Below are 72,089 nucleotides of genomic sequence, written 5' to 3' on the forward strand. Positions count from 1 at the left end.
TCTAGCAACTTGAATTGAATCAGCTACAAAATTCTATTGGCATTCTCTGCAAAATACTTTTGGCTCATCTCTTCTATTTTGGTTTCCACTTTCTAAATCCAGGCCTTAGCACTCTGGCCTTACATGATGATCACAGTAATTTTAATAATTGGTCTCTTTGCTTCCAATTTTTTATACCTCCAATCTTTCCTACACATTCCTTTCTGAATAGCTCTCTTGAGATCATTTCTTTACCCCTTTCTCATCCTTGTTCAAAAATTTTGTCTCTTCACCAATTGGCACTTACAGTGTTCCTCCGTTTGTTACCACTTGTCCCTACAGCTTTATATCTCAGGTCCCACACAGACAACTCTAATCAGATTGTTCTCTTTACCATTCTCTGAAAAGTTCTTGAATATTCCGAACTCTATGGATTTGTTTAATTTTGTAGTAATACCTAGAATGCTTTATTTTTCCCGTTCTGACCTTTCAAACCTTTCTAGAGTTAAGATTTAATTTAAAATCCTATAATCCATGGGAAAATTCCCCTACCTCCTCCTCCCATACCTTTGTCTCTTCCATTTACAACAACCTTCTTTCTGCATTACAGTATGTTTTTATTCCTCTTATATGAAAGTTGTTTCAACATGCAGCTCCTCCCCTACACTGGGAAGTCCTGAGGAAGAGTGATCATGCCTTAATTATCCCCACAGATTTCACAGCAAAATGATTGTAGAGAAAAAAGATTAAGGAATGAAAAAATTTATGCTTACCATAAATCAGTCTATATTTATCCTTAAACTGATAGTTTTAGCATTAGTAGAACTAATGCTAGTAAAAAATGGGTTATTAAGAGGAAGGTAGAATGTAAGATGACTCAAGGTTTTTCCCTTAACATTCATGTTTATCTTGTTAACTCTAAATGTTTTCAAATGTGTTTGAAGAATGTGATATTGTAAATTTTTAATTAGACGGTTTTAAAGTCCACCTATCCATTTCCCATAATCAACGATAGTAGAGTATTTCATTCTATTATATGATGTTTTATATATAATACTAGGCTACATTCATGTATATTTATTTTATTGAGTTCACTATCAGTTTGTATAGCCATTATGGACCATTTGACTCAATTATTCAGCAAATATTTACAGGGCAACTACTACATGGCAAAATCACTATGTACTATTATCTGAAACACATGAAAAGGCATATTTGGTGTTGGTGGAAAAATAAGATTGGTTTAGCTAAATATCCAAGTAAGATGATATTTAGATGCTGAAAAACCAAAAGTCACAGTACTTTAACAAGTTATTTATTTCTTTTTATGTGAATGAAGTCCAGAAGTAGTTGGTTCAAGGCTGGCACGACACTCCATGCTTTAAGGTTACCTTGTTGCTGTACCTTCTTTAGCATTTATATGTCATACTAAGTCCAATCTAGAGAGAGAAACCACACAGGAATCAAATCAGGGAAAGCTGCATATAGTAAATTATTAATTATTACAGGAGTGGAATTAAAACATGTGAGCTAGTTAGAAATCAAGTAAAAGGGAATAAAGGGGAAAGGAGAGAAAATGAGTGAAAGTATCAGTGAGGGTGACAAAACATGAGAGACACCTAACTCTGGGAAATGAACAAGGAGTAGTGGAAAGGGAGGTGGATGGGGGGTTGGGGTGACTGGGTGGCGGGCACTGAGGGGGGCACTTGGCGGAATGAGCACTGGGTGTTATGCTATATGTTGGCAAATTGAACTCCAATAAAAAAATAAAATAAAAATAAGATGGCTATAAATAATATTGAATAACAGATGTTAAATATGTTTAAAATAGTAGCAGATGTAATATGATATGTAATCTGGTATGGTATATTATAGCTACTGCTCTAGAACTGAGATAAGGCATTCAAAGAATTCCTCTCATTTTGCCGCCCTCATTGAGGGGTGTGATCCAGATCTTGTTGGAGAGAGTGAGAACATAGCTCAGAATGCAAAGGAAGCTGCTGTGAAGCAACACTGGAAGAACATGCTGGAAATATGTTTTCTGTAACTTGCCAGAAATATGCACTGTGGGATGCTATTAAAAGTTATTCATGAGGAGGTGTCTCATCAAAGGCTCTCAGCTACAAAACTATCTGAAGGAGGTTGCTAGGGAACTGTACGGCCATTTGGTGGTGCAAGAGACTGTGTACTATATGTGGAGAAGCTGCAAACACTGCAAGGAGCCTGAGATGAGTCATTGCTCATATTGCAGGAGCTCAGTGCTAAGCAAAGCTTGTTCTGCAGGAAGCTGCATAGGAGACTTCAAAAGGATTCTGGAACAAGATCAAATCCTTTATTTCTGCAGTACTAACGTTCTTTCTCCAGCCATCGTACTTCCTAAGCTTAAAAAAAAAAAAAAGAAAAAATATTTAAAAGGAACTGATCCATTTTTATGGAGCAGACAAAAAGGGTGAATTTGATACCTCCAGGCATTAACCTGGAAACCAGAGCACCCTGTGATTCAAAGTTGGAACTCAAGGAGGTATCATAGTTACAGATTTTAAGATATACTACAAATCTGTAGTAATAAAAACAATATGGTACTGGCACGAAAAGAGACACATAGATCAATAGAATGAGACAAAGACCTAGGAAATCAAGCAAAGCTTAGGTGGTCAACTAATCTATGACAAAGGAGGCAAGAATATACAATGAGGAAAAGGCAGTCTCCTCAATAAGTGATATTAAGAAAACTGGGTAATACATGCAAAATATTTAAATTGGACCGTTTTCTAACACCACTTTCAAAAATAAACTCAAATGGATTAAAGACCTAAATGTGAGACCTAAAACCACAAAAACAAACAAAACAAAACAAAACAAACAAACAAAAAAGAAACTAGAAGAGAACACATGCTGTAATTTCTCTGACAGTAGCCGTAGCAACGTTTTTCTGGATATGCCTTTTGAGGCAAGGAAAACAAAAGCAAAACTAAAAATTGGCACTGCATCAAAATATAAAGCTTTTGCACAGTGAAAGAAATATCAACAAAATGAAAAGGCAGTTTACTGAATAGGATAAGATATTTGCAAATGATATATCTGAAAAGGGATTAATATGCAAAATATGTAACTAATATGTACAGCTCAACACCAAATAAACAATCTGATTAAAAATAGTGCAGAGGATCTGAATAGACATTTTCCAAAAAGACATACAGATGATAAACAGACACACGAAAAGATGTTCAACGTCATTCATTAATCATTACAGAAATGCAAGTCAAAACCATACCAAGATATTACCTTACACTTGTCAGAATGGCTAAAATCAAAAAGACAAGAAATAAGTGCTGGCAGGGATGTGGAGTAAAGGAACCCATGTGTACTGTTGGGAGGAATGTAAACTGGCTCATCCAACATGGAAAACAAAACAGAGGCTCCTCAAAAAATTAAGAATGGAAATACCATATGATGTAGTAATTCCATTACTGGGTATTTGCCTAAGGAAAATGAAAATACTAATTAAAAAAATATATATGCATCTCTATGTTTATTGCAACATTATTTACAATGGCCAAGATATGGAAAAAAACCAACTGTACATTGATAAACAAATAGATAAGGAAGACGTGGTATATATACACAATGGGATATAATGCAGCCATAAAAAAAGGATGAGATCATGCCATTCGTGACAATATGGATAGACCTAGAAGGTATTATGTTACGTTGCTAAGTGAAACAAATCAGACTGAGAAAAACAAATACCATACAGCTTTACCCATAGGGTTATCCAAAAAATAATATAACCAAATGGATAAAGACACAGAAGAATTAGACCTATAAATACAGAGAACAAACTGATGGCTGCCAGAGTTGGAGGAATAAGGTGATGGCCAAAATGAGTGAAGGAGAGTGGGAGATAGGGGCTTGCAGTTACTGAAGAATAACAAAAATAAAAGGCACAGCATAAGGAATATAGTCAACAATATTTAATAGCATTGTATAGTAGCAGATGGCAGCTATACTTGCGGTGAGTGTAGCATAATATAGAAAACTGTTGAATCACTATGTTGTGCACTTGAAACTAACATAACACGGTGTGTCAACTCTATTCAAATAAGCTATGAAGCAGGGGATCCCTGGGTGGACTCAGCAGTTCAGCACCTGCCCTCCGCCCAGGGCGTGATCCTGGAGACCCGCGATCGAATCCCACTTCAGGATCCCTGCATGGAGCCTGCTTCTCCCTCTGCCTCTCTCTCTCTCTCTCTTTGTCTGTCATGAATAGATAAATGAAATCTCTTTAAAAAATAAGTTATGAAGAAAAATAAAAATGCACTTAAAGTTAGAAAGCCCAATGGGGAAGGGTTTTCTATTTATGTAAGGAGATAAATATGGGATATATGTGCATATATACAGGAAAGGTATGAGTACGCCATTCTTCCAAAAGCATAGAAGAATATTTGCAAATGCTGTGAGGTGGGGCCACCTTTCTGTATTCCAGTATCAGTAAGGAAACCAGTGTTGGTAGAGAAATTAGTAGCAACATGGTAAAAGATGGTGTTTGGGAGACAGCTGAGAGACCAGATAATAAAACTTTATCAGTCACAGGAAGAAGGAATCTTTCTGATACACACAAAAAACATACAGTAACATAAATGATTCTTATTTTTCCAGATCTTTGCTCATTATTTAAAAACCATCCTCTTTTAAAAATTGATCCTAAAATGTCATGAACTCATAAATATTTCAGATAATAGGACTAAATTTACAAGGGGAGGTGGGTTGGCTACCAAATAGGTAAAGAACTAAATGCTGCATCTCCAAGCTTCTGTCTGAAAGTATCTGACCCAATAAGTGGCACTGTTAGATAATATTTGACTGGTAAGCTATACTAAATTTGGATATTTAGGCAAAAGGATGATATTTCACTTATGCCTTTTAAACTGAAGACACCATTAAACATAGTGTCCATCTCCCTACGGGCCTTGAATAAGGTGTTTTTATATATCTTTAAAGTTTTGAAATATACATTTTGTTACATTTTAATCCAATAAAGTTAAAGGAAATTAATGGGGAAAAGTTAAGAGAGGAAGACAAACCATGAGAGACTTCTAACTCTTGGAAACTAAAGGTTGCAGAAGGGAGGTGGGTGGGGGAATGGAGTAAAACTGGGTGACGGGCATTAAGGAGGGCACTGGGTGTTGTACTATATTCTGGCAAATTCAATTTAAATAAAAAAAGATAGTGAATGGCATATATTTAGTCTTACATATAGTTTATGAAATACAGAAATTTGATCAAGAGCCGCAAGGATAGATCATCTATGAGATTGCATCATACCTAGGAAGTAACAACCCATAATGAATGGAGATGCTGTAATTCATCCTTTCTAAACCCTGTGCAGTTGTGCCTCCAATAAGAAAGAATTAAGCCAAATAGAAAGAAGCTCATACTTTTTCTATTTCATTTTCTGTTATTGTAATTTTTCTACATACACCTAAAAGATATATTTTACCTGAAATAATACTATTTTTCTTTCTGGTAGAATCAAATTAAAGTGTTGGTTTCTAATTCTCAGAATGCCATATTATCAAAATTCGGGAGTCTGAAAACCTACAGGAGTAAATTTATGAGCCTAAAAATATACAGAAGGAAAAACTAAGCCTCAGGAAAAAAAAAATCAGCGCTCAACCTATTTCTATTATCCCCACAACTGTATTTGAAAAGAAATAACTTCTCACAAACCACTAAAATGTGGGACTAGAACGCACTGCTTTGAATTATACTTTATGATGATCATGCCTTGTGGTCTTGTTTATTATTGTGTTTAGAGGGCTCCATAGTATAAACTTTTTTTTTTTTTAGTGGTTTTATGCTTTACCTGGCAGCTCTGAGCCACTTTTAGAGATACTACTAGAGGGGATAATCAACGTAACTTTTGATACTTCAATTCTCTCCTTCAGGGGCATTTTTTTTTTTCCATTTTAGACTACCAACCATCACTTTCTAGCACTGAAGCATGTTTATGTGGTAAAAATATTTTACAGTTTTGATCTTTTCCTAGACACCAGACCTATCTCCTTATTTGGTGGCTGAGTCCTTTGGGAATCCTCAAAAAAAAATATTACAAAGTCTAGGCAAATGACAAGGAATCTGTTTTCCTCATGTATCTGATCCAGTTCTCCATAATTTCTTTATACCTAAGATATATTTAAGATATCTCTTCACCTCTGTCTCTCATTGTTAAAAGTGTTCCTGATACATAGAGATGGTTCAGGAATATATTTTAGTTGCATCATGTTGTCATTACATTGCATTCCAATGAGAGAGTTTTTTTTTTTATTATTCTCAGGTAGTTGAGAAACATAAAGAATGGCATCCTTCTCCCTAACACAACATAATGATTTTCTTGCAATCTCAATAACTTCTCAGAAACACTGACCAAGGGAAAGGAAATGGGTCAAGGGGATAGTGAAGAGAATATTATTTGTAGAGGTATAAAGAATCACCTGAAACTTTGATCCTGTTGATGGGGAAAAAAAGAAAAGATCTGTGTCAATTGATGCTGTTCAGCATTTGGCTACAGGTGTTAAGAAAATCAGGCCTCACCAAATACACAGTTGGCTGCATCTTCCAAGTAACACTTTTCTCTATTGGCTACCACCATCACAATGTGTGTCTGCATTCTTAAAGATTCCAGTTTTGGTTTTGTATGTGCATGGCTCCTCCTTTCCTATCTATCTCATAATATTTAATTTCTCAAAGATATTTATCCAAAGTTATTTCTTCTCCCCTCTCACTCTTCCTTTGTGTCATATATGTTATCACTCTATTTGAGGATCGCTTTTAAACCTCTATGAGTAATTTTCTTCTATTCTTTGGGTTCATTTTTCCAACAGCTTCTAACTATTTATAAATGGATGTTATAGAGATTTTAGGGACAATGTTGTAAAAATCAACTTATCTTCTCTATAATATTATCTCATGACTCCAGAATGGTAAGGTATTCTATAGCAGGGAGTGCAATGAATTGAAAGGGGTGTCTTTCTGATTAGAACAAAGATACTCTCTCCAGCTCTGGTTTCTTTCACTGTACTATTCCTCCACCCTAACCATACTGTCAGAGTCCCCTAGTGCTTGAAATATCATCTAACATTATAAAGTATTGCTTGTTGAATCTTGCGTTGCGTATCTATGGAGCAGACATAAAATCGCTAAGTGCAGAAGGATTTCTATATTCTGCACTAGAGTTTCTATCCTCCTACCACACATACTCACCTCACCCCCCACCCCCCCAAAAAAAAAAACAAGAAAACAAAAAAACAGGTTAAAATGAACAGAAAATTAGGCACATTTTATTTTTTAAATGGAGTTTTACCTGAAGATCATGAGTAATTAAAGACATCATTTAAAATTTTTTTTAATTTTTATTTATTTATGATAGTCACAGAGAGAGAGAGAGAGAGGCAGAGACACAGGCAGAGGGAGAAGCAGGCTCCATGCACCGGGAGCCTGATGTGGGATTCGATCCCGGGTCTCCAGGATCGCGCCCTGGGCCAAAGGCAGGCGCCAAACCGCTGCGCCACCCAGGGATCGCCAAAGACATCATTTAAATTAAAATTTTTTTGGCACTGACCAGTACTTAATATTTAAAAGACTGATTTAACTAATCAATCAATACTATTAAATTTACACTAAAAAATTCCTCATTCTATTAAATGTCTCTGTTTAAGAGTTAACTGTGAACACATTTTGATCTGATATCAGTATCTGAAACAATTCTTAAGTGATCAAAAATTGATCATTGAAGGCCAACCCATTGCTTATTAGTTATTCGGTAGTTTCCTTTACTAATGGCTCAGTAATCTCCAGGAATTGAAGAAAATGCCAGGCTACTTAGCATTAAATGTTCTGAAATACTATCAATTTTTTCCACTGAAAATAAATGGTAAGCATCAAACGTATTTATGTAATAATCACTCTGTATGTATAAGTAAACTATTTTAGTATACTATTAGAAACATTTATATAATTAAAAAAATATAGAAGGAAAGTTGTATGAGAGAAATTGGATAGATGTGTCATCCATTGCAATCTAGATTAACTTTGGTACCTGTTTATCCCAAGACACTTTTATTAACCAGTAGCAACAATTCAAAATCCAGTAGTATTGAGACGCCTAGCTGGCCCAGGGGTTAAGGGTTTGCCTTCGGCTCAGGGCGTGATCCTGGATCCCAGGATCAAGTCCCATCTTGGGCTCCCTATATGGAGCCTGCTTCTCCCTCTATCTATGCCTCTGTGTGTGTGTCTTTCATGAATAAATAAAATCTTTTTTAAAAATCCAGTAATATTGTCTATAGAAATTTCCTATGAATCAGAGCATAATTAGATTACTAGAATCTTGTTTATCAGGGTGTCGAGCAGTCAAAGCTGTGGTTTTCATGGAAGTGAGGTTGAGAAGCTTTTCCCAAACATGTATTTAAATGAGTTGTACACTTAGGAACTTGGATCTTCTTGGCTTACAAAATGATGCAGTCAACGTTGTATGCGCCCTTTGCTTAGTTTCTGTGTTATGTTATTTTATTGTAATATCAGTCATCTCGGGAGCATTACCCTGCAATACTGGGGCCATTTTGCCTACATAATTAGAAGTTCCTTGGAATTTACATCAACTGGAGGTAGCTCTTAGCCAATGACTGACTCCTGCATAAGTATGAAAACCCTCATCCCTTGTTTTTAACCAGAACAAACAGTGAGGCACAATTTACACCCTGGAGCTCCCCTGTAGTATCAGCTTTAAATCCCATCTTTGCTTGGTTTCCTCCCCTTTCTTCTCTTAGCTCTCTCACACTCTTAGAATTTTCTGTTTGAAATGCTGATTAATAAATCCATTGCATACAAATCTTCATCTCAGGACTTGCTTCTGATATGTATCCATATATGTATTTGTTTTAGGACAGAGAAAACCAGGGATGCAGGAAAAGGGAGAGGAGCACAGTATGGCATGACAACTCTCCCTCTTTACTCTTGGTCTGATTTGGAACACCAAAAAACTTCTACTTCTGGAAGAAAGTGCTATTTTATGAACTACTTTTTGAGATTCTGAACAGTGTCCATGACAATTTAAGATCAAGATGATAAATTGTGGAAGCAATGTTAGGGAGAAGGACATTTTCCAAATTCTCTAGTAATGTTTGGATACCTCAAGAATTGTTGGCTTTAAAGCAAAAGGAGAGAAAATTTCATTAGCATTTACAATGGAGGATTTTAGCAGTAAAGGCAATGGTGAGGTACCATGAAAAGCAGTTCACAAACAGTATCTTCAGACTTAGAACTGAACAGATGAGACACCATCTATGAAAGCTTCCCTAAAGAATAGTCAGAGCTTATGGAGAACCACAGAGAAAAAAACTATTATACATCGTGAAGGCATCCTTTTGCATTCTACTAAGAGTTTGGTCAATGTACTATAATGTCTTAGAAGGATCTCATTAAGTATAACCCTACTTATTAAATAAGGATATCTTCTAAGAAACTTCTATTATATAATGTTAATTCTCATTAAGAAAAAAAATAAAAAGATGCTAATTCATTGCAGAATAAAAGGATTTTCCTATCACCCTAATTATAGAACTATGGGAAACTAAATTGTTTTCTAAATTCTTCCAGTAAATCTGGTAGGAATATTAAGCTTAAATTAGCCTTTCCATTGTAACTCTCTTAGGACCTTTTTGGAGCAAAAAAGAATGAGGAATTTCAACTCTCAGATGACAGCCATGTACAAAAGGGCTCTGGCTTTAGATCTAAGAATAGGAAGAAGTCATAAGGTCTCAAGGAACTTGCCTGAAGGTTAATTAATCAGTATTAGCATTCATTTTCACAACTATATTTTTACTTGCTACGAATTGGCTGAGCAGATGGTAAAGGCTAGAAATCTGGCACATCTTAAAAAATAATCAGATCTCATCAAGTCAATTAGTTTTGGAAACTACATTAGAAATTCTTTGCTGACTTAAGGAGAAACAGTTTCTTAATAATGTTTGTTCTGGGAACAAGATGTGTGCTGAAAACAATTCTTCTCTACTTAATCACCTCTCCTCCTTCCCTTCCCCCTACTCCACACACACACACACAAACAAGCACACAAACCTACACACACACACACACACACACACACTTGTTAGTGGAAACAAAAGGAAGCTCTCCCTCTCTAAAGAGAAAAACAAAACAAAACATTTTTAACAAGCCAGACTAATCTTTGGCTAGGAGAAGGCACCAGAAGCTTATTCCTTCCACTTTGGCCTGTGCCAATGGCCTAACACAATTTCTTCTCCTTTTAAAGGAGCATATACACATACACAATAAAGAGGAGGGAGAAAGAAAGAAATCCCAAAGCAGTAGCGAAGAGTAAGACAGAAACATAAGGCATATTCTCTAAAGGAGCCAAATAGTCAGTCTTCTGCCAGCAAACCTGAGATGATTAATTGCCAACTCCACAGAAGGTGGAAAATTTTAAAACAAGAGGAAAGAAAAAATGACCTGAGGAAACATTTAAAACATTAAGCAATTTAGCTTTCTCCAAAATTATTTGATATCCAATTAAGAAAAGAAGAGTGTGACTGAGTTGAATTCGATAATGCTCCTTTGGTAGCTGGTCACAGATAGTGATTATTAGAATCATCTCTTAAAGATGCCTATGAACTGATTGATGTACAGGTGTAAAAGGTGTAAAAATATCAAAAACATTAAGATAATACCGAAAATGTATTTAAAATATATACTATTTAATAATCATTATATATTATATTGCATATAATATTATATATTATGCATAATATATTATAAAACTAAATATTAAATATATTATTTAATATATATTATATATATCTCCCATATATATGGAGACCTATGATGTATCTTGGCCTCAAGTCAAATAGCTTTTATTGTTGTTTGTTTGTTTTAGAGAGTAGTCATTTATACATTCACATATACACATATACAAACATACACACAATATGTTAGGCAGTATTCTTGGAGCTGTGGGGGAAAAAAACACATAGTGAACAAAACCAGACTAAAATCTCAACTTCTATAGAATTTACTAGATATCAGATGTTAAACACTAAATTAATCATATAGTATATTACAAGGTGATGACTGCCTTGGAGAAAAATAAAGCAGTAATGTGAATAAGGAGTATGTTTGGAAGGGGAGTAGTGACTGTATATAGAGTAGTCAAAGGAGTCCTTATAGAAGAGTTGACCTTTGGAGCAAGACCCAAAAGACATATGGGTGAGAACTATCTGGAGAAGGGGGAAGAGTAGTTGGGAGAACTAAGGCAGCTTTTGTTTGCCATAGCTTGAGTTATAACAGAGAGATGCTGCTATCATGTGAGCAAGGGGAGACTCGGAGGAGATGAGAGGAAAGAGATAAAGGAAGCCAAATAATGCGATATTATGTAGGTAATAGTAAGTGAAATGGGAGGACCTTGGAGAACTTTAAGCAAAGAAATGACATGCTGTGAGTTATATTTTATGAGTGTTTCAGACGTCTTCCTATAAGAATAGATTGATGGGGCAAAAGCTAAAGCATGAATGAAGGCTGTTGGAAAAGTCTAGGATCTCTATATAAATTGTGACATCATATGAAACATGTACATTGATAATACCTGACAATATGTGATTATTAATTAAGTCATCATGAGCTACGAGACACACATTCTGATAACTCTTAGAATCTTAAAAATAAGGGGCAGCCCCAATGGCTCAGTGGTTTAGTGCTGCCTTCAGCCTGGGGTGTGATCCTGGAGACCTGGGATCGAGTCCCATGTCAGGCTCCCTGCATGGAGCCTGCTTCTCCCTCTGCCTGTGCCCCTGCCTCTCTCTTTCTCTCTGTGTCTGTCATGAATAAATACATTTTAAAATCTTAAAACAAAGAATCTTAAAAATAAGTGACAGTCTCTAAGTCTCTTGGAAGTATGGAGAATATGAGTCTGTTGCATGAATTGCAATTATATATTTTTTGTTATGTTTAAAACAAAAACTTGAAAATGTCCAATAAGTAGTCCCATTTTAGGCATAACCATCACCTGGGACCTTGTTAAGGAATATAGATTCTGGCACACTGTTCAAGACCTACTGGTTTGTATGCATATTAAAGTCTGGGCAGCATTGCTCTATTTTATACAATTAAATTTATAGATAAAAAAATAAAGACTATAGATGACAGAAGAACACAGACTCTCTGGAATCTACATTCATTTGTGCCTTTGGTTGTTTCAAAGATGTTTTCTTCTTTCCTCCTTAGCCACATAATAATCACTCTGAGGCAAAGTTTCTCATTATTGTAAAATCAATAGAGATAGGGATTTTTGCTGTGCTTATCACTGTGTTCACAGCAGGTAGAATGGTGCCTCAACTTGAGTAGGTGCTTAGAAAATTTGAATGAATTCATTATGCACTGATTGTTATGCATAATCCTCAAGCTTACTGAAAACTCAAACCAACCACACACAAGAATGGACAGAAAAATATAAGACATAAAAGTAATTAATTGACACAGATATTAGCAAACAATATCTCTCTGGCTTACTCCAAAATAGGCACACACTTTTTTAAGTCTTTTATATATGATATCTGCTAGCAATTGGCCAAAGCAATTTAGATAGCCAAACTAAAAAATAAGGTACAAGAACACAGATTTCATCTCCTGACTGCAGTAGCTGAAATGTAACTAAGTAAGTAATGTAGATAGAATATGAAATAAGAATTTTAAGTTATTAGTCCAATTTGATATATGGCTGTTATGTGTTAGACTTGTATTTGCCTCGTACAAAGCTGATTCACACCTATCTCAACCTGTAAAGTTTCTCCAAAGCATTCCAGGCTCTGCTCAATAGCCTCTTCATGTAAACTTTACTGATCTCTCCAGCAACAATTAATTTTTCTCTATCCTGCATGTCTACGTGTTACTTTCTCCAAATCTGTAATTTAGCACTCCTTCTTATACATTATCATGTTGAATTTGGGCTGCTTCTTTTTGCCTATCATTCCAACCAACAAACACTGAAAAAAGAAAACAGATAAGTTGCTGAAATAGAAGAACATTTTAACTCAAAGAGCTTCTAGGAAAGGGTATTCTCTAAATTGTTAAAGGAAAGGTGAGGGAAATGCTTATAGTTTCTATCCTTCCTCTTCAATTTTAGAAGTCCTTGTGGAAATTCCGCAAATTTACTTTGGAAGCAGCCTCTTGAATCAGGGGTTATTACAAACCCATGCATGATATTCATACAGAGTCTGTACACTTTCTAATTTTGTCTCACCTGATTTCCCAGGATGCTACTGCTTAACAGAGTTTGCATTTATCTCCTCCTCTATCAGATTCCTGGTTTCCCAAGCATACTTAGCATTGGGACAAACTGAGTCATTTTGTTATAATTAAATACATTTGAAATAAAGTTTACCAAGCATAAAAATTCCCCTAATCTTCTGTCAACAAAGCCCAACAATGAAATCTCTAAGAAGTTCTTAAATTTAAGCTTCAGAGGTCAAGTGACTGGGCTTTAAAATTAATTTTAAAATCACTAAAGTGAGAGGGAAATTTTACCTACTATCAAGACAGTAATATTATTTGTGAAAGTGAAATTTTATAAAATTTCTGACTGAAGGAAACAAGTCATCATTAATGGTAATAGTCAAGCATTGAGCACTTATCTCAATGATTGGTGCTGAGATATAGAATAAAAACTGAATATGAGCACTCATTCATTTAGCCCTTTATGCTCTATTTAGTGATGAGGAGTGGAAACAAGCTTTCTGTTATCACAAAGTTGACTGTAAACATTTATTTGTGTATCTATAACTTATCCCTCTACTTGTAAAAGTCACTTAAGCCTCTTCTATGGCTAGGTATCTTTCTTCTTCGCTGAGGAGAAGCCAAAAGGGATTGACAACATTCTCACTTCATAAAGTTGTTCTTTCTTGAATGATTGATATTATTAAGGGTATTTATGAATTAGACCCAACAGAGACAGACTGTTGAATTATACCAATTGGATAGAAATAAAAACAAGTTAATCTGTTCCTGAAGTCAATCCTTGCTATTGGTGTGTATTCTGAGATTTAGTTTAGGGTTTGAAATTTTCTTTTATAGATATTTTATTTATTCATTCATGAGAGACACAGAGAGAGAGAGCCAGAGACATAGGCAGAGACATAAGCAGACTCCCTGTAGGGAGCCTGATGCAGGACTCGATCCCATGATCCCAGGATCACAACCTGAGCCAAAGGCAGATGCTCAACCACTGAGCCACCCAAGTTCCCTTTTTTTCTTTTTTAACTAAAGAGGTTACTATTGTTTTTCTTTTCTTTTCTTTTTTAAGATTGACCGATTTATGTATTTTAGAGAGACAACACAGGCACACAAGGAGGAAGGGACAGGAGACTACAGAGAGGGAAAGAAGCAGACTCCCTGCTGAGCACAGAGCCCTCACTAGGGGCTCCTCTGGACTTAACAGACCCCCCACCCCCTGTAGATCATGACCTGAGGTGAAATGAAGGGTCACTGCTCAACTGACTGAGAATTGTTTTTCAAAGAGCCACTTCTTATGTTGATACTCACAAGAACAAATAGAGGTAGTTTAGATGGATACAGGGTAGTGGGTAATCCTTAAATTAAATATGAGTAGAGGGACAAGGGTTTATGTGATTTGCCTATGATCATACTAGCAGACCCGGGAAGAAAGCTCAGCTTTTCAGACTTTATGTTCAGTGTGCTTTCCATTAAAAACAACTCTAGTTACTTTTGTCAGTGCACAGTAGTTGAAAACCTAATTATGCATTAAAGGCCTCAGGTATATGGGTAAGTGTTTGTTCTCATATATTGAAATTATCTCTCTGAATTTATGGCAAAACATAAGTATGAAACGCTGGTAATGCATGTATAATGCATGTATTTTATTTGCTTTGTGGTTAATTTTGTCCCAATAGCCCCAGTGAAGATTTGTTTCCACTACTTAGGCATTTTCACAAATAAATTATTTGACTCATGGACTAGAAGAAAATAATTTGATGTCGAATAACCAAAACTTATATCAAACCAAAAAAGGAACAGAATACTTATTGTTTAATTATGATGATAAGTTTTAAGATAATGATTTTCTAATATTAAGGGCAAGGGATCTGGAAATTGTTCAACCTAGGGCTGCTTCTTATTAGCTGTATATCTTGGCTAAGTTATTAAACCTACTTTATATATTAGCGTGTTGCTCTACAAAATGAGGACAAAAATAATATGTACCTCATAAGCTTGTAGTGAATTGAATGTGCTAATCTATGTAAAGTACTTAGAACCATGTCACGTACATAAATATGTACTCAATAACAAATATTTTTATTCTGGTCTCAGTTAAAAAGCTTAGGGGAATTAAATATAGCTATTTTATTTAACTGAGCCTGAACTATTCTTTTCCCATATACTTTTGCTAGTTGTCATAAACCTTTCCATCAGTATTTTTTTTTACTCTTGGAATTTATTAAAACAAAAAAATGCCTGCAGAAATTATATAGTCTTTTATTTTTATGAAATTTTGCTGTGAGCAAAAATTTTCTAGACAGATAACTACCACTTAATACTAAGTGTAAATGCTTTGAGAGTATAATAAATCCCAAACTAGAGAGAATGGGATGAGTTGTGATATTATTGTTATCAAATGCGGGACCAAATGTGTTTAAAGATAAAGAGCAGTTGCAGAGCTGTAGAAGTGTTTGATGGATTAATTAGATGTTTATGATAAGAAGTATTAATACATTGTGACCCATAGCTCAAGGAAATAGAGGGTAATTAACATACATATTTACTAATGGTTCATAATACCCAACCTTTGATTTATCTTCCTTAGTCCTTTCCTCTCATTTCTTTACTTTTCCTTTATATGTAGCCGTATCAGCCTCCCTTCCTATGAGACTTTCTTCCACTTTTATTCCCCATTTTGCATTCTTTTATACTTTTAGCTCCTTTTATATTCATTTTTTATCCATTATAGACTGAAAATAACAAAAAGTAGACATCATTATTTTTAACCAAGTTTGTTTCTTTTTTTTTTTAATTTTTTTTTTTTTTATTTATGATAGTCATACAGAGAGAAAGAGAGAGAGACAGAGACACAGGCAGAGGGAGAAGCAGGCTCCATGCACCGGGAGCCGGATGTGGGATTCGATCCCGGGTCTCCAGGATCGCGCCCTGGGCCAAAGGCAGGCGCTAAACCGCTGCACCACCCAGGGATCCCCCAAGTTTGTTTCTTGTTCATAATTTTGTAATTTGGATACTATTGTGTATATGTCCCATTACAAATGACTCCCTATATTTCTATATGACTTTTCATCATTTCATAAGGGCCTATAAGCCTATGACATATATAACTTCCCAAAAAAGGTAAAGCCTAAATTCCCATTTAAGATAAAGGTAATCTTGATTTTACCAGTTTTCTCAGCTTTCCTAATTACTATTCTTACACTCACTTCTAGATTAAAGAACTGCTGTGATGTTCATTTGGCATTTGTTCTTCCCTGGGGAGCTTAGGAGGTTCATTTACTTATAAAGTAAATGATAATTTCCTGTATTTCTACTGTTTTTTGATCCTATTCCTTGGGGGTCAATAAAACACATGGTTAAATTGATTTTCTGAGGCCCCTAAACCTAAAGTCTTTGTTTTTCAAAGAATTCTTTGATGCTATTGTGGTTTAAGAATGCTAAATGGCATTCTTGATCTATACCAGTATTCATGCCTGGTCAGATTGTCATTAACGTTCACCTTTACTTCAAACTTTCATAGAAAGCTACATGGAGGTGATACATCAATTTGAAAACAGTTAATTAGCGGTCTGTTTCTCTTTGCAGTTCTCTCCAACAAGGTCATACACATCAACAGATATAATCCCATTGAACTAAGTCCCCATAAAATTTAGTATGACAATTGTATTTCAGTTTGGGCATTGGCCTTTCCCTTAATGTGTTCAAAATGAACTGTGTGAGGCATCAAATATTCAGCACATTAAGTGAGTAGTAAGGGACGTTATTTAGATATGGTGGGGGATATACTAAGAAACACTTTTACTCTTCTTGCAACTAAAGGAAAAATATGGAGAAATATTAATATTCCTATAAAATAGTAAAACATTATATGTAATGTATATAAACACATATGTAATATGCTTCCAAAACTATGTATGTCATGCTATTAAACCTATAAGTTATGGTATTTTAAACATAAATATGTGTACTCGGCCAGGATAGTGATTTATTTCATAGAGAAATCATGGAAAACTCTCTTATGCATTTAACATATAAGAGGGTATGAAATCCTCATAATTCACATAGATAATAACCAGTAATGTTATATGTCACCACATATACAACTCTTATTAAAAATGATGACAAAATTGATGGTGATGCATATAATCTCAAGTGTCTAATGAATCCATTGCTTTGTTACATAGGAGATATTTTACTCTGATGCCCTTTAATTAGTTGAAAACACCTTACAAGCTTCTCGGATTTTGGTTAGTCTTTTATTTTGGGCTTTTGTGTTTTTTTGTTTGTTCGGCATAAGAAGAGGAGCATGAAATGAATTCATGAATACATCTGTAGAGGAAATTACAAGAAGATGACCATGTGTGATGGGAAAAAAATCTGATGGGCACAAATAGCAATAATATTGGCATTATTGCTAAATTCATTCTTTGTGCTCAGACTTTATAATTTTAACAATCAGTTGCTGGTGCCTGTTAGAGTGGGTTGGATACAGAAGGAAAATTGAAAACTTGTCCTTATCTTCAATAATCTCAGCATTTTGTTCAAGTAAAAATATACAAGTGATATTATTTTGTGTTCAAAAACTTCTAAATTATAATTATTAGAGGCAAAATTGGATTGTAAAGAAGTAGAGGTTTGGATTGGCCCAGGTGGATGGAAATATTACTATGATTGGTGAAACTCTCTAAACAATCATAAAGTACAGATGTTTGTTTTCAGTGGAGAAGTGGAATGATTTTATGAGGGAATAAAAATTATAGGAACAATGAGGAACTGAGAATAAATGCAGTATGTCATGGATGTATTATAAGAAGTTCCAGTTTCATCCAAGAGAAGCTTTGCTATAAAGAGGAAAAAGCATGGAATTTAGAATAAAACGCCGTTTGAAATTTTTGTTCTGTTACTTACCAGCTATGTAAGATGGAAAAGTTACATCTTTTCCAAAAGTTAGTTGACATCTTTTGGTCTTAAGTTTCTCACTGGAAAATTAGAGGAAGTAATAAACACTTAAAAGTATTTTTTGAAGAATGCATGAGGGAACGAATGAAAAAGGCTAACACAATATAATACAAATTGTGTGAACATTTCCTAAAGATCCCTAAAGTAGTGAACAAAAAAGGTAAAAAAAGGAGGTCATATTCTGTTAATAGATTGGAAAAATGTAATAAAAAAGTCAATTGTCCTCAAATGAATATTCAAGTTTAATGTAATTTCCATCAAATCCCTGTGAATTTTTTTGTAGATACAGTTTATTCTAAAATGTATATGGAAAGGCAAAGGCAAAGAACTAGCACAACCAATATATTCTAAAATGTATATGGAGGGGTACCTGGGTATGATCAATGGGGTAAGCATCCAACTCTTGATTTTGGCTCTGGTTATGATCTCAGCATTCTAAGATCGAGCCCAGTGTGAAGCTCTGGACTAAGCATGAAACCTACTTAAGATTCTCTCTCTCTTTCCTCTCCTTCTGTCCTTCCCTAATTCCACACACATACTCTTCTCTCTAAAAATAAATAAGTAAACAATAAAAATAAAACAAATATGGAAAGGCAAAGAAATAGCTCAAAAGAGTAGCTCAGCAAATTTGAAAAAGAAGAATGAAGTCAGAGGACCCAGTCTAATCCATTGCCAGACTTACTGTAGTAGTCAAGATTATGGTATTGATGAAAGGATAAACACAGAAATCAATGGAATAGTATAGGGATTATGGAAATTGACTGACAAAAATATGCCCAACAAATTTCTGATTTTGACAAAGATGGAAAAGTGAGTCAATAGGAGAAAGAGCATTTTTAATAAATGGTGCTGGAGTAATTGGCCTTTCGTCGACAAAGAGTGAATCTTAAGTATTATACCTTATATAAAAGTGAACTCGAGTGGATAAATGTAAAATGTAAAACTATGAAAATTTTAGAAAAAATGGCTGAAAATTTTCAGGATTATACCAGGAAAAAAGTTGAACTTTATACTCAAAGCATAATTTACATAAGGAAACATTCATAAATTAGACTTTATTAAAATTTTAAACTTTTGCTCTCCAAAAATCCTGTAAAGAGGATTAAAAAATATGTGTCATGAAGATAAAAAGACATGCTAGAGGCTGGGACAATGTAGTTGCAAACCACATGTCCAGCAAAGGACTTTATCTAGAATACAAAAAGAATTCTCAAACTCAACAATAAAAAAAATAATAAGCAAAAGATGTGCACAGATATTTCACAAAAAATAGACATACAGTTAAACATAGGGCAAATAATACGTGAAAAGATATTAAACGTCATTAGCCACTAAGAAAATTTAAGCTAAAATCACAAGGAGATTACTGCACACATATCAGAAAGAATTAAACAAAAAACAATAGTGACAACATCACTTCTGACAAAGATGTAAGGAAATTGGATAACTCATAAATTGCTGATAGGAATATAAAATAGTATAACAATTCTTAAAAACAGTTTTTCAGTTTCTTAGGAAACTGAACATGGAACTAACATACAACTGAAGAATTGCGCTACTAGATATTTATCTCAAAGAAATAAAAAGCTGCACTCACACAAAAGTATATACATGGATGTTCAAAGAAGTTTAACTCATAATATGCAGAAACAAACAAAAAACGTATTTTCCGAATGTGCTATTATTCAATAGTCCATATTCTTTTTAAATATTCATAGCAGAGGAGAATCTTCAAATTGGAGCAGAATAAGGAAAATGATGAAAATATATGCTAGCAATGGATGGATAAGCTCATAGTTTGACAGTAAAAAATAAATAAGTGAATGAAAGAGAAATACCAAAAGTTTAAAAAATAAAGTTTGTATTTATAATATTGGGTAATTTGGGAAATAATTTATTGAGTTTTATTCTAACAGCCAACAGATAACATATTGTTATGTATTTACTTACCAGAAAAAGCTTTTCAGTCATCAACGAGGAATATAAATTGGACAACAGGTGAAATCAGTCTCTTACACAGATAACTAAAACACTGAAGTCAAACATCACATAAAAATGAAATTGGCAGAACATATGAAATCCTTTCCCTTTCTATCAAAGGTACTGCTGACTATATTAGATAAAAATGCTAAAGGAAGTAGAAACAGGCAACTATTACAGGCATAAGGGTACAAGAAAATAAATGCTAGAAACAATATTACAGCTCAGGTTTCTTTTTTTCTGTTTTTGATAGAATGTAAGTGGAAAATTATTACCAGGTTATTCTTCAATAAAATGTAACAGAATCAAATGTATGTAAGGCTTTTCAATCGGTCCTGGAATAAATGTCATTTTAAAGGTTGAGACATTTAATTTCTTAAGAAAAGAGATAAGTTTTTAAAAAAAATTTTACTGAATGGAACAGTTTTAAAAATGGATAAGAGCGAGTAAATAAAAATGTTTTTGCTTTCTGCATGCAGCTACTATGCAGTATTCAAAAGAGTCTAAAATATTTGAGGCATAATGAAAAATATTCTTTGAGCATATGAAAAAATATATGTACACACAGATACACCCACTACAAATGCACAAATAAGATGTTTTGTAATGTATTTATATGACAAAATATTTTCAATAGCTGAAGAGAAATAGATGTGTAAGGCCTTTCATTAGTTTAGAGTGTGGACTAAGTTATTGGTATGATCATCATAAAAGTGAGAGAAACAAGTATTATTGTATTGAATAAGTAACTTCATTAAAGTGAGTAATACAAGTATAGACACAATGAAATTATTTGTTTAAATAGGCAAAATATAGTACATTTAAGTAGAAAAGCCTACTAATAAAATAGTTTATAGAATCTCATTTCTTAAAAAGAATTTCAGATAATTTTATTAAATTATATTAATAATATATTAATATTATTTTAATCAGAGAAAAATATTTTAGAAAAACAATTTACAAACCCAAAGAGATCAAAGATTGATATAGTGCAATACTCCTTCAAATGTGTTATAGTTGTGAAAACTAATTATAGATTACAATTTAGCTTTAGAATTCACACAAATCCAGGATATGTTAACTAAAGATGATAGAATATTATATACCTAGTCTTGAATCCTTTACTATAATTTTTTTTGGAAAAATAATAAAGGAAAAAAGATGAATTGATCAAAAGCAAATGAGAATTCACATTTATGAAGGGCTTTCAAAGGGCAATAAATCCATATTTATGATGTTATGATAACTATAGTGTTAATATTTTATAAATTACCATATTCCAAAATAAATCTTAATAGAAATGTTAAACAGGAAGAGTTTTGCATAGCTTTGGAGAAATTCTATTCAACACTAAATATGTTGGGTATCTGCCAGAGTCAGCTTTCATGTTTCTTCTTAAATCATATCGTGGAAAATAAGACCAGATGTATGAAATAAATTGTTCTGTTTTTTGTTCATTCCTCATTTTTATGTGAAAAATTAGCAAATACTTGCTGAGCAAGCATGCACAGCTTTGCACTAAATGCTACAAATTAAAAATGACTGAAATTTATTTTCAGCCCTCAATTACTTTATGTATATTAAAAGGCATGAAGATAACACAAATGAAATAAACATTACAAGAAAAAGCAACCATCTTTCTGATGAAGTCAGAGGCCACAACTTTTTAATCCTTGTTTTTTCTGACACATGATATGAGTTACTTATACAATATTTGATTGTTGAATAAACTAATAAAAGATGCCATCAAGAAATAGACCCTTGATTTCTCAATTATAAGAAGTAGCTATGTGCAGTATTTGGAATTTTCCTATAAAGAAATGTTACTTCTCTTCAGTTGATGATTCATTTGTTTATATAATTATGAACTTGTGTGTATTTATTTAATGCATTGAGTTATAATTAACTGATATATTATTTATTTTGTTGTTCAGATCTTTGAAATTTAACCAGTGGGAATTCTTCCAGTTTGATTTTTGTGTTCCTGTAACATAGTCCATTTTTCACTATTTAAAGCACTCCTTTCTTTGCATCAGGCTCATCTTGCATTTTCCTTTTCCAAACCATGGACTAGGTCATTTCTTCAAACAGCCCTTGATTCCTTTAAAAACTCAATACTAAGACCATTTCCCTGCCAAAACAAAACAAAAACAAAAACAAAAACAAACCAACAAAAAATCAACAACAACAACAAAAAAACACGTAGGCAAAATTTTGATCAAAATACTGCTTTAAAAATATTCACTAGTTATTAGACAAATGCAAATTGAAACCACAATTTAATACCACTGCATACATATAAGAATAGCTAACATGGGATGGCTGAGTGGCTCAGTGGTTGAGCATCTGCCTTCAGCCCAGGGTGTGATCCTGGAGTCCCAGGATCAAGTCCCACATCAGGCTCCCTGCGTGGAGCCTGCTTCTCTCTCTGCCTATGTCTCTGCCTCTCTCTCTGTGTCTTTGACGAATAAATGAATAAAATATTTTTTAAAAAAGAATAGCTAACATATAAAAAAGATGTCTACATAAAAACATTTTTTCTCCAGCTTGAGATATAAAAGACATAAAATGCTATCTAAATTTAAGGCACAAAATATGATTGGATACATTTTCTATTGGGAAGTGATTATCATCATGACATTAACTAGCACCTCCCTCTCGTCACATAAGGACCTGCATATATACATATATTTTTCTTGTTTCCCATTCAAAGTAACCAACTAACATAGGGCATGGCCATAGTAGGTACTCAATAGAGATCTGTTCAATAGAAAGCTTTAATTAAGTTAAAAAAGTATATGTGTTCCTACACAATCATATTATATTATATATATAAATACAATTTATGCTATATATACAAATTATAAAAATAAAATACATAAAAGTAAAAAAATATATTTTATATATATACATATAATACATAGTAACCATTAAGAGTATTAGAAACATTTTTTCTAAATATAATAGCAGTTATGGAAATTATTATATGAATTTATTTTTCTAAAAGAAAATGTAATTTTCTTCTCTAACTTTATGGACTTGATGCCCGATTTTTGTATTGTATTGGAAGGATTCATGCAAAATCTCCAATATTCTGTGTGAATGCAAGTGAAGAAAATATAAGTAAGAAGGAAGGAAGAATGGTAAGAAGGAGGAAAGAAAGAAAAGGAGGAAAAAATGAAGAAAGAAAGCAGAAGGAATGACATAAAGGATGCTAGTTAATTACAATGTGTCAAAAAGTGAATATTCTTAAAATTAGAAAAATAAAAACTGATCATCTTAGACACAAGTTCTCTGGTATTAAGTGAATTTTTTAAATATTTTCCCAAAATAACCAAAGAAAACTTGAAAGTAATACAAAATGTTGAAATGAATAATTCTATTTTAGGAAAGGGCAAAGAGAAAGAACTGCTAATGTTGCCATAGTGTTGAGATTCCTTGGCAATGTACCAATTTTTTTTTTCTTTTAGAAGACATGACAGGAAAAGTTACTCATATGCATATAATTCTCCAAAATTCATATGAAATGCCTAAAAATAGCACCTACCTTAGAAAAATACACTTCTTTCCAGGCCAATGGGTATGTGATTAAAGCCACTATTATACAAGCTGTAATCACATTCCCTTTGCAGCTGATATGAATTATCCTTAAAGGTTGTTGGCAACACATTCATTTGGAATAGGAATATATTCCAATTTTGAAATGTACATTTTCTCTTGGGCATTCAAGTTAGTTCTCCATCATTTGTCTTTCATTCTTTCTTGTATATAGATCAGAAGGAACTCCCAAATCTTAATTTTTGCACATATATAAATACATGTATAAATATATGTATACATATATACAAATATACATATATATACATATACATATATATATATATTTGTATAAATCCTTGTCTGAAAGTACCTGGAGACTATCCAGAAATAATTTATTTTTAGAATGGCATTTGGTTGCCTTAGAAATAAAAAAAAAAATTGACATTTTTTTCCAGATAATTTTTTTTCAGATAATAATTAGGATACAGTTTTATAGATCTCTTTGCAAATATTAGCAAGAATACATTTTATAAAAGATTATTCATCTTCTTAGATTTACTGGGGTATAAAATTAGTACTGTGCTGAAGCACTATTACATTTTCCTCACTAATAATTTGAGAATTCATTGAAAATTCTGTTAAATAGTAGCAACCAGTGTTCACTTGATAATACTTCATTTTTTTAGTATTACCAAAGAATATTGGATTCCACTGAGGTTAATTTTTCAAGCAATTCAGCTTTAGCTTTATAAGTACCAAAATGTGATTGGGAATAAACATCTTTCTTATATGCAGGTCAACTGTAATTTGTTTTATTTATTTTGTAATATTCTTAAATACTGAATTATATCTAATGTATTGGAAATGTGTTTCTATTCCAGTATCCCAACTAGGTTTATTCAGTCATTTTTTTTCATTCATGTAATAATAGAGATTTAAAGAAGTCAAAACTATTCTCATGTTTATATAAGTATACTTTATAGACTGCTAGTATTACAGATAGCTGATATATCATTAAAAATGTTGGGCAGCCCGGGTGACTCAGCAGTTTAGCACTGTCTTCAGCCCAGGGCGTGATCCTGGAGTCCCAGGATCCAGTCCCACATCGGGCTCCCTGCATGGAGCCTGCTTCAACCTCTGCCTGTGTCTCTGCCTCTCTCTGTCTCTCAAGAATAAATAAATAAATCTTTAAAAAAGAATGTTGATAGTTCTGCCTCTCATAGATTTTTATTCAGTAGTCTGGGTTATGTCCTAAGAATTTATATAATTAACAACTCAACATAAGTTTTATGCATTAAAATTAGAGAATCACCTAACTATATTTTGTAAGAGGTAATTTACCAATGGAAATTAATGAAGAATGCACTCTCACCATCTCAGAGAACAAGTTTGATATGCAATTTTATGTTGCAAATGGGTAAATAAAAGGTGTTCTAATTTTCTTGAGAAAATTTCCTTTAGAAATTATAGCACACAAGTCATTTAAATAAAAATGGGCGCTGTTAATTCCAAATGGGTCTTATCTGGTCATCAAAGCTGTTTTGGCCTAATCTCTACATATAAAATGCTTGATAGAAATTAATTGAACTGAGTGCCTAAGGGATATAAAATGGTACTTATTTACAATTTATAATTTATTACAAGACTCAAATTCTTCAAATAAAGAAGTAAATTCTAGTTAGTGAGGTGGTAAAATTTGAGATAACTCGCTCCTCTGTATTTTTGCTTTATCTAGCGATTCCAAGGGAACAAATTTTGCATGCAATATATAAATTTATATCATATAAATTTTCACATGTCTTATGTACTTTAATTATGCTTTCCCAGCATATATCTAAAATGCCTTATACTTTTTCTATAATAGAAACTCAATTTAAAAAGAAATTATATTTAATATATAGAAATAAGTTATTCCTGTGGTATTACTAAAAGTAACTGAAAAGGCAAACAGCAGTTATTTCTAAATAATTGTTATATATTTTTTTTCTGACTGGTTTCCCATAAACAGAAAAAAATGGGGAGGAGAAACCTCAAAAACCTCAAAATTAGAGTGGATGTATAACAAAGTATTTGGTTTAACTATTTTTAAAGTTCTGTATAATTTTTTGTTGCATTCACACACAAAATACTCATCACCTGATGAAATACTGAATTTCTCTAGGAATATTTTAAAAAGTCAGCAGGAAAAGAATGATAAAATAAATTCTTGGGTACATTCAAAAACTTGTGAATTTCTTCTGATCATATGTTTGTTTCTATACATTTGTGGTAGATTCAGTCGAAGTTCAGAAAGGGAAATAGAAAATTCATTAGGCTTTTCAACAAAAGAAATTTAAAATAAGGAACCTATTATATTTCATTGTGAAATGTGGCTTGGATTTCTACAGAAATCTATTTCTATGGGGCTTTATACATAGCAGCTGTATGGCTGCTGCTGGTACCTAGGTGGTGGTCCTGGGTGTAGTCCAAGGACTATTGAAGAGATTTGTTAGAGAAATTCTAAAAATGGCAGGAGTCTACAGTCATGTGCCACTGCCGAGTGAAGTATAGCTTCTGTTAGTGGGGCTAATTCCTCTTGCTGGCACCATGCTAACAAGAAAGTGCAGATTCTTCTTCCTTCATGCCTTTGAGTCCTTTTTAAAAATTCCCTGTTGGCAAAGCTAATAGGAAGTTAGATGTCAGAGGTATCTGGGAAATGTAGTTTGCAGAGTTCTAATCACAGCTTCATAGCTCACAGAAAATAACGAATTTGATGGTACAAGACAAGGTACAAGGACACATACTGTCCTTACAAAGGTTCAAAAGGATTAGACATATATTTATGAAAAGAAAAGCTATTTGTGATAGTTTCAGATGCCTGAGGGGCATTAGAGGATTGTATATTTACTTAAAAAGCTAAGAATATATCATTACTATACTGCTTGTTACATTTTTCTTAGCTGGTTACTTGACCGGTTCCCCATTAAAACTTGATATTTCTGTGGGATCTTAATATTTGTGGTGCATAGCATTTTGAGATATGGCAAGTGCTCAGGAAAAGGTGAATGAAATGAGGACATGAATTGAGTCAGAATGTTACCTGAGATTTGGAGATAATAACATCATATCATTTCATAATGCTAAGGAAATGGAACTTTTTTTCTGTGTCTTCACAACTTCTGTGTTTGATTGAAATGAGAAGTCTCTCCTAATTAAATATTAAGAGAATTCAAAGCAATATTTAATCAAAATGAGAAGACTAGGGATAAAAGAATGTACGTTTTTTTTCCCCCCTGCACAGTATTCTTGATTATACAACATTGAAAACCAAATGAGGGATCCCTGGGTGGCGCAGCGGTTTAGCGCCTGCCTTTGGCCCAGGGCGCGATCCTGGAGACCCGGGATCGAATCCCACGTCGGGCTCCCGGTGCATGGAGCCTGCTTCTCCCTCTGCCTGTGTCTCTGCCTCTCTCTCTCTCTCACTGTGTGCCTATCATAAATAAATAAAATAAAATAAAATAAAATAAAAAAAAAAAAGAAAACCAAATGACTTATTTTAAATTTAGGAGCAGGATTCCTTTATCTGTGATGGTCCACCTATACATGAAACTTGGTATAAGTGTTTATTATGACAGAAAATTAGTGCTTAATACCTTTTCTCAAGAGTTTCATTTTTTTCCTCCTTTTATTGTCTCCTTAAATGACTTTGCAAAGGAAATTTCATGCCTACTCCCACATATTCCACATTTATGTAATCTTCACTGCCACACATTTTCCTTTATTTTTTCTTTCCTACTGGAAACTGACCCTCTAAGCGTGAAACCATCAGTCTGAGTTTGAAATCAGGTTACTTATCTTGAACGTTAGGGCCATATACTCTAGCTAGATGTCATAGAGATAATTGGCAATTCTGTCTACACCTAAAATTGGCGTGTATGGAGGAAATAATTGTGAAATAGTTTGTTTCATTCTCCCCTGTCTCTCTTGACCTGGTGCTTTGCCTTTCTGATGATGTGGTCAACCATAATCATGGTTATGTGAAGACATAGCTTTAGTGTTTGTAAATACTTTACATATGAGACCAATTCTGACGATCGTTCACATAGGACATATGAAGTAACAGAACTTTCATTTACTATGATTATAGTAAATTATAATTACTATAGATTACTATAATTACTCTAGAACTTAGTAGAGTACAATAAAGATTTATTAGGTTCATAGATCTACCTTTTAATGGAGAAGTGTCTTCGTATTCAAAGAGGACACGTAGGATGGAGTACTATTTGGTTTGGCAATCTTAAAAATACAGTTGGCCACAGGGATTAATATTTTTTTTCTGCTTAGATGAGCCAGATACTATACTAGGCCTTAAGACACGTACTATACTAAACAATTCTCTAAGGAGGTTATTAATAATAACTTTTTATACATTGGAAAAGCTATGATTTAGAGATATTAGGAAACTTTCCAATTTATTTATAGCCAGTTAGAGTAAGGAAAAGAGAAATGTGTAAAGGGAAGGAAAAGAGATAAGTAACTCTGAACAGACTGGACTAAGCCAAAAAGACATAGTAAAAGGAAATCTAAAGTGTGTAGTGTTTCAGTAATTTTAGAGAATAATATGCAATGCAAGAATGAACAGAAGGGAGCAGGAAAGGAAAGCAACATTCAGTTCATCAACAGGCACATGAGCAAATGGACTTTATTTCTAGGCTTAGAGATGGAATTAGAACATTTTGGTAGGAGTGTGATGTGTTCAGATGTGTAGTTCACACAGATTTCTATCAAATCTATGTAGATAAGAAATGTATTTAAAGAAGAAGGTAATGGAGGAGCCACTGACAAGGCAGGAGGAGCATGTAGGATCAGTGTGTGAATTTGAGGTATGTGTGTGCATGTGTGACTGTGTGTGTATCTGTAAAAAAAAATGGGAAAATAAATGATAGTTACATAAAGCATAGAGGGAACATTGATGATTCAGGAGGGGAAAAAACAATTATAGAAAACACATTCTTAGCTATTTAGTAGTAAGGAAAGTATCACCCGAGCCAGGAGACAGTGGACTCATCAGGAACGTTGAGGAACACTTAGTGTAATGTAAGTCCTTCACATTCTGTTCTAAGGGTCAGAGAGGCCAAGCTTCAGTAGGTTGAGTGAGTAGGAAATTAGAAGGGAATTTTGTGACACCTCTACATAGAATTCGGTTAAAAGCCAGTGTTTTAGCTCTTTAGGGCCCTGAAGAACATGCCCTAGAATTGTGCCTGTAAGAGGCCAGAAATCTGCTTTAGTAGTTCACCAACTCCCCTTCCTCAGTGGGTGAGCATTTTCCCAGGGGTTAATTCTCTGGGAATTTCCAATCTGCTTTATAGAGGAACATATCACACTTCAGTGGCCCAGTAGCCTTGAGGCAAAGGAGTCTCCAGGAAATTATTTTCTTTCTCTGATTTTAAAGACAGCACACATTAATAGATAAGTCAAACAATTTAAAACAGTGGTACAATTTAAGTTGTTCCTCCGGGAGTTACATCTAAAGTCAGATTTATATCCAATTTTGCAGGCAAGGATTATTTAATGGGGATGCTGCATACTTCCTATTGCGTTGTATTATGAGGCATATAATGCTTTAGAAAGGAAATGATTTGGATCTTATTTTGTCCACATATTTGTCATATTATATTTCGTATGATCTGAGAACTACTCCAACACTCTCCCTCAGAGTTTAAATAATCCCCTGTTGGGATTCTGAGTTTTACTGCTTGGAATTTATAAATAAAGTTTGAGAGAACTGGTACTTCTGTTGTGTTGAATTTTCTTGTCAAAATTCCAACAGTAGCACATGTTTTCACTAGGAAAGACCTTGAATGTAATCAAATAACATATCATTTGTTAAAATGATCCCTTTCCTTTTATTTCTCGATATATGTTCTAATAAAAGATTTCCTAAAATTGAGCCACCAAGAAAGATTATAATTTGAAAGTAAGGCATTATGATTTTGATTTTAAGAATATATTATGCTGTTATTTTAATCAAAATACACATTTAATTTATTTTTATTTCCTTATTTAGTATTTAGTCTTATAAAAATATTCAGAATCCTTTCTTTACTTGCCATAGAATACTTTCAATACTAAAGGAATTATCTGCTTATAAGCATTATACTTTATATAATTTTCTGTGAAATTTATAGGATCTGGAATTTCTTTAAAACGTAGGTTTTTGACAAACACATCACTGCTTTGTTTTCTCAAGGTTATTCTTCTACTTTTTTTCCTTTTCTTCAACCATGTGGTACACAGCATCCCTATATATCTAGAAATAATGCAACTGTCATTTACATCACATATTTAGAGAAAGGCAAGGAAAATTTTCAGAGAAAGACATGGTGGGGCTAGTGAATTTTTAAAAAAATATTTAGAAGGTTTGGGAGAAAATCAAACCAAACCTATTTTTTTTCTCTAAGTTTTAAGCAGAAATAATCAGGTAAATGAATGAATCAACATAGAAACTAAAATAACATAAAGTTCCTAACCTTTGGATTAATCCCCCTTGCTGCCCCCTGAGTCTTCTATGATATGATATTTCCTGAATATTGACCCCTGTTTTGAAATGCCAGATCTGAATTTCTTTCATATGGTCTTGGCAACATTGCATTGCTCTGCCAGGCGGAGAATTACAGATAGTTCTTTGCCTAATCATTCTATCTGATAAAATGTTTGCTTCCATTTTAGTTGATTTCTTTTTAAGAGCGGGATTGACCAGCTAGCCATTTGTGCCAGCTTTTAGACAGAGAGGAATCTTTCTACATAGCTTGCAATCCTTGGATGGAGAAACAGGAAATTCTCAAGTAAGTTCAGGAAGTATTGAGTGTATAGTAAGAGTAAGGGCATAGACAAAGACCAGCTCTCAGAAGCATCCAGATGGATTGGAGTCAAGGGCTAAATGGAGAAGCAGGGAGTAAGCAAGGGATGGAATGTAGGATATGGTGAAACTAGAGTTTAAGAGGTAAATGTTACCTGTAATATATAATTTTTTTCTGCAAATTAAAAAAAAATCCCATGTGCTCTTAAATATCCTCTTTTAGGTGGAGTCAGAAGTCACCAAAACAATTCCTACAGGCTGATTTTATATGTTTAACTTTTAGGATATAGTCTAATAGAATCCTATCTCCATCATAAATCTGTTGCCTATAAAGATGGGACAATATATATATGATCATTATCAATGTTATTAATTTTTGGCAAAGCTGTAAGAAATTTATGTATTTAGAGTGAATGGAGACAGATTGGAGGGATCTAGTTAAAATGTCCAGTATATATTCAGGAGAGCTGGAAAGAAAGCAGTGACCAAGAATAGTTAAAAAACTGTCAGGAAAAAATTAAAATCTCTCCTGAATTTGGAGACAGTTAATTGGTAGCAGTTCCCATCTACTTTTTGTTTGAATGTTTGTTTGTTATTTTTGGTATTGGTTCAGTGAGCTAATAATGTTGATAGAAAAAAATATGACAGTAATTTTGAAGAAGTGGGTTTGTAACATCAAAAGAACCACAGATAATTTTTGGTATCCTTGAACAAGGGGAGGTCTTAGGACAGCTTTCACCACTGCCATCATTGTTGTCATTCTCGTTGTTGTTATTATGATCGTTGTCTTGCTTTGTTTTGTTTCCTGATAAGCAAGAATTATATTAAATAAACTTCAGTATTTCACAATTGCATCATGTTTTTAACTGGTTAAAAAGCACAACTGAATTGGTCTCTGTTATCTATGTGGTTATCTGATTCTATAAATTTAGGTCACCTGGCTAAACTCACAATGCTAGGAAGCCCCAGATCCAGGACTAGAACTCCCTAACTTTTGTCTACTACACAAGGACATCTGTCCACTTATTATCCAAGAATCCTAGCCACTTAGAGGTCACTCAGAGGCTTGTCCAAGCATTTCCTAAAAGCAAATGAAATAATTTCATAAATTAGGACACTCAAATGTGTCTGTGAGTTGTAATGAGTAAATTGATGTAATAGTTCTTCATTGTTATTATTTAATAATCTTGTTATTATAAAAGTTATATATATGAAAATGACAGCATATTTGGTTCACGCAAAGAGATTAGTTGACATTTTTTCTCACCTAATAAAATGTGAAATTCTTTCTATATTAGCATATATTGATTTGCTCCAGCTATTTTAAGGACTGCATAGGAACATACCATATGGAAATACAATGACTAATTCATCACAATTGATTATACCCTCCTTCCGAAACAATCCCTTCTCCAGGCTTTTGTGACTCTTCTGAATCTACCCTGCTGTCTGCAACTGTGCTAATTAATATAGAAACAATCCTGGGACAGGTCCTCCTTCTCTCCCTACTTTATCTATACCCTCTTTCTAAATGATAACTAAGAACCCAATGTCTCTAGATGTTGTTTATATGTCAGTGACTCCCAACACTATACCAAGAGCATACATCAATATTTAATAGGAATTTCAAAAATTTCACAGACAAAACAGAATTCCATACTGCAAATGCCCATCCCACACCATGTGGGTTTTCTACTTTCTTACAATAGTATACAATACCACCATGTGCACTATTCCTCAAATCAAAACTTAGGAGTCCAATTTTTATTCCTGTCGTCTTATCTCCCACGTTTAATTCATCTGTATCTTTCATTGGCTTGGCTGTTTCTCAAAATATATTCTGCATCTTTCTACTCTTGATTTTCTCTAGAATTAAAGCACTGTCACCTTTCTCCTGAATTATAGCTATAGACTTTTTTCTTTTCTTCCCATCTACTTATAGTCCAATCTATATATTGCACCTAAAGGAGTACTTAAAAATTATAAATCAGATTACACATCCCCCACCAAGCCTGTTTTACAACTCCAGTGTCTTTCTATTGCATATAGGATAAAATTCACACTCTTTGTCCAAATAACCCCAAGTAGACCTTACTTACCTTCTCAGCCCTATCTCATAAAACTTTCTCCCAAAACTAAACTGGTTTGTCCAACTGTCCATCTTCCTCTAAAAATGATAAAACTAAGAATTACCTTCTTTGGGTTTCCCTCCAGCCTTGTTTCTGGATGAATTTCAGGATTGCTAATCAGATGCTCTTGTGTGAACATTTGGAAGATAGAAGTGAGGCAGTGGACATCTTTCTGCCCAACTGGCCTTTTCCTTCTGCCAAACAAATTTGAGGATCCAAGGGTTCTCAGAGCAGCAGTCAAGTGTCCATCCTCGTTTCCTGGTTTTTGAGAGGCAGGTATGGTAGAAGCACTGGCCAGATTTCTCTTTCCAGTGTCTAGTGACCAGCTTTGTGGGTGTGAAATATCAACAGCTGTGTAATTTATCCTGGCTCACTACTTAAGAGCTTTGGCAGCATGTGTGGAACTAAGCAGATCCAGTAGTAGTCTCAAGAGACAGATTTCCTTACAGGTTGGCTCTCTTATATGTTGATGGCCATTCCTAGAAACCCAGCCTATTCTTCCAATTATAAAGGCCCTAATTCTTCTTAGAAATTATGTCCTGGTGGGGTGTCTGGGTGGCTCAGACAGTTAAGAGTCCAACTATTGATTTTAGTTCAAGTCATGATGTCAGGGTCAGGGGACTGAACGCTGCATCAGGCTCTGTGCTCAATGGGGAGTCTACTTGGGACTCTCTTTCCCTCTCCATCTGCCCCTACTCCCTGAAAAATAAATAAATGAATCTCTTAAAAAAAAGTATGTTTTGATTAAATTTGCCTGCTCTTGCCTTTAACTAATACAGAAAACTTACTGAAACATGTACCAAACTAGTCTTCATTAACTGTGTCTTTGAACTGGCTCTTATCTTGAACATACTACCCTTAGTTTGTAAAGCAGCCTTCAAAGTATTCTTTTTTTTAAATAATAAATTTATTTTTTAATGGTGTTCGATTTGCCAACATACAGAATAACACCCAGTGTTCATCCCGTCAAGTGCCCCCCTCAGTGCCCGTCACCCATTCACCCCCACCCCCCCTCCCTCCTCCCCTTCCACCACCCCTAGTTCGTTTCCCAGAGTTAGGAGTCTTCCATGTTCTGTCTCCCTTTCTGATATTTCCTACCCATTTCTTCTCCCTTCCTTCTATTCCCTTTCAATATTATTTATATTCCCCAAATGAATGAGAGCATACAATGTTTGTCCTTGTCCAATTGACTTATTTCACTCAGCATAACACCCTCCAGTTCCATCCATGTTGAAGGAAATGGTGGGTATTTGTCATTTCTAATGGCTGAGTAATATTCCATTGTATACATAAACCACATCTTCTTTATCCATTCATCTTTTGGATATCGAGGCTCCTTCAAAGTATTCTTAAGTTTTCAGCTGAATTATCATCTCAGAATCGTTTCCCCTTAACAGCCTATCAAAGCTATTCCCTCGATATATCACTCTATTTTTTTCTTATTAGAACAATTATCAACAAAAAGGATGATTTGTGTTTACTTTTTATTGTTTGTCTCTTTCCATTTCCCTCTATACCTTTAGAATGTAAATTCCATAAAAATGGTGACTTTGCTTCCTTACTATTGGATTCTCAGCCCTAGACAAGAACCTGTAATATCAAAAATAAATGTTTGTTCATTAAGCAAGTGAATGGATGAATGAATGAAAACTGTTACATTTTGATGAACAATAAATTGCTGAGTTTTTATGGTAATATAAAGAATTTATGAGTGAGCACCCTGGAAAGACCATCTTTGTGTAGCAAGCATATCTATCTCGTGACATTGTAAAAGTAGGAATATGTGGGTAAAAGAGCACATTTTAATTCTTATACACATGTAATTTTAATGTGTATTGCCAAATTCCTTTCAAAGATGTTACACCAGTGTCCATTTAACAACATGAGCCACAGGTTAATATTGCCAAAGTTTTAAGCCATTGAAAGATGAATCTGGTTTTCATTGTAATATAATTCATATTTCTCAACTATAAGTGAAGTTAAGTGCTGATGTTAACATTTTGCAGTTAGCTTTATAAATACTTGTGTGTTTGTCCATTTTCTTTTTTTTGTATGAATTATTTGTTCATTAAGACATTTGTCATGTGTTGCAGATGTTTAAAACTATATTTCTGAATTTCGTTTTGATAACATTCTTCATGCAGGTGCTCTTACTTAAGTATTTATTTATTTATTTAGTAATGAAATTTGTTTTACATCTTTTGTAGTTTTGGTTCAGTTTTCATTCTTCACACCAGCGTTCTGCAGGATTTTATCTCTGTGTCTGTGTCAGATATTTTTTTATTTTGTCTTGTTATCTTATTGTAGAAATTTCAGACTTATGGCATGCTTGCAGAAGTGCTCTTGGGGATAATATTTTTGATTGCTTATGATAAAAGGAGCTATTCTAGCATAAGCTCCAGATCAATTTTAAATGATTCCCTATTTTCCCTAACTTAATTTTTCCTTTTATTTTCCTTTTCAGTTTATAATGTGCATATGACTATTGATATATATCATTTAGTCATATTCAGCTATGAGAAATAAAGAATCAAAATAACAGTGGTATAAACAAAATAAAAATCCATAAGCAGTCTGAAGCTAGTAGTATAGCCTTTACTCTGTGAAGTCTTTGGGCAACCCAATTCTTTCCATTTAATTTTTTAATATATCCTTAGGGTGATCTTTGGATTGCTCACATGGACCAAGCTGTAGACTGATCTATGTTCCTGAAACTAGAATAGAGAAAGGAATGATTAAGGAGGGACAGAGTTTGCACATTGGCACTATCTCTTAAGGAATGCTCTGATAACTGCTGCAAGACATTGTTACTTCAGATGGCATTAGACAGAATTTAATAATGTGTTCATATATAATAATGCTAGAAATTGTCCATCTTGGTACATTTTACATAATATCAATAGTTTTATTGTAGAAAGAGAGGATAATACTATTTAGGAATATCTAGCAGGGTATTTCTGCTTTAGATGGCATTAGACAGAATTTAGTCATATGTCTACATCTAGTAGTTGCTAAGAACTGTCTGTTCTTGGCCATTTTATTTGCTATAAATGGAGAAAAGGAAAATAGCTACTTTTGTCTGTCAAAATAAACCTTAATCATTTCTTTCTTTCTTTCTTCCTTCCTTTCTTTCTTCCTTCCTTTCTTTTTTTCTTTCTTTCTTTCTTTCTTTTTCTTTCTTTCTTTCTTTCTTTTTCTTTCTTTCTTTCTTTCTTTTTCTTTCTTTCTTTCTTTTTCTTTCTTTCTTTCTTTCTTTCTTTCTTTCTTTCTTTCTTTCTTTCAACTTTCTTTCTACCTAGCTTTTCTAGGTCTTCTGATTTTTTCCCCCAAGAACACAGGAGGTTTTAAGAATAATGAATTTTTAGAAATTTATATAGGCATATTCATCAAATTTAAAGGAAGTAGTAGGTACAGATGAAAGTGTTAGAATTCAACAATATGGGAAGCTTTCATTTTACATTTCATTACATCAGTCTATTTTCCAAGACAACTCCTAAATACAATTAGTAAGACACCTAATAATTGACACAAGTTAATAAATTCTATAGAAGAAATTATGTTAGATTATGACCCAATTCAGTATTGTAACAAATCGGAATCATATTTTTTATGTGACTTGCTTAATTTTTATTTTGCTGATAGCATTTTGACAGGGTTAGAATTTGCTTTATTACTTTCATTTCAAAAATGAAGATGAATTAAAAGGTAGTTATTTTTCTAAAATTTATACATAAATGTTTAAATGAGTTTGAATTAGAACTATCAGTATGTATTTCTATTACTGGAAATTATATAAATATCTTAACCTCCGTTACTTCTCTAACACAATGAGAACATTTTAGTTTAAATCCTTAAATGTTTGCTTTTTTATCCAGCTTTTATTTTATGTAAATAAAACTTCTGTTTCTGTGGTTTATGAATTCCATTTTAGTATAATTTTCTCCAAACATTTTTACGAATGTTATAAAAAGACTGCACAATTTATTATAACTCATATTTTCATTTTTCTCAACTGAATGATGCAAATATTTACAAATATTTTTACTTTTCTTTCTACAACTGTGCTAAATATTCACCTGTACCATCCTAATTAGAAGATATTATTTCAGGAATGAATACTACCACTCTAAAAATAATCACCAGTGTTCTCATTTCTTGTCTATTCCACTTACAAATCACTCAAAGATATTTGATCTTATAAAATGACATTCTGCAGAACTTGTGCTTCTCAGAAACTCAGTTGGAGACAAAGGAAAGTGTCATCCCTAGGATGGGTGTCATTTCAGTTTTATTTTTTGGTTAACAATTCAGTCAGTGTTAATATGAGGATCTAATTCAGAGCCACCACATTAAAAAGAGAAGAAATCTACCTGTATTATCTGAATTTTCCTTGTCTGTGTTAGATATCTCTTGGGTGTGGGATGATTAGACTGCCTCTTGCTCACAGGGCTGCCAAGGAAAGAAAGTTTTTTCCCAGGGATCTGTTAACATTCCATCCTTTATCAGAGTCTGGGGCCTGCCTCATTACTAACAGGGATGTCTGAGGAAGATTACAGGAAGACCCAGCTGCCTGGATGTAACTTCCTTGTAATCACTTAGTACCCATTCTGAGGATTTTAGATGGAGTGTCACTATCTTTTCACATATAAGCTAAGTTAACATGCCTCAGGTATGAACAGTTGTTAGTTATATGTTAGCAATGAATAAAATATCTGACAGACTTAGATTTACATATCTCAGTGTCAAAGAATAAAGGATTCAAGATTATAGATATTTATCTTTGCAAAATGCTTTGTAAAATCTCTACTTTATAATGTAAACTTTGATTTAAAGCTATAATGAAACTAATTAGAATTAACAACTTTTATATATCAGAATGTGTCCTATAAATCAAAATTTTACACATAATTACTCATCTTACTTAATTAACTTTGACATATAATCTTTTAAAAATAAACTTTATCACGGCAACTGGGTGGCTTGGTCGGTTAAGTGTCTGCCTTTGGGTCAGGTCATAGGCTTGGGGGCCTGGGATAGAGCTCCAAGTAGGGCTCCCTCCTCTGTGGGGAGCCTGCTTTTCCCTCTCTCTCTGCCCCACTCCCTACTCTCCCACCCCTGCTCATCCTCTCTTTCTCTCTCTCTCTCTTTCATGCTATGTCAAATAAATAAAAATAAAATCTTAAAACAAAACAAAACAAAAACAAAATTAATCTGAGTCCTACTCATGCCCAAAATGTCACTATACCACCAGAATTTGTCATTTATGCATTATAAGTTGCCCTTAATAAAAATAAATGCTTGGGGTACCTGGGGGGCTTCGTTAGGCATCTGACTTTGGCTCAGGTCGTGATCTGCTTGTGCTCTCTCTCTTTCTCTCTCTCTCAAATAAATAAATAAAATCCTTACAAATAAATAAAAATAAATGCCCTTATTGAAGTGAGGCAGCTGGTTATAGTGGAAATGTATTGAGTTTACAGCCCAATGGTAAACTCAAATGTTTTTTTTAGATTTTTAACTTCTTTTTTTTTTTTTTTTTTAGATTTTATTTATTTGTTTGAGAGGGAGAGAGAGAGAGAAAGAGAGCAAGCACACTCACAGAAGCAGAGGGAGAAGCAGACTCCCCACACAGAGCAGGGAACCTGATCCGGGGCTAAATCCCAGGACCTGGAGACCATGACTAGAACCAAAGGCAGACGTTTGACCCACTGAGCCATCCACATGCCCCTCTTAACTCTTTCTTTAACAGACTCACAATGACATTGAGTCAGTTACTTTAATATTCCTGGAGACCATTTTTTTTTTAAATCTGTCAATGAGGACAGTGTTACCTGCTTTGAAATGTTATTTTAAGGATTAAACAGGTGAATATATATTAACACAAGTCTGATGCTTGCCACATAACAAGCAAATCATTTCCTAAAATTTCACCCTCGTCTTAATCACAATACATAAAATTAATTTCACATTTATATTCTCTCTCAACTCAAAATATTTCTTTTCCTTGGAGATGTCTTCACTATTACAGTTACTATTTCATTTGTGGCATGATTTCTTCACATTTCTGTCAAAATGACCAATGAAGCTGTACTGAAAGCTGATGGAATTCCTTAAATGGCACCTCTTTTTTTCTTGCTCTTTATAAGAGGAAATAAACACAATCTATAAATCAATGTTCATTAAGAAGTTAATTAAAATATCTTCTTATTTTAGGGATGTGGTAGTTAAAATTTGAGTATAGGATAATAAATGAAAACTGTAATTACATAAAATATAAAAAGAAAATTGAAATACTTAACTCTAAAATAATAGAAATGCAAAATCATTTTAAGAGGTATTATTTTTCACTTTTTTTTTACTTCATTCTCTGTATGCAGTTTATTACTAAGTCCTTCTGGTCAGAAAAGATAGGATAGATCTAGTCCCCTAGGATAGTTAGACTTATTTTATTTGTAGCCTTCACAAATTTAAAGTCAAATTTTTAACAATGTTCAGATTTTTTTATTAAGCTATAAGCACCAGGATATGGTGAAGAAGAATACAACTTCCTGAAAGTATGAAGTGTGGTATAAGGCCAGCCACAAACTAGGAAATACTCCCATGAATATACAAGGAAATAGAGGACAAGTAAATTATATTTTATTCAAAGATAATATAGCAATGAAAGGTGACCAAATGAAAAGTGTCTTTATCCATCCTTTCGCTCTGAGATTACATGTCTTTAAAGCTGAGGTGAGGGAGAAGAAATGGGTAGGAAATATCAGAAAGGGAGACAGAACATAAAGACTCCTAACTCTGGGAAACGAACTGGGGGTGGTGGAAGGGGAGGAGGGCGGGGGGTGGGGTGAATGGGTGACGGGCACTGAGGGGGGCACTTGACGGATGAGCACTGGGTGTTATTCTGTATGTTGGCAAATCGAGCACCAATAAAAATAAATTTATTATTAAAAAAAAAGAAAGTTAAAAAAATAAATAAAATAAATAAATAAAGCTGAGGTGAGTTTCTTTCAGCCAGTATGTGCTTGGGTCTTGTTTTACATCCAGCCAGCAAACCTAGTCTTTAGTAGGAGAAAACCGCCCATTTTTACTTAGTGCTGTCATTAATGTGTAAGGGTAATAGGTAAGCTTATTTATGCCATCTTATTAATTGTATTCTGATTTTCATAGTTCTCTTTTTCCTTTCTTTCTTACTGCCTTTCTTTGTGAATTGATGAGTTTCTAAAGTAGTATAATTTAATTCCTTTATCTCTTGTGAATCTACTGTAGGTTTTGCTTTGTGGTTACAAGGAGGTTTACATAAAACATTTTGTGAATAGAATGGCCTATTTTAAATTGATAACAACTTTGATTGCATACATACCCTTTATCTCTTTTATACTTTTGATGTCATAATTTAGCTATTTTTAAATTGTGTATTCCTTAGCAAATTATTATACCAATAGCTATTTTTAATACTTTGTCTTTTTACCTTTATAAGCTGAATGGTTGATACCCTGCTATACTCTAGCATTAGAGTATTCTGAATTTGACTATATACTCACCTTTACTAGATGTTGTATATTTTCATATGTTTTCTTGTAACTAATTAGCATCTACTCATTTCAAGTTCAAGAACTCTTTTTGCATTTCTTGTAAGGCAGGTCTAGTGGTCATGAACTTTGTCAGCACTTGTTTGGAAAAGTCTTTATCTCTCCTTCATTTCTGAAGTAGATTTGCTTGGTAAAGTATCATTGTTTGGTAGTTTTGTTTTCTTTGGTTTGGTTTGGTTTGGTTTGGTTTGGTTTGGTTTGGTTTGGTTTTCTTCCAGCACTTTGTATAAATCATCCCATTCTTTCAGGTCTATAAGGTTTCTGCTAAGAAATCTGCTGATAGCCTTAAGGGAATTTTCTTGTAAGTTACTAGCATTTTTCTCTTGTTGTTTCTTTCTTTTTTTTTTTTTTTCCTCTCTTGTTGTTTCTAAGATTCTCTCTTTGTCTTTGACTTTTGACACTTTTATTATAATATGTTCTGCAGAGGATCTCTTCAAGTTGATTTTGTTTGGTTACTGATGAGCTCAATGGTCTTTGATATCCAAATGTCCCCAGATATGAGAAGTTATCATTCATCATTTCTTTAAATAAGCTTTCCTCCCTTCTTTTCTTCTACTCTGGTGGTGTCATGTCACCTTGATTTTTATGTTCCTTGAGGTTTTAGGTTGCTGTCTTTGCATTTGAAGTAGCAGTCACCTCCTTCAATCTTTACTAACTGCCTTTGGGAGAGAAATACCTTCCATCTACTCTGCTAGAGATACTGAGGCTATCTCAGACTTTCTATGGGTACACTTGCTCCGTGCTTCTTCCCCCTTGTGGCATAATTCTTAAGCTTACATGCCTTTGAGGGGCTCTACAAAGCACCGGGCCAAGTGCTGACAGTCTTTTTGTTTTCCCAAAATTAGTACTAAAGCACAGCTTTGTGGTCTTGCCTTGGCCCACAGATTTAGGCCAGCTTTCTGCAAATGCTCATTAGCCATGTGACAAAGGTAGCTCTTACTGCTGCTATTAGGATCACACATAGGGAGCCAGTCACAGGGTGAAGCGTGTGGGGTTGTGACACAAGGAATGCTCGGGATACCCATGGGCCACCGGGGGATCTGAGTGAAGTGTTCCCAGTGATTCATGGGTGGGCTTTTTGATGGAGTCTACAATGTGGTTAGTAGAATTTGTGTCATTTTCATACCCTCCAAGAATCTTATCTACCACTTCTCTGTTTTCTTCATGCTCCACATTCATATAGCTTAAGATTCAGTTCCCTGAATAAGATGAGAGAGAAATGAGCCCCTTTGGTTGGAGCTCATAAATTTGGGGAAGCTGGATGCTCATTCACTTTTTCTCCCTTTCCCAGATAGACTGTCAGCACTTGGCCCGGTGCTTTGTAGAGCCCCTCACAGGTCAAGAAAATCTCTCTGGCTCTGAATTTTGCTGCTCGTTGGAGGAGGAAGCAGATGAAATCAAGCTGTTTCTCTAACCCACTCCACTGCATTCAGACACTTATTGTTTTGTTTAACTTGTATGCTGGAAATGTGCTTCTGAAAACTGGGATTTCCGCAAAGGCTCTCTCATCTGTGGATGATTGTCTAAGACAGTTTTCTAGAGGCCCCCAGACCATTCCAAGAGAGGCTAGAGCTGTATCATAGGCCACTGCAAGATCCGACAGCCAGGACCACTACCTATTAGATTATGTACAAGTGAGCAATACATTTTCCCAGACCTTTGGTGTGTGGTGCTAGATTCCACAGTTTCCTCAAAGGCACTTTTGTTCATGGGTGGATGCCAAATTTTTGCTGTTAAAGGAGGAGACAAAAACAAGAACAAGGGGCACCTTATGCTGCTATGTTCCTTATGCTGTCACTCTTAACATATTTTCTTATATTTAAGTATAGTGACTGGATAAAAGTGCAGGACACCATTTTTTTTAATTTGGTATCAGATAAATAACAAATAGCTTTTTAGTGTATTATATTCCTGGAGACATATTTATACTAAAAGCTGTTATCTGAAATTCAAACTTAACTGGGTATCTTCTATTTTTGGGGGTTGCATCTGTCAAACTTGCATTTAGGTACTTAATCCCGTGTGTGTGTGTGTGTGTGTGTGTGTGTGTATAAGGTAGTTTCATTTTCATTTTCCCCTTTCAATATTACTTTTTGATGCTCTATTTGTCATCAGTTCTCTATCTCCACTTACCTGCTATGTTAAAATTGAAGTGTAATATTAGTTCCTTATTATACTTTATTTAAGAGTACAGAGGTAAGCTGCCTAGGCTGGTAAGGAGGCATTATCATCCTCAACTCTTGTCTCCATATTTGTGTCCAAACAATTCCAACTCTACATAAAGACTATACCTTTAATGGCAGAAAAGAAGAAAAAAAAAAAAAAGAGGAGTAAGTCCACCTTCATTTAAAGAACATACACTGGAAATGAAATATAATTTCTATTGGCATCCTGTTGTCCAGAATTTAAATGTATGGTTATATATGGATAGAGAAGGGTATAGGACATTCAGCTGTACAGGCATTCCTTACTCAACTCGGTCATATGAGAGAAGAGGGAAATGAGAAAGCTAGTAAATTCTGTCACAATATTCTTTATGTAGTATCTTCTGAGATGGCAGGGAACAACTGTAAACCCATATTTCAGTTTGAAATGTATTAGCTGGAATTCAGGAAATGCACCCTCATGTCACCATAGCACACATTTTAACCTTTAGACAAGTAGTAGTTTTATTAACATTTTACATCTGCAGTTAATTGAGATCAGGAGAAGTTACCCCTATTCCAGTCCTTGAAACCTACTAGCGTGATTCTCCCTAGTATTTTCCCTAATATATTTTTTAATAATGTTTCCAGATCAGACACACTCCAATGCCAGCTGATAATTAGATTTCTAAATACTTTCATTCTATCTCTTGCTGAGCTCTATCAGTCTATCTTAACAATGTAAATTATTTGCAAATCTTGTATACCTAATCTCATTAAATAAAAAGCTTCTTTATTATTGAAGCAACTGAAAACTTAGAAGTCTATAAAAGCTCTCTCACAGGGTTTCAAACTAAATACAACCCAGAGGTAACCTACTTAAGTATATTCATTCTGTTGTCAAATCACTCTCTGTAATCAGAGGTTTTCCCTCTGTGGTTGAATTTATCAACCAATAGGAGCTCAAAGAGCACACTAAAAAAATTTTTTTTTCCCAACACGCTAATCTGAGGCTTACATGCTCAAAACGTTCATATATTTTTTTAAATATTTTATTTATTTATTTATTTATTTATTTATTTATTTATTTATTTATAAGAGAGACAGCATGAGTGTGGGCAGTGGAAGGGGAAGGGGCAGAGGGAGAGGGAGAAGCAGACTCCCCGATGAGCAGGGAGCCCAGGTGGGGCTCAAACCCAGGACTCTCAGATCATGCATGACCCCAGCCACAGGCAGATGCTTAACTGACTAAGCCACCCAGATGTCCCTCAAAATGAACATGTTTTAATCTGCTTTTATATATTTTGCGAATTTACTAAAAATATGACAATGTACTGGACACTGTTTAGGAGACAGAGGTTGACTTTACATAGTGCCAAATGTCCATATTATTAATGGGAAATAAACGGGTTTCAGAAGGCAAATTATTATAGAAGAGGTATTAATTACAATATAGGGACAATGGAGGAAGATATTATTTCTGGCTAGACATATCTGTGAAGGTGCAGTCATGGAAGAAATGTGACTTGAAGAGGTCCTTGATTGATTAACTGATGCCCAGAATGTGATATGAAAGATATTTATAACCTTCTACATCAAAATTTTATAAAATCTCTTCCTTGACTTATCAATTCAATAATACAATAATCCCTAAACTAGTTTATTCAAATGATTTACAGAAATCTTCATCCACCAACCATCATATCATTTGATTAATTTCATTTTGGCGTGGAAAAACACTTTATATAGATTTTTGGTATTTATACAAGGTGTAATTAAATCAATGTCAAAACATGAGAAAATCAAATATCAAATGTTTCACTCGTTTGGATAAGTTTACTTATTTATTTCATAATCATTGACAATATAGTGATATTGAAAGGGCACAACTCTAGAGAAGATGGATCCAGGGTCCAAAGAGGCTGGATTCCCAACTATATTAAACAAATTCATGACCAGGTTTTTCCTAGGACATGCTTAGGAATAGACATTTCATTTTTCCTTCAAAACCAGGCATTTCTTTTCCTGCCCATTTTTATTTTGCTAACCACATAACATGAAGGCAGAGTCTAAAGGGTGCATTGTATGCCAAAATACAGGTAAAAAGAGCCTTTATAATATGCAGAAATAAATCCATAATCAATAAATTAAAATATCAGAGGGCAACAAAAGAACAATGAAGAGTATAAATTTGACTTTAAACCTCTACAAATTAGTGATTGCCTCTACATCTTCCTCTGCAAAACTACCTTTATTAAAATATCACCTACAAAGAACTGCCTTGTAAGTGAATTTTGATAATAAGCAAAGGACATATTGACTATGTTAGGTGACTTTCAGTATGAATGATGTGCCTTCTCTGTGAGGCCTATGTTCTGTCCAAGCCTTGGAGAGGTTAATATAGTTAATAAAGTGTAGGGCTGCCAATTGTTTCAAACTAAGACGGTACTACCAGACCCAGCCTGATCTGTGAGAGCCAATAGAGAGGAAGATGAAGAAAACCTAACTTTTCAGAAATTCCTTTGAAAGTTAGGAGGACTTGAAATCCTAAATTGAGATAGAACAATTAGCTTTAGGAGAAAAGACATATATTCTATCAGACAAAATGCAAAGAAGTGAGATTGAATATTGATGCCAATGAGATTTTCACATGGGGATAAATAGAAAGTATTGGCAAATCTCACCTGACAGTCTCTATTTTCCTGTGAAATAGAGACAAGGATGTCTCAAGCATGAAGGTAGAAAAGATGGAGGAGACAGGACAAGACCTGCTTGCAAAACAAAACTTGCCTTTGAAAAAAATTTTCTCATTGTGGAAAGTAAGAGAGAAAAATTGTCTGAAGCATGTAAGATTTCTGAGTGGCATTAACGGTTCACTCAAGTTAAAGAACATGCCTTGTGTCATCATATTATAGGGTTGAGTGATTTTCCCCAGCCAAAGTGTCAGTATGACACAGGAAATTATGACCAACAGAGAATGTGTTCTGGAATCCTACTGTCTTGAGTTCAATTTTCTGCTCTTACCTTCTACCTAACATAACCTTGGGCAAGATATTTAATATGTCTGAACTCTACTTCCCCATCTGTAATAATGGAATAATTATTACAGTGCCTATTTCACAGAGTTGTATAAGGATTAAATGAAGGACTGCATATAAAGAATTTAATGAAGTGTTTGGCACAGAGAAAATATTTAATAACAAAAGCTATTATAATGGGGAAAATAATGGTCACTAATAATAGGTTAAATTGGCGAATTATTCAAGGAATGTAGTAAAAAGACAATACAAAATGAGAGTTAAAATATTAGATTAGAATGGATTAGAATAATCCATTTGGAATCAAAGAAATCAGGCCATAGAGGCAAGATAAAAGGGGTAGTAGTTTTTCAAATGAGGCCATAGAAAGCAAGCATCAGAAGCCTGATATTAGTAACTGAATAGAACTAATAGGACGAATAGGACTAATAGGACTGCCAATGGACTGATGATCCTAATAGCATTAAGAAGAAGTGCATGGTTACTTTTCCTTTTGATCCCATAATGTCTATTCATATATTTTTGTCATTTATTCTGAATTCATTTCGTGCCTCTAACTTAAATTGTAAACTATGGTTACTCCAGAACATGGATAATATATTCTCATATAAGTGCTGTATATTAGCTGCAAACATAACTCTGTGTTGAAAAATTTTTAAAAATATTTTTATTATCTGTTCTTAGAACCTGAAATATCTCATTTTACAGTTCAAATGAAAGTGTCATATAACAGCCGATTTTATGTCAGTTAATTGCAAGTAAAGCCATAAATATGTTTTAAAAGTCATACTTTCCTTTTTAAAGAGCTTTTTATTTGTGAAGTGTAAATACACAAGTAGAAATTACATTTCACTATTTAAATTTTATATTAAGGAAGAAGTTAAAATTTTAATTTCCTTACTTCCAAGTCTCTATTTGCTGAACTCTTCCGTTTTTCATTGCAGAAGAAAATTAATTTTCTTCTTTTGTTCTCACTCTCCTCTCTCAAAGTATCTTTCATCAATGATTATTTCTATCGTCCCCACTTTTATTAAATTAGTTTTTTTTTCTTTTGGAATCACCTTCTGTATTGAGAGTAAGCAAACCACCATACGTAAGCCAAATCCAGTTTTCACAAATAAAGTTTTATTGGAAAACAGTCATCCATATTGTTTTTACATTTCATCCATGACTGCTTTCATGATACAGTGACAGGTTTGAGTAGTTGCAACTAACCATAAGACTGTAAAGCCTAAAACATTTACTATCTGGCCCTTATTAAAAACAACAACAACAACAACAACCCTGATTTATTTAATTATCTGTTGCATAGATTTTTTTGCTTACCTCTGTGGAATGAGTGTCTTCTAGGTCGGTATATATCAGATGTATCCTATTCATTTACATTATATCAGATTATACTCTAAATTGTCAGTTTACTTTATTTGTTAACTTAATTTATCATTTGTGGAAATTTAGACCTCTTTTGGTTTTTAAGATGTACTATTGTCACACTTCTTAAGTGTATAATAACAGTTGTCATACATTGAATAGTACCATACATTGATATACATCTGTTGGTATGTTATAAAAAGGCAACAGCATGCTTTAACATATTCCCAGATGTTAAATTTCAAGAATATTTCAATTCACTACAAGTGAAAAGTATAGGGCATGAGAATAACTCAAATGACTAAAACTAATATTATGGAAATGACTGTTAAATAATGATCCTCAAATTTGAAAAGTACTACACCATACAATATACCAAGTAGGTGATTGCTAATTGCTAATAAACCTACTCAATAGAAGTCTCCTCACCTTTGTCCTTATGAATAGAACTCCCTGTTAGCCATGTCTCAGTTAAACTTATTTAGTATGTCAGGAATGGCTTTGGCTTATTGGTCGTTCGAAGTAAAGAAAATGAAGGGAATGCAAACATGAAACTACAGGTTTAACATTTCGATCATCTTGATTTGATGTTAAAGGCAAATATCCTTAGGTACAGTGGGTGAAAACTACGGTACATGGTTGGTGTATTGAGCTGTAATACTAGCCTTGAATTGTCTTACCCTGTATTAGGAAAACCCAGTCTTTCCCTGTGTTTCTCCTTTCCTTTCACACTATTACACATTCACAACACTTCTGACACCAGATATGTGGAGTTTTCCCCCCTACATCAAGCAATTCTGACACCAGTTGAATGTCTTACAATTTAACTCAATTCTGACACTATCTACCTAGAGATAGTCTCAGATCCCACAGGTTAAGGGGCTCAATCAGAAGACACCGCCCCTAACTTTGGGGGCTAATAGCAAGTAGAAAGCATTCAGGTTGCCACAACTTCTGTCCAACATGGCTACAAATTGGAGACTCCAGTGACCTGCTCCATCTTGGATTTGATTATTTGCTACAGCAGCTCTCAGAACTCAGGGAAACACTTATGTTTACTAGTTTATTAAAGGATATGATAAAGGATACAAATAGGCCAATGAAAAGATACACAGGTTAAGATCTAGGATCCTGAGAGCAGGAGTCCCTGGCCCTGTGGGCATGGACTGCCTACCTTTTCCCCGTAGGTGGATGTGTTCACCAACCTGGGTGCTATCCAAACACTAGTCATTAATTCCATTTTCAGCCCCTTTTCCTTATTTTAAGAACTGTGTGTGGAGGGAGAGGGGTATCATAAAATTCCAAACTTCTAATCATGGTTTATTCTTTCCTGTGACTGGCACTCATCCAGAAAACATCAAGGAGCTCAACCAGAGTCATCTCATTAGAACAAAATCACCAAGGAAATTACAAGGGTTTCAGAAACGAGGGTTAAAGGCCAAATAGTAGAACAAAAAGATGCTCCTATTGCTCTTATCACTTAGAAAATTACAAGAGTATGGGGTGCTTGCCTAGTTCAGTTAAGCATCAGATTCTTGGTTTTGGCCCAGGTCATGATCTCATGGGTTGCAAGATCAAGCCTAGGGGGTGGGGTGGGGGCCACACTCAGCAGAGAGTCTGCTTAGAGATTCTTTTGGAAAACAAATAAAGAAGGAAGATTAGAAGAGTGTTTAGGAGCTCTGTGCCAGGAACTAGGCAGGCAGAGACCAATATTTATTTTCCGTTATCTCATATACCCCTAACTTTTTGTGGTATGGGACAATGAAGCTTCTACCTTTTTGAGGGACAATAAACTTTTTTTTTTTTAATTTGAACCAGATATAGTCCTAACAAGCAACCAGCAATTGATAATGTGCTACAATTAGTTCCATTAGGCTGGTATTAACTTTCTTTGTGAGCATATTTTTCTCCTTAATGAGTGTAAGAACCTTGAACATAGGAGGTTTTTATAAAATAGGTATTTAATACATATCCACAGCTTTAAATACTACTTACATTTCAACAGTTCCAAAATTACTATTTCTGAACTAAAATTATCTTCTCAGATCAAGCCTTATATAACCAACAGATTTTGTTATAGCTCCCCTTGGATGTCTGACACAAATTTCAAATTTAACACATCCAAAATTGAATGCTTAATCTTACCTGCCAAATCTTTCTCTTCCTCCAGACTTCAAAATCCCCACCCGTTTTGTTACTCAAGCAATATGTTGGGTCACATCATCTTCACATCCATCATTATCAAAAAGCAATATGCAACTAAGGTCTCTGAAGTCTATCTCCAAAATGTTGCTTTCCCATACTCTCCACCTCTATTTTAACACTCCTACTGCTGTGTCTCCAATTCTCTCCTTAAATTAAGTGCCCAATTTCCCTTCTACTCCCCTCCAATTGATTTTCTATATAAGAATTATCTTCTAAAAATATAAGTTGAATGTTACTCATTACCTCTCTTAAATACATTCAAAGGCTGTCTATGATACTATAAAAATATGGTCTAAAAACACATGCCCCGCTCCTTCCAACTTCCTTACCTTAATCTTATCATTTACCTGCTTGTTCATTATGGTCAGGAAGTCATGTGGTCTTTCAGATAGATACTAAAACACTCCTAATTCTTTTCTACCCATGAGACTCTATATGCTGCCTCCTTCCCTGAATTCCTCCCTAGATAACTATTACTTTTCTTTTAGGGCTCACTTTTAACATTATATCCTTTTGTAGAGAGTCCCTCACTGATATTCAATCTAAGTTAATAGTTTCTCCTCCTTTCTCACCACTTATGTAATTAGTCCCTTGGACAGCTCAAAGCACCATCACAGTTTCCTTTATAGCACTTTATTAAAAAGGCAGAGGCCATCACTATTTGCTTCAACACCTTAAGTATACACTGTTTTTAGGATAGTGTGTGGCACATAGTAAGTGTACAATAAAAGTATGGGCAATAATAGATGTATGCATAACAGAGTGAGTTTATTGAAGTGCATTGCCAGTGGTTCCATAAGGGATTTCATAACTGAGAGGGCACAGTGAATACCACAAAGACATTATTCAGGTTTCTACAGTATTTCGATACCATAGAATCTGGATCCCAGATACTGAATGGAACAGCAGGGTTCAACACTTGATTCTTGCTGTCTTTCTTTTTCTTTCTTAGAAACACATTGTCAGTAGTCACCATTAAAAGGCATGTTGGCAGTTTGGAAATCACCCTTGTTACTGTGAACACTACATCCTATAATCATGTGCTATCAAGTTTATAGATAATGGTAACCACAGGAAATGGGGTTAAGGACATGATCGAATTATTGGAGACAAAGGCCTTGCCCTGAAGTTTGCTTGCAAAATAACTTACATTAAACCTTATAAAAGACTTATACAAAACAACATCAGAACTATGTAGCCAGCACAAAAAGCACCCCATGCTCTCTGAATTCATGAATTTGACAGGTATAATCCATCTATTAATGCAGAAGGTATAAAAAGGTATAAAAAGAGACTAAAGGAACAGATTTCCAAACTTTTTTATGAACTTTTACCCTATATAGCATTGAATTCACTTAGAATTAATGACTTTATATTTCATTAGTAGTTTTCATTTCAAATAGTTACTGTTAAATGTTTCATTTAATTCTTGTATTTTTCAGTTTACAAAATCAATTCAATATTGATGTAAGGAAGAACTTAAAATACACAGATGTACCATATGAACTGCATATTGGAGGTAATCACTTCAAATATGTACATTTTGACAAAGACAGAATTTTGTTTTTTGTCTTAATTTCTGAATAAAACAAAGATCTTTTGCTTAGTTTTCACACACATAGAGAAAGATATTTGTTCAAGTTATAGTTCATCTTTAATTTATTGAATATTATTGATGAATATGAGCCTTAATGTGACCTGGGGAAATGATTAGCTAGGTTGATTCATTTATGCATTTCAGCATTTGGTGCTGTTATAAATCTTAACCATTTCACATTTTGTTGGATTTTACCTTAACCAAAGTAAATCGTTTCAATTTTTTTTTCGTTTATAGGCATTATTTTCTTCATTTATATGCTTCACTTCTTTGGAATGCAACTTCGAGGTATTATGTTTCCTTTATACTACTAGTAAAATATATCCATTTGTACCATGAAATACAGCCTGCCAAAAGCCTAAGTTTGAATTACTTCACTAAATAATCCAATAGAGACATTTTCCTTTCTACAGAGAATATTGACTATGGTGACATTTTTGTAAAGAATGTGCACAATAAAATGAATAGCACAGAATAAATGGTAATAAGCTGTGTAAATATAAAAGGCTGAAATATTTTGGCTACATATTTCTAAAGTGATTATTAAACCCTATATATCATTGAGTTCACTTAGAATTAATGTCTTTATATTTCATTAGTAGTTTTCATTTCAAATAGTTACTGTTTCATTTCAAACATTTCATTAAATGTTTCATTTAATTCTTGTATTTTTCAGTTTACAAAATCAATTCAATATTGATGTAAGGAAGAACTTAAGATACACAGATGTACCATATGAACTGCATATCATCCATAATATTATTCTCTTCAATTAGGCACAATTTAATGTATTCAAATTATTTTATTGTAGAGTGTCATAAAAATTAATCCCTTCTTTATAGGTTATCCAGAACTTAGATTTTTTTAAAAATGCAAAAATATAAATGTCATTAAAATCATTTCAATATCTGAGTCTTACAATAGAGTGTGTAATATTCATTGGGTCTCTGCTAAAACTTGTTGAAAGCGATCGCAGCAGATTTTAGGCCATAAGTCATTTTTCTTCATATTTCTTTCCAATCTTTGCATCATTCTGACAAAGTTTTATGATTCCTAGAGTAATTTTCAATGTAGTCATCCCAAAGTGGGTGCTCTACCTAGGAATTATTCACCAATTCTATTATAGACTATATTACCTTATAAATTTTAGTTGCCAGTTTCCCCCTATGCATCACAAATTATTGTAAGGCAGTTCTACTTTGTTTATTTAATGCTAAGATGTTAGTTAGATCTTTATTTTGAATGCAGTCTCAAGTGTTTTAATGGATATTCCAGGGAAACTGATTTCTATTCTGAAGGACAATTTATCATAGGGAAGATGTTCATGAATAATAGCCTGTTTTTAAGTCAATATTGGATTGATTTTTTTTAATTACTAAATGCTCATCATGATAATTGAATTAGAATATTATTGATTATATTTCCTATGTCGTACTTTTCATATCTGAATGTTGGTACTCCTTAATCCTCTTCAACCATTTCACCAATCCAACTGTCTCCTTGCCCCTTAAGCAACCACTAGTTTGCTTTTTATGAGTCTGTTTCTTTGTTGTTGTTGCTTCTCTGTTGATTTGTTCTGTTTTTTTTTTTAAGATTTATTAATTGTTTATTTGAGAAAGGAAGGGGGTGAAGAGGGAGAGAATCCTCAAGTCAATTCGCTGCTGAGCAGGGAGCCTGACTTTTGGCTTAGTCTCACAACCCATGATCACACCCTGAGCTGAAACCGTCAGACTGAGCCACCCAGGCTTATCTGGTTTTTAGTTTTTAAGTGTAATGAAGCATATAGTAGTAATCTTTCTTCGGCTAATTTCATTTTGCATAACACCCTTTAGGTCCATCCATGCTGTCATAAATGGCAAAATTTCATTCTTTCTTATGACTAATATCTCATTGTTTATATATACCACATCTTCTTTATTTATTATTTTATCTATATGGACATAGATTGCTTCAATATCTTGGCTATTGCAAATAATGCTGCAAATACATGGTAGTGCGTATGAGTTTCAGAATTCATGTTTTTGTTTGCTTTTGGTCAACATCCAGAAGTGGAATTACTGGATTGTGTGGTACTTCAATTTTTAGTTTTTTGAGGAAACTCTCTGTTTTCCACAGTGGCTGCACCAATTTGCATTCTCATCAGTCTACAAGAGCTTTCTTTTCTCCCTATCATTGCTAACACTTGTTTATTTCTTGTTTTTTGATAACAGCCATTCTGATTCAGGTGAGGTGATATCTCATTGTGGTTTTGACTTGAGTTTCCCTAATGATTAGTGATGCTGAGCATCTTTTCATGTATCTGTTAGCCATCTGTATACTTTCTTAGAAAAAATGTCTATTCAGGTCCTTTGCTATTTTTAAATAGATTATTTGATTTTTTGTTGTTGACTAATATGAGGTATTTTGTTTTTGTTTTTTATATTAACCCCTTACAAAGAGATCAACCAGTAGGTTGCCTTTTCATTTAATTGATGGTTTTCTACACATGCAAAAGCTTTTTAATTTGCTGTAATCCCAGTTGTTTATTTTTTGCTTTTGTTTCTCTAGCCTGTGGAGACAGAGCCTGGAAAATATTGATAAAGTTGATATCCAAGTGATTACTGCCTATATTTTTTTAAGGAATTTTATAAATTCTGATCTTACATTTAGATCTTTAATTCATTTTTTAAATATTTTTTTAATTTTTTTTTATTCATTTATGATAGTCACAGAGAGAGAGAGAGAGGCAGAGGGAGAAGCAGGCTCCATGCACCGGGAGCCCGACGTGGGATTCGATCCCGGGTCTCCAGGATCGCGCCCTGGGCCAAAGGCAGGCGCCAAACCGCTGCGCCACCCAGGGATCCCCGATCTTTAATTCATTTTAAGGTCTTTTTTTTTTTTTTTTTTTTTTTTTGGTCTTTTTGTGTATACTGTAAGAAAGTGGTCAATTTTTGTCCTTTTGGCTGTAGCTGTCCAGTTTTCCCAGGATTGACAAGTTTTGATGTAATAATTTTTATATTACAAACTTACAAGTTCTTTCAAGATCCTCCAACTTCCTGATAGCAACCATCTTCAGTTTGATGCTTCCTATATAATTTTTTATGTTATCATCTATCAACTTTTTAAGGAAACAAAATAAAATTTTATTATGCATAAATTGAAACATCAGGATGCCTGGGTGGCTCAATGGTGGAGCATCTGCCTTTGGCTCAGGCTCAGGGTATGATCGCAAAATTCCCATGGGCATTAGGCTCCTTGCAGGGAGCCTGCTTCTTCCTCTGCCTATGTCTCTGCCTCCCCCCCACCCCACTCTGTGTCTCTCATGAAAAATAAATAAAATATTTAAAACATTTTTGAAGCATCTTTACATTTAGCCATATAACTTAGAACTTTTTCATTACCAGGCTCTATTTATGTATCCCATTATAATATAAAAATACAGAGCATTCTGAGTAAGTCTACCTTATTTAATCAACTCCATATTAATGAAGATTTGTATAATTTTTCTTCCTTTCCTATAAAGTACAATTTTCATGTGAACATAATTGTATAAATAACTTCACTAATTCATGCAAGATGCATTTCTAGTAAATGAGAAGTTTATAATAAAAAAGGCTAATGTAAAACTAAGGTACATCATTGCCAAAGAATTGTGATATACCTGACATGGATTAATACCAACAATATAGACTTGGTATCAGTGCTCTTTAAGGAAGTCAAAAAACAAATCGCTTTTAACTTATTTTGATTACTTCAGTGACAGAAATGTCAATAAGATATAATCAGACTTTTAGATGTTTCAGTCTAGCTGTGGAGACATCCAAGTTCCCCCAATTGGTTATTACAATGGTAAGATGTGCAAAGAATTCTATGGCACAGGGAAACATGCAAATAACAGTATGCAAAATTTGGAAATGTTTCACTGAAGAAATATTAGGTATATTTTTGCTTCTTTGGACAACTTTATTGAGATGTAATTTATATAGCATAGTACCCGATCATTTTAAATGTATAGTTGAATGATTTTTAAAAAATAATGTTCATATAGTTGAATAGCCATTAAACAACTACAGTCTTTTTTAGGAAATTTTATATCACCCCAAGAAGATCTCTCTTATTTGCAATCAGCTCTTATTACCACTCAAGCCCCAGACAACCACTAATCTGTCTATAAATGTGACATTCTGGGTATTTCTTATTATTGAAACCAAATAAGGTATAGTCTCTTGCATCTTTCATATTTTTTGGTGATTTGTGGTGGATTGCTCTATAGAGGACAACCACCACAGCAAGATGGTTGATAATGTGTTTTTGTCCTCTGCCCTTGCTGATTTTCTGTCTAGTACCATTAATACTGAGAATCAGATATTGTAGACTTACTATTATTGTTGAATTATACATTTATTTCAATCTTCAATTCTGTCAGCATTTTTCACATATTTTGGAAATATATTGTTATGTACATATATGTTTATACATGTTACATATATTCATGATGAGTATGATTTTCCCCCATGTTGCTTTTAAGACTCTTTCTTGGTCTTTTTGTCACTTTCTTTCCATTTTCTTCCAAGACTCTTGTAAGTATGAAGGACTTTTTTAAATATAGAAACTGATTTCTATGAGATTTTAGGCTGTGCTAAATAAAGGAGGGGTTCAAACATAATTATTAGACTTTTACAATTATTATGTATAGATTCATATCTGTTTATATTGGTTAGCGTAGAGATTATATATGTATTCAAAGATAAAGGAAACATTAATATTTGTAAAAATATGAAAACAATTTAAGTGCCTATAAATAGAGTATAGGTAAAGTGAATAATGGTTTATCTATTTCTTGCATTTAAAAATTGAGAAAATTCTGGATGAACATGAAACAGTCTCAAGAATGTATTGTTATGTCAATAAAGACAAAATATAGGGGCACCTGGGTGGCTTAGTCAGTTAACCATCACACTCTTAATTTCAGCTCAGGTCATGATCTCAGGGTCATGAGATCAGCCCCACGCCGGGCTCAGCTCTGTCCTCAGCATAGAGTCTGGTTGAGTTTCTCTCTGCCTCTGCTGCTCCCCTGCTTGCTCTCTCTCTTTCTAAATAAATAAATAAATAGGGATCCCTGGGTGGCGCAGCGGTTTGGCGCCTGCCTTTGGCCCAGGGCGCGATCCTGGACACCCGGGATCGAATCCCACGTCGGGCTCCCGGTGCATGGAGCCTGCTTCTCTCTCTGCCTATGTCTCTGCCTCTCTCTCTCTCTCTCTCACTGTGTGCCTATCATGAATAAAATAAATAAATAAATAAATAAATAAATAAATAAATAAATAAATAAATACTTAATTTAAAAAACCCACAAAACTGAGTATGGTAAGAACAGAATACTCATTTATCATGCATACACAATACATGTAATTTGACCTATTCTAATAAGGTAAATAGAAAATGAGAAAATTATATCTTTAACATTCAAGTATAAGAATAGATGAGAGTGAAAGAGTTGGGATAAATATCCTCTTCTCATTATATAATTTATTGAACTATTTGGATTTTATTTTTTGTACAAGTATTGTGCTTATGGAAAACAAAATATGACAGAAATAAAAGGGATTTTATTTAAATTAAAATGTACGTGACTTTTGCTAAAAGAAGAAAATCTTCCTGGGCTATACCAACAATGTGCCAAAGTGCCAAAGTTGGGTGTTAAGAGTTGTTCTCTGTGAATTTTCCTATATTAACTAGATTCCATATTATAATCACCTTTTTACAATTACTGGATTCTGCCCCTGTATAAATACCTTCTATTTAAGAACCTATAATCATGCATTGTACCACAGGCCAAGTTATATTTTTTTTTTCTTTTTTTCTTTTTTTTTTATTTTTCTTTTTTTCTTTTTTTTTTTTTTTTTTCCAAGTTATATTTTTAACTCCTAACTCAGACTATGCTTAATGCTTGTGGCTTTCCATGAGTTTCAGGATAAGATGAAAATTCTTTAAGATGGATTGTATGTCCCTATATGATCTGACGCTTGCTTACTTCTCTAATCCTACTACATTATACTCTTTATGAATTACATTTCGGTTTTACAGGAGTCCTTTCCTGTTCTTCAAATACTAAGTCCTTTTTTATCACAACCACTGTATATTTGCCTGGAATGTCCTACTTCCAGCTTTGCAAATACTTGCTCTAGTGCACACCTAAATTAAAACGTTGCATTTTCAAACTACTCTGTCTAAAGTTACTTCATCTCTGATATCAACATTCTATTTCATTCCCTTGTTTACTTTCTTTAATGAGTTTTGCATAATTTTTCTATTTAAAAATCAATTTACTTATCATGTGTTTCTTCCCTAGATGATAAGATCCGTGAAAGTAGGAACCTAAGCCTCTTGTTTACAGGTATATCCTTAGATCTTATAATATTGCTTGCGACATGTTAGGTAATTGATACATGTTTGAATTAATATAAATATTTTACTATTTTTATTGTTTAAATTGAGGAAATAATCTGATTGAGAATGAGAATATACTTGATCTTGGTAGTCATTTATTTAATCACACCTATATTCAAGAAATAATTGTTAAACATTAAACATTATTTAGTTTCTAAGAGCATAACAAATAATAAAAAGACAGTCCCACACTGCACAGATTTTGTTTGCTAACAATTACAATACAACGTGATAAATATTCTCTTTTAGAAAGCCCAGAAGAACATATTGGAGGGTCATCTAATAAGCATACTTGAGAGTCTCCTTATCTTGGTTGATCACAGGGAACCCCATGCTTAATAATAGGACAAAGACCTTCATTTTTTTCCTCTTCAGCTGTTAATTATGTTTCTCAATTAAGAGTATTTACTTTCTTATATTTCAAGGGGAAATATATATGCTTAGCATAAGGTGACAATTGAGCCAAGGGAATAGATAAGCTCACTCAAGAGTGTTGATAATTTAAAAAAGATTTTAAAATAATAATTTTATTAGTTTTATTGACTAGGGACAGATAACCCAAAGCAAAGCAGAGTCTGGGTAATTTCCAAACCCACGGTAGAGTAGAAAAGGAACATGTATAGTTAAATCTGCTATAATGGAAGTATTGTAGCCTTTCTGAACTAGACTGAAGGAAAACAACACCTACTGAAAAGAAGTATTGTATTAAACACTAGTTAGCATGGAAACTGGCATATAGTAAGTTCTCAAATAATTGTGTTTTTAAATTAATTTTCAACTAACACCTTAAAACCATTTTAAATGTGATTTCAGATCTTATAATAAATATTCAACAATATTCCAGTGCCCATCAAATTAAAAGCAAAGTTTACATATAGACATTCAAAGTTCTTTACAATAGGGACAGATATATATTTTCCAATTTCTTATTTTTTAATATGATTTCAATTTCTTTATTACTTTTGCTTGTGCCAGGACCTTCCAAATGCCTTGCTATTTTTGCCTGAAAAAAATTCTACTCAATTTTTTTGCAGCAGTATTCCTGAACTCTAACTATAGGATATATCACCATTATCTAAATCTCTGTCCCTAGTATGTTATTTTAACTATTTCCTATGTTATTGTCTGTTCGATTTCTCACTGAAATAGACTAAACAAATTGAAAGCAGGAAATTATTTCTAAGATATTATTTATTTATCTGCAGCACCTAACAAAGTACCTGTTACAGAGATGACTCTCTTTTTCTATCCCCCCAACACATACACATACACACAGACACACACATACACACACACACACACACAACGTTTAAAGGTAATTTTTGTAGTTTAGTGTCTTTAAGTTATATTGCCCCATTAACTAACATTCATTCTATAGAATCATAGAAAGGAAAACAGCATAGCTATAAAGAACATCAAAGATTCATCTGCTCCAGAGGTGTTCAGAACTACCAATTGTGGCATTTGAATATACACTTATCTGGTTCCAGCCACAGGGATTCTAATTCAGTAGGTTGTGGTTAAGGTCCAACACCCACAACTCATTTAATTTCAAAAGGTGATGGTTATGCACACTTCTTGTTGGGAAATTCTGATCTCTTTGACCACTTCCTTCCCATCCTTCTTATAAACGCAACTGACACATTAAGAGGTAACTTTTCAGAAGTCATAGAAGAATTTGATGGCAGAGGTAAGAGTAGAAATCAACTGTCTTTTGACACTGACTGGTCTTTCTTTCCCCTCTACTGATACTGGCTTCCAAGTAAAGGAGAAGAAGAGCATTCTGATTTTCCTCTTTTCTTCTTATTTTGTTACCATCTATGTATTTTTCTACAAATACTATCTCAAAAAAACCTGCATCATTGACTTATGGAGCTGTCAATATTATTAGGGAAGCACAATGACTCTGGCAAAAATTTTTTCTGAAGATGATGTTCCTGATCAAACCTAAGGAGCACTGAGGGTTTTTTTGTTTTGTTTTGTTTTTCATTGGAGTTATGGGATTATACTGGCATTTTCCTCAATCCTAACTCAGATGAAAAGATGGAACCAAATGAGGTGACCTCATTGTTGCATAAATAGAACATATTATGTCTTCTTAAATAGGTACTCCACCCATGGGAAAAAGAAAACATCATATTAAAAGCCATAGTATAGCTGGAATTTGTCCAACCTTATTAGATGTTGCCACCTTTGATAAATTTTCCTCATTTGCTAAAATTATTGAATATATAAATTATTCCATAAACCCATTTTAGCAGAATCAGGGCAATATCTGCTTAATTAATAATGATTATAATACATTTTAAACATAGACTCTGCAGTGTTTTTTAAAAAAAATATTTGTGAACTGTTTCTTTTATTTTGGAATGGCTAATTATAAGAAATAATTAAGTCTACTGATGTCTTCTTCAAATCTCGGAAAGTGAATAATATCAGTGTAATTTTGGAAGAATCAGAGATCTACAAACCTGATCTAGGTACCTCTGCAGGTAACTTAAACGCAGGGGTAGGGCACAGTTTATTATATACAACCTCAACGTTTTAATGGAAATCACACTTCTATAAAGTTAACAATACCTGGAAGGAGAAAAATCCAAAATAGAAAAGTTATAAGAAAATATTCACAAACCTTCATTTTTAAAGTTAAAATTCACCATGGAGTCTTTATCCCAAAATAGAAGGACTATTAATTTCATTATTACTAAATTATTATTAAACATGGGGCAATCAATGATTTAAATCAAGCTGAGCTAATTGAGAGTGAATTATCATCATCCACTGTGAGAATATTGCTCATAAATTACCTCTGAAGTCCAAAGGATTATTATGCATTTATTCTTGTAAATTATGGCTCCATGGTAAACTGGATGAGATTTTAATATTTTAGCATTCATTAAGTTGTGAAGGCTTAGAGCCAGCATAGTGATCAGCAAGCCTTGTTTGTCCTCTAATGAGAATAATTCTGGTACAGTTAATTGCCATCATTATCATCAATTTATATAAATTCAGATTAACCTATAGAATTAATGTTAATATTTATATTTTATTTTGGAATTAAAGGATATAGGTTTAGTTTCTACTCTTAAACACTTAATATAAGAACTTTAACAACCACCCAGGTGGCTCAGTTGGTTAAGCATCTGCCTTCTGCTCAGGTCATGATCCCAAGGGTCCTGGGATCGAGTTCCACATTGGGCCTCCTGCTCAGTTAGAAGCCTGCTTCTCCCTCTGCCTGCCAATCCCCCTGCTTGTGCTCTTTCTGTCTCTCTGTCTGTCAGATAAATAAATAAAATATTTTAATAAAAGAACTTTGGCATATGCATTGTGGATAATCATTTTATTTTACACGTAGCATGCAAAATATACAATTAAAAGCTAACTTACATAAGCTTATGGAAGCTTATCTGAACTCTTCCTAGGTCTGTGTCATTATGAGCTCATTCATATTTTCATGCCAGTAGCCAGTGATGGATTGTACTGAGTGATTGAAGCATCTGGGGAGAAGGAAAGCATCTCTGGAAGTACACAGACTTCATCAAGACGGAAATGAACTCTAAATAAAAATCAGGTTACTGCTGTCCAAAAACAAGAGAAAATGGATAACTGACATCCTAAAATACAAATACCTACTACAATAACGGAACTAAAAAAATCCAGAAAAAAATAATAGAAGAGAAAGTCAATTTGGCTCCAAAACAATCCTCATTGAAGCATCTTGGAAAATGAACCAGACTAGCTTTGCATATTACTAACCCACATATATGCATTCCATGATGTGAGTCGAGTTCTTCCCCCATTATTTAATTTTTTTGGACAGATAAGAAATAGGTAGATTTGGGGAAGGCTTTCAACTGCTTGTTTTCACTGGCCAATTGGGTGGCCTTATAATGTCAGTATGTAAGCATCTATACATTAATATACTAGCTTACTAATTAATGTATTAAGGAACTTAATGATTCTTGATGATATTGCTGTGAGTAGATAGACTACTAAACTTACTAAAACCTGTAAGCCTGGGGACAAAAATAAAATGCCCTTAAAAGTTCACTTTTAATTTTTTAACAAATACCAAGATTACTCTGAGAATTTTTGCATGGATTCACTGATTTTAGATTATAACAATAAATACACATTCTGCATAAATTTAAAAGACAGTAGCCAAATTAGACACCAAAGGCTGTGATTGTCTTCTAACAAATACACCTAGTACTTTATAGTTACAATCTAGACTAAACAAATAGGCATGGAAAAGACTTTCTTTAAGTAGGTTGTAGATATTCACTTAGTTCTCATGAGGTGCCTGGAAATAAAAAGTGGAATAATAAATATTTTAGAAGGCAAATCAGACTAAAATATTTATAGACAATAAATATTTTGAGTATTTTTCTTTTTTTTCTCAAATGTATATACTTTCCACTCTTACAATAAAACCAACCCAGGGCAGGCCAGGTGGCTCAGCGGTTTAGCCTTCAGCCCAGGGTGTGATCCTGGAGACCTGGGGTCGAGTTCCACGTCAGGCTCCTGCGTGGAGCCTGCTTCTCCCTCTGCCTGTGTCTCTGCCTCTCTCTTGCTCTCACTCTCTTCTCTGTGTATTTTCATAAATAAATAAAAAAATCTTAAAACCATCCCAGTTGTTTCAAACACTGAAAATAGTTGTCTGCTTCTGTTTGGCAGTAAAAAACAAACCATCCTTTGTGCGTCCATTGAGAACAGCACAAAGTATAACTGTTTAAGTACCTGACAGCTTTCCTTCAAAAACTAATCAAGCAGGCCAGATATGGCAGAGAGTTTTTTAAAAAAGAACACCTAGTCTATTTTTCCAAGTATACAGCTGCCTTCTATACTAGATTTTGTCTATTCTACATTTTTGTCTCAAAATAATTATAAAATATGTGATATATACAATAGAAATTTCTACATGAGAAAGTTGCCTAAAATCTCAAGTCAGATGATATTTGGATTCCAAAATTTTTATATATGTTCTGATTCATAAACTACCCATCTCCTCATTAATATGATCTAGAATACTCAGATTCTTGTGTCTTTTTTTTTTCTTTCTAAAGCAAAGATAGAAGGAACAATTATCTGTAATTTATTCTGAATAGTCAGTTGTTTACTTACTTAACAAGTTTACTCATTACCTACTATTTGGTAGATATTGCCAGACCAATGGAAGAAGATTGACATTGTTTTCTGTACTCAGAAAAAGCCTAGTCTAGGAGGGATAGTTTATAATCAATTTTTACAACTATTTGTTTAAAAATATATTTTATAAAATATATATGCTCATATATAATATTATATATAATATACAGTATTATATATAGAGAAGTAAATATTAGGCTTTTGATTGTGGGATATCAATAATGAATAGGCTTTATCTATATGAACAGAAATGGAGAGGGTGTTCCTCCCACACAGAGTAGCAATCATTAGACTGGAGAGACCTTACCACTTTCGAAGATCTGAATGATGCACAATATGTCAGAGGAACAAAGAGAATGAGAATATCCTGTGCTGCAAAGGTAGCAATGGCTGGAGAGGATAGAGTTTTGCTGATTGTGTTAAGGATTTGAACCATTATTCCAATAGGAGAAAGTAATTAAAAAGTTTTAGCCAAAGTGGCACCATGATACATTTGCATTTTATTTGTAATCATTTTTAATACAGTACTATCAATTTCTTGGAAAGAGCCACACAGGAGTAGAGAGAAGAGAAATTTGAAGTAGATCGGATGAGAGATGGTGGCTTAGATTGTAGTATAGACAGTGGACCTGAAGAGCATGTTGGATGTTTTGAATATAAATAGTATACAAAATGGATGGAGTTTAGTGACCTTACCTAATTCTTACAAAAACTCAGTGTGACAATTATGAGAGCTTATGGAATTTGTTCTAATTCCTTCAGCATGGCTCAGGGTAAAAATTAAAATCCAAGTACTTCAAACTCAAGGGAGTTTGTATATGTGTGCACACACACCAAATATGGTAGGAGGATTTATAACATGAGACATTTAAAATATATACTGGATTCAGTACCATGACAGTCATTGGTCTTTGGGAATATATTGTTTTGTTTTGCCTGTTGATGTGTACAAGTTAATATGTATGCACCAGAGTCAGACATTTTGGGTTTTAATCCTAGCTTTGTCATCTAGTGACTATTTGACCTAAGAGATATAAATTAACATCTTTGTGTCCTCACATGTAAAAAGGTATAATAATAGGATTATTATATTATGAGTGAGTTAGTAATAGTAATTTGCTGTCTGGTTCAGCATGTATTGTTGTGATAAAGATAATTATGGTGATGATGATGAAGGATGACAAGGTATATTTTATAGGTTTGATGAGTCAAAGGGAGAGGACTACTTGAAAATAATAAGTATAGATAATTATTTTGAGAAGCAATTTTTTTTAAAAGATTTTATTTATTTATTCATTCATTCATGACAGACACAGAGAGAGAGAGGCAGAGACAGGCAGAGGGAGAAGCAGGCTCCATGCAGGGGAACCTGATGTGGGACTCCGTCCCTGGTCCCCAGGATTAGGCCCTGGGCTGAAGGCGGCGCTAAACTAGCTGGGCCACGGGCGCTGCCCTTGAGAAGCAAATTTTAAACTGGATACATAAGATAGAGCTCAGTGCCATAAAGAATTCTGACCTTCCTAAAAGAGAGATCTGATCATTGTATGAGCTTCCTGTGGTTGATAACATTTTTCTACATATTGTCACACATTAATTCCAGGAGGTGGAAGCTTTTAAACGGAGTATGATTTTGGTTCTCCCCTCCCCCTACTGAGTTGGCAGTTGTCACAAGTGAGTGTGCTCTTTTGCAGACTCTTCCTTTCAAACTTGTAATTGGATCCTACCTAACTCCTTGAAGATTGTGTCTAAAGCCTTATGTGACTGACCATACAAACTACGCAGTTTGGCTAACTTGAGTTAGGCTCTAACTAAAGGAAAGTTTGTGGTTTAGGAATGTGCTTTAATCATGTTCATAAAAGTACCTGATGACAGTTATTTAAAATGTAAAACACAAAACACTACAGGAAAAAAAAAAGAAACATGAACCCCAAACTGACTACTGAGGCACAGCAGTTATAACACGTGGCATATCTGATTGCAGAAATCTATCAATGTTTCTCACTTTACAGTGTACTGATAGAGCTGGAAAAATGAAATGGGGAGAAATTGTTTTTACCTAGATCATTCTGTACATGTAGTCTACGGGTATAATAGATTAAGTTAATATTGTCTTCAATTTAAAGGAAGAAAAGTAAACTAAAAGAATTGGTGAATTACAAATAATTTAAGAGTAAATCATCTTTTTTCTCTAGAAAGAATTCCTAAATTTTGGAAGAATTATCAGGACAATTAAGAATTGAAATATTTAATAAAGTTTTACCTATTTTGTATTGATAGACATTCTACTTTGAATGACAGAGATTCCAACAGCCAGCCCTTATATCTTGATTATGTATGCTTACATTATTTTCTTTTTACAGAGATCCTATTGTGCAACCACAATTTTCTAAATTGCTAAATTCAGTTCCATATTCAAGTGATTTTGCCTCTTAAGATTACTCATTTACAATGGCTTTTCATTTCTGAATTCCTTATTTTGTTTCACTTCCTGGTTGGCTGACTCTTTCATTGATTTTTTCAGTAACATCTAATAAAGGCAACATTCTGTGGAAATATCTTTCTATTCAGTTGATTCACAACCTGCCAGTATATTAACCTCTGATCATAATTTATTTTTCACAACTTTGGTGATAACATTTTTATCTACCCTTGCATATTATTGTGTTGAGTAAGAGACCAGTTATTTTCTCCTCTTATGTAGAAAGTTACTTGATAGACAAACAAGTATTAAAAAAAAAAAAGAATTTACTCACTACAAAGAGAACAATATTAGGTAATTTTCAGGCTCTAAAAAAATGTAGTTGAATTCAATACTGCTAGTCCATCTGTAGCTACTGATTTTCAGAATTACAAATATCAGAATTGAAGTAAAACAGACTTACTGAAAGGAAATTAAATTTTATTTGCAATACAAATTAGAACTGACAGCTGCAGAGAAAACAAGGTTTTTCTATTTTTCCACTTATTCAGCTGTGTCAGCAATCAACTACAGAGTCAGACCGTTTTGAGTGTAAGGTGTATGTCGGTCACAGTGCTGTCAGCTAACTACAAAGCTGAGGAAGAACTTGCATGGGAAAGGAGCAACAGAAAATTCTAAAACATGAAATGCTTTTACTCCGTTTTCCTTTCAAATAGGCTTATAATTTCAGTTACTCTAAATAACCTCATAGTCATTACATCTCAGAAAAGAAATTTTAAAGGAATCATAACTATGGCCAATGCAACAAAAACCTGAAGGCGCTTCTTAACCTTCCTTAATAAACAATAAAGATTTAGATGTTTTACCTTTAATTTCCAGCTCTATTAGTAAATAACCCTGCTAATTTAGGTTATTTTTTTAAATAATAAATTTATTTTTTATTGGTGTTCAATTTACCAACATACAGAATAACACCCAGTGCTCATCCAGTCAAGTGCCCCCCTCAGTGTCTGTCACCCATTCACCCACACCCCCTGCCCTCCTCCCCTTCCACCACCCCTAGTTCGTTTCCCAGAGCTAGGAGTCTTTATAATTTAGGTTATTTAAATATTTTCTCTAGTGCTCAGTTTCTTATTTACAACACAATAGATTAAACATTTTTTGAATTGCATTCTACTTACATTTAAGTGTTTTGCTGACCTGATCTGAGTGCTAAGGTAGCGTAAAGTGAGTATTAAGGAACTGAATGAATAGGGATTCAATAAGCCTCTCCACTTTTTATCTCTTTTTTAGCTTGATTCCTGCTTATTATTTTATTTGAGGGGAAATAAGGTCTGATAATAAAAATGAAATGTGAGATTCCTTTTAGCTTTATAATTCAGTTATATTACATAAGATTTTTCCTTGCAGTATATGATAAAGTGTTGTCAAAAAAGATACAGAATAATAACTTTATTTTCAAATGATCAGTCATCTATAATAAACATTCTTTACATTCTCCATTTTTTTTACTTTTATTACTCTCAAATGCATTATTCTTTAATATATGATATTTTCAGGAGATATGACTTAATCAGACTTCTCCAAAAAGTGTAGTAGTCTCAGTGAAAAGGCCTCCAGGGTAAAGCATCACGTCTTATGGTACATCTTTATGGTATTAAAAGCATGAACATAGTTGGTGAAAGTATTGAGGTTAGTTACTAAATCAAGAACTAAGATGGAGAAAGGTCATGTATTCATGTCTACTGGGTACACATGATAATATGATGCAAATAATGAATCAACAATACACTCCTAAACTAAAACTTGAGCTGAGAATTATGTGGGTAAAAGACACAATGTTGAAAAATACTGTACTGACACCATTGCTTCCCAATTATTACTTATTTTTATATTATTAATAGTAAAACTAATCATTTCTTTTATGTGCTAAAGGATCAAGAGAATGGGAAATTGAACTTTATTAGTTCAAATTAAGAATATTAATATTAATTAGATTACCAAAATATAAGCAGGAGATATACCAGAAGTGTTTCAATAGCTAAAAAGTTGAATAATTCATTTTTAAGCTTAAGATTACAAAAAAGCTCTTCTCAGGTTGTGAGTAATTGCAGTGATGGTCCCAATGTTTTTTTTTATTTTATTTTTTATTTTTATTTTTATTTTTTTTTATTTATGATAGTCACAGAGAGACAGAGAGAGAGGCAGAGACACAGGCAGAGGGAGAAACAGGCTCCAAGAAGTGGGAGCCTGATGTGGGATTCGATCCCGGGTCTCCAGGATCGCGCCCTGGGCCAAAGGCAAACGCCAAACCACTGCACCACCCAGGGATCCCCCAATGTTTTATCCTTCCTGTAGCTATCATTTTTTACCATGTAACCTTATATTCTTTTACTACTAAGATCAGAGTGACCTGGTCCGTCACTTGACACTGAGTTCAACCATGTGATTTGCTTTTTAGAATGGTACATTACCTTGTGCACTGAATTTTGCTCTTTTGAACCTTTGCCATCAATGAAAGAGCTTGCCCAGACTAATCTGCTGAAAGATGAAAGACAGATGGAGTAGACCCAAATTACCAAAGTTCTCCCAGCCAAGACCAACTTATACCAGCCAACATCTAGCTGTTGTGAGTGAACTTACAATGTAAGAGACTACAATATGTGACTGAGTAAATGTGAGCCAACACCAGAAACACTGACTAGCTGATCATAGCCTAAATTGCAAACCTTCAGGCTAGTGGGATAAATAAATATTGAATATACTAAGCCACTGATTTGGGGGAGTAGGTAATTGGTATAGAAGTCTAATGTTTAATTACAAATGTATGGATAGAGTGAGATTTATTTATTTTCTAAAATCTTGTCTCTATCTTAGGATGTGATTATAATATTTGCTGTAGAACTTAGAACAAGATTATAGTTTAAAGCATGAAATTAGTATTCCCTTGAAATAAAAGACACTCAAAATAAATACTTAAGAGTATTTCTTGTACTTATATCTAATAAGTCAATTTAATTCTTAAGGCCATCTATTACATTATAATGAGAATGAAGTAAAAAATTAAGTCTAAGAATCTAACAATTTTAGATTATTTTTAAAAATATTTTATTTATTTATTCATGAGAGACAGAGAGAGAGAAGCAGAGACACAGGCAGAGGGAGAAGCAAGCTCCATGAAGGGGGCCTGATGTGGAATTTGATCCCAGGTCTCCAGGATCAGGCCCTGGGCTGTAGGTGGCACTAAACTGCTGAGCTACCTGGGCTGCCCACAATCTTAGATTGTTATTGTCAATTGTCATACTAATTACTTATGTTGGTTAAATACATTTGTATGCATATATTTATATTTATATTCTTGGACATCAACAAGATGGTGACTTAAGAAGTACCAGGTTCTTCCACAGAAATATCAAGTACAGATAATTTATACGATCTCTGGAAACTAATCAAAGACTTACAGAAATCAAGCAAATGTTCAATCAAGAAAAAGCCTCATTCAAATAGTAGGAAATTTCATAGCAATTTTATCTACACTTTGCCCAATCCCTTCTATCATGTGACATGGAATGGTTGAAATAACTTAATTCCAAATTACCTCCTCTCAGGAAGGAAGGAGCAGAGTGGAACTTGTTTCAAATATCCAGATGTCTATGAAATTCCCTGAAGACTGTTTTTGTTTATTTGTTTCACTGGACTAGAGCTCAGACTGCAAATAGAAGTATAGTTTGGATCTCAAGCTGGGAACTGCCGAAGGTATTGGTGGGCACTGAGATATTTGAAAACTTCTATAGAGCCATGAACACCAGGGGTGCTGGGGTCTGGCGGGTGGGCAAGAATTTATGGGAATAAAAATACAACAGAGCACCTAAATCCACGAGAAGAAGCTAGGGTGATACTCTTTAGGAAATTAAGACATTTAAAATCAGCTGAGGGAATTTAAGTTAAATAAATGAATAAATATATAAAGCACATAGTCAGGCCCAAACAAGACCCATGCCCAAAGACCTGAGAAGACCTTAAGCCTTTATGCCAGGCTGATCTAGCTTCAAAAGTTTGTTTGCTACTCCAAAAGAGAGGAGTAGCTATACTCGTAATGAAAAATAGACTATAAACCAAAAACTGATACAAGACACAAAGAAGGACACTATATGAAGTTAAAAGAACCAATTTACCAAGTAAAGATACAAATTATAAACATATACGCACCAAGAAACACCAAAACTCCAAAACATACAAAGCAAATAATGATATATAAATGATAAAAAATTGAAGTAAAATAGATAATTCTACGGTACTCCAATTTCAATAATGGATAGAACACCCAGAAAGAGGATTAATAATGAAATAAAGGACTTGAACAACAGTACAGACCAGTTTACATATATAGAACACACTACTCAATAACGACAGAATATGAATTTTTCTTAAGTACATTTGGAACATCTCCAGAATAGACCATATATTAGGCAATAAAAACCAGTATTAATAAATTTCAAAAGATTTAAATCATACAAAATCTCTTTTTAGGATTTCAGTGGAATGTGAGTAGAAATCAATGGCAAAAGGAAAGCTGGAAAATCCACAAATACTTGCAGATTAAACAGTCATTTCTGAATAATTAATGTATAAAGAAGGAAGCAGGCTTCATGCAGGGAGCCATGATGTGGGACTCGATCCTGGGACTCCAGGATCATGCCCTGAGCTGAAGCAGACACTTAAATGCTGAGCCATCCAGGCATCCCACAACAGTAGATTTAAAGTATTATGTGTGATGACCAACTGGGATTTACTCCTGAAATGCAAAGATGATTCAACCAAACATTGCTGAAAGAAATTAAAGAAGGTACTAATAAATGGAAAGACTTCTGATATACAGTGATTGGAAGACATAATATTGTTAAGATGTCAGACTATCCAAAATGACGTACAGATTTAATTGCATCTTTATCAAAATCTCTATGAACTACTTTACAGAAAAAAAGAATTCTAAAATTCATATGGCATCTTGAGTGACCCAAATAGCCAAAACAATCTCATAAATGAATAACAAAGATGGAGTAATCATGCTTCCTGGTTTCTAAACTTACTTCGAAACTATGATAATCAAAAGAGTATGGTATTTAAGAAACAGATTCTAACTACAGAGAGGCAAACTGATGGTTACCAAAGGGTGGGGAATGGGTTAGATAGGTGATAGGGATTCAGGACTGCATTTGTTGTGCAGAACACCAAATATTGTATGGAAGGGTTGAATCACTATATTGTATACCAGAAACTAATATTACACTGTATATTAGCTAACTGGAATTTAAATAAAAACCTAAAAAATGAAAGTATGTTATTGATATAAAGACAGACATTTAAACCAATGAATTAGAATTGAGAACTCAGAAATGAAACTTTGCATATATAGTTAAATGATTTCCAACAAAAGTGTCAAAATCATGGAGAAATGACAATCTTCTCCAGAGCCGGTTTTAGGAAAACTAGATATTCACCTGTAAAAATATGAAGTTGGGCACATGCTTTACGTCATATGCAAAAATTAACTCAAAATGGAACTAAGATCTAAATTTAGGAGCTAAGACTATAAAAATCTTAAAGTATAGTGGTAAAGCTTCATAATGTTAGACTTGGCAATGATTTCTGGGATATGAGATAAAAAGTATAGGCAACAAAAGAAAACATAAATTACCTAGATTTCATCAACACAAAAAATTTTTGTACCCCAAAGGACACTTTAATAAAATGAAAACGTAGCACATAGGATGAGAGAAAAAAATTTGCAAATCATGTAGTTGATGAGGGACTGATATCCACATTATGTTAAGGACTCCTACAATTCAAAATAAAATAAAACAAAAACCTAAATAATAAACTCTATTCCAAAAAGAGCAAAGGATTTGAATATGCATTTCTTCCTAGAAGATAAAGGAATAGCCAATAAACACATGAAAGAATGTTCAACACCCTTAATTATTGGGGAACTATAAATCAAAACCACACCCACTTCACACCCATTAGGATAGCTATTAACAGAAATAACAACAAAAACAGAAAAATAGGGATCCCTGGGTGGCGCAGCGGTTTGGCGCCTGCCTTTGGCCCAGGGCGCGATCCTGGAGACCCGGGATCGAATCCCACGTCGGGCTCCCGGTGCATGGAGCCTGCTTCTCCCTCTGCCTGTGTCTCTGTCTCTCTCTCTCTCTCTCTCTCTCCCTCTCTCTCTGTGTGACTATCATAAATAAATAAAAATTAAAAAATAAAACAGAAAATAACAACTGTTCCCAGGGATCTGGAAAAATTAAAACTCTTGCGCATTTTTGATGGGAATCTAAAATAGTATAGCTACTGTGGAAAACATTATGACAATTCCTCAGAATAATTAATATAAAATTACCATATGATCTAGCAGTTCCACCTCTGGGTGTATACCCATGGTTAAAAGCAGAGGCTCAAACAAATAATGGTATGTCCATGTTCATATTAGCATTATTTACAATATCCAATGATGGAAGTAACCCAAATGTGCATTGACAGATCAATAAAGTGTTATACACATACAGTGAGATGCTACTCAAACTTCAAAAAGTAAATTCTGATGGTATGAACCAGAGATGACATGTTATGAACCAGATATGACTTTGAGCTAACTGAAGCAAGCCAAATACAAAAAGACTGTGTGATTCCACTTATATGATGTACCTAGAATAGTCAAATTCATAGAGACCGGAAATAGAATGGTGGTTGCTGGGAAATGGTCATGGGCAGTTATTGTTTAATGGCTACATAGTTTCAGCTTGATTAGATGGAGAAAGTTCTGGGAATGGATGGTGGTAATGGTTGTATAACAAAGTGAATGTATTTAATGCCACTGATCTATCTATACACGTAAAATTGGTTAAAATGGTAAATAAACATATTTATAGATTTTTTTCTACTGTGTCATAGTTATTCCATTTAAGAAATCTGGGTAATAAAGCTGATTCCTAATCACAAATTTACTAAAAAGATCGTATGATATGAATAAGTACACGTGACATAAAATATATTATATTATAGAAATGAAAATAATTTTCACATTAGTTCATATTAGTCTCTGAATACATTGTCTATTATTTTTATTCTATAAAAGCTACCCATGTGAACAAAGAAAATAAAGCTGGTAAAATGATGTATTTAGAAAATTTTGACATCTCATTTAAAGCTCAGAAAATTGTTTATATATTCAAAGTGCTATATATTCGAAGTGCTAAATCTATCCAGAATTCGGTTATATGGGAAGCTGTGTCAAATTCTTTCTCTGAATATTTTCTAAATTTTATTTCTCATCTAATATTACAAATTCTCTTCTTTTTTTCACATCACATAACATATGAGCAAAGGGGGAAAAAAGAGAGAGAGAGGTAAACCAAAGAAACAAACTCT

Source organism: Vulpes lagopus, chromosome 5 (assembly GCF_018345385.1).
Source record: "Vulpes lagopus strain Blue_001 chromosome 5, ASM1834538v1, whole genome shotgun sequence".
In the NCBI taxonomy this organism is placed as follows: domain Eukaryota; kingdom Metazoa; phylum Chordata; class Mammalia; order Carnivora; family Canidae; genus Vulpes; species Vulpes lagopus.